Consider the following 55,487-nt stretch of genomic DNA (forward strand, 5'->3'; position numbering starts at 1 on the left):
TTTAAAAGGGAAAATAAGCTTAATCTAATTTGCTGAGTAGGTCTTAATGTGTCAGTTCCACGTTGAGTTGATTTTAATTCCATGCTAATTGTTGGACTAAGCAGACTTGATAACCAATGAAATCATCATTATTCATTAATCTTTGTAGTAATCAGAATGAAGGAGTACCTAAATAACGTCTATTTTTAAAGCATTTGCAATACATAAACAATTATTTGCTTTCAAACCACCAAACAAATTTGTTTAAGTGTATTTTTATCTATTTATTTTATCTTATTGTTTATAATTAACCAATTTAGTCGTCTACAGGCAGGTAATAAGAAATAAACATGTTAAATGGAAGATATTTATATCATTATAACTATATTTCTATTTGTGATAGAACAATAAAATTTAAAACATTTTTGGATATAAATAATTTTCTATACATGGATAACAGTTTAAAATAAAAATATAAAAACTAAAATGCTCCATTTATTAAATAAAAAAAATAAATAATACACAAAAATCTAAAGATTTTGTCATGATAATATTCTTTTAATAAACTATTTACTTTGATAGTTCATAATGTTTTTTTTACAAAATAAAAACATTGCTGCAAATCTATCTAAAAGAATTTAAAAATAAAATAAATACTTGTCTTTGGGTATTTTTTTACTCAAAGATTATGATATATGTATTTGTAATAGTAACAGTTTACATTACATACAAAATCAACACTAACTTGACAGCCTTTTACAGTAAACAGATGTAGTATTTGTAAATTTGCCAAGTCATTTGTTCATTATAGTAATCTACTAGCCTTGAATTTATTTTTGTTATATTAAATTCTAATGGTTTTGAAGTAGTTATTCTATTATAACGTAGTAAGTTTAAGTTAATTAAACACTAAACCCGGAATAGTGGACTGACAGAACATGGAATCTTATAAGCAACGTAAACATAAATTTTATTTGACATAAATAAATTTATTTAATAATTGTTACTGTTTCCTCAATTATATAAAAATTTGTTCCCGAATTATTGTTATTGTTACTTAATAAGCTAATGACATTTTAAAATAGTATTATTATAGTAAAAAACTAATTTATAAAAAAATCCCAACAAAATGCTTATTTTATTGTAATTTTACAAATCTTAATTAGATAGTTTGTAATCTGTGATTTAAAACCAACTTTACACTTAATCATAGGTAATTTGTAAAAACCTAGTCATTAAAACTTGTAAATGAATGGGGAAAAGTTCTTTGTGTTGTGTAAATGAATGGGAAAAGTTCTTTGTGTTGTTCTGATAAATATAGGGCTTTGAAATGAACACTCATGTCTACAAATGTATAAATGTTGCATTTTATATCTTTTAAACATATATTAAAATATTTTTGAAAAATAAGTTCATATTACAATAAAACAGTATACAGAAATTATTTGTTACAAAATAAAAATATTAATTTTTAAGATATTTAAACAATAAATTTTAATCCTTTAACTACAGGAAAAACTATAATTAAACAAATAAAAAGAATAATATTAGCCATACACCTATGTGTAGAAATTACGTTTAAATGTATTTACTTTTTAAGAAAACATCTTCTGACCTTCTTCTTTTTTTAGTAGCAATTTACTTGTTTATATGCCACATTCTTATATGTGTTCTAAATAAAACCAAGTGACTTACAGCTTCATCAGGACTTTTAAGGTGGCAAACTTTCAGGTACGCAGATTTTCAAACTTTTTGTACTTATATCACACTTTTTACGCAAGTCTTTTACTCCATGCAACTCATTAAATGTATCTTCCACTATTTTCACACATTCCACAAATTCATTGGTTGGAACTCGAGCCATCCTTTGGAAATTGTCTTTATCCATGAAAACTCTTTTCTCACTTGACTTACACTACAGCCATTTGTACCTAGTTCAGCCTATTTTCTTGCAGTTTAAATTTAACAAAGCCAGTTATATATCTGAAGCTTTTGTTGGCCTTCACTGTTTCAGAATCTTCATCGAGTTGTCCAGCATTATCGGACTTTAATTGCTGTGTAACATAGTATTTTAAATCAGTTTCTTTTGTAAAACAGTAATAGTTATTGTGACCAAAAACTGCATACACAGGCATTATTCACTAAAGACCATAATTTAGATTTGAATTAACACAAACATCATAACTAAATCAAAAGAATACAGCCGCACAAGATGAAACAATGAATGGTAATAAACAGAAAATGCATGGAACAGATAGGGCGTCCTGCTATACTACTGAGATCTGCTTAGTGGCTGACAGTCACCTCCCCACCAGTGCCACCCTTGTCTCCTTACATCATGGGTTAAAGAATAAAATTAACAACTTCTTTCTCATATATACTTTGCAGTACTTTTGCACATATTGAAAGACTGTCTTTAAAATGATAAGACCTATATTTAACATTTCTCACGGTGTATAATATTTATTCATGTTTAAGAATGAAACTACTATTGTTTTCTAAAAACAAACTTTTAGCACAATATGAAAGGAGTTAAAAAAATATTATTACAATTTTGTATTATTTTAGATTTCACCATCAAAATTTCTCCAGCAAATAAAATTTGGACACACATGATGATTTCAGACACATCAACTTTTTGAGATCTGTATCAAAATGTAAAACCAATTGTGTCTGCCCCTGTTTCTCCCAACCACAACCCTCAAGATCCCATTTACTGTTCCAGGTGTAATGCCACCATAACAGGATATGCCAATATTGTCTTTTTTAATCTTCTCCAAACTTTTATGGTGTGTGCGACATGTGTCGTGCAATACGTTTGTATTGTACAATGTATGGTTTGTACTTCTTACAGTTCTTGAACTTTCAAGTAGCTTGACTTTTGTGACATGTAACTTTATTATATTGCAAGTTTGACTTTGCCATTTCAGTGCAATGTGATGTTTTTTACTTCATGCTTAACCTTACTCCTTAGTTTTGACAGCTGAAGAAAGGACCGATACCAATGAACATAAGTAAATTTGAGAGAAACGTAGTGTTCAATTTTTTTAACATGGCAAATATAGAAAATCCTGTAGTCCTTTTAATATATGAACCAAGGAAATAAAAAAAACAAACTAACAGTAAACAATACTTTAGTACAGCTATAAAACATCACAACATACAGTGCTTTTAACACTACGATAGAGCAAATTTTCTCTCATGGTCAGTATTTTCTTCCTCTGATGTGTTTTCTTCTTCGGAAGATGCCTTGAGCTGTTTGACGGTACCCTTGCAGCGTATGACAAACTTGAGCTCTCTCTTCAACTCTTGGAAGAAAGACCCCTATAAAATAAGCTTTAATCAGAAGCAACACTTCTTGATTATTTATGAGCTGTAAGAATCTTTACAAAATTGAGTCTTAATAAAACAATACAATGAAGTATCACAGAATCTGGCAGAAACCAATGAAAGAGTTATCACACAGACAGACAGCCCTTTCACCCCAAAATCAACTCGCTTCTTCCTTGGACCAATAGAAACCTATGTCCAAGTTTCAAGTCTCTAGGACCAATAATTTACAGTGTGTATACTATTTTTTTATTTAAAAGTATCAAGAGACCGCAAATAAAGACAATGATATGGTTTAAATAAACCCTGTTTAGTCAATAAACACTCTACCCTTATAATATAGAATGAACTTTTACTCTCTCTTGACCACTTAGAGAAAATATTCCTAAAACAAGCTATTATGGGAGCAGTCATCATGATTTATAAGCTGTCAAGATGTCTTGAACTCTCTGACTGTACTGTACACTTAATATGAAATTGAATGCTATCTTGAATTCTTGGAGGAAAGATATCAACCTTTGACTTAAGAGAATGGATTTTATATCCATTTGGGGATTGTGTGGCAGAAATTTTGTTCAGTAAAGCAAGTTGAGTTTGGTGACATAGATAATGCTATCATACTAATTATTTCTTAAGCACTATTAAACCTCAATGGGAATCTCCGTTCAAAGCCCAGTAAAGTTGGAGTGGAATATTAACACCATATTATGCAATAATGTACTGTGTTTTGATGTAGATTTTATACATCAGTTCACACAGATTCTTACTTCAGTGACAATAGCGCTAAACATCAACACTAGATTGAGCATGGACTTACCCGGTCTTCCTTAACATAGATCTCATACATCAGTTCACCCAGAGCTATGAAACCAGCAAAGGTTGAACCAAACACCAGCACCAGAAACACTCCACCGACATTGTCCAAGTCCAAGGACACAGCCTCTCCTCCCACTGCTGAACTATCCTGACACATCACAAGGAATAGTTCAGCTAGTAATTAGTAAAGATATAAATCATTTGTATATCATCATGCTTGAAAATAAGGTTTTTGCTGTAAGTACCAAAAACTGAAGAACTTTAAAATTTTAAATCTGCCAACATTTGTGATAAAATCTATGTTTAAATCAACAGTATTCACTCATATTACCATTTTAAATCTTGATGATATTGGAATAAAGATTCTATCTTGCCCCCTCTCCCTCTCCCTCTCTAGCCATGCATATGACATGGAGAGTCAAGTTCATGACATTGTATACAACTTATCTTTTTCCAGTTTTGTTTGTCATGCATGTGAAAAAACAGGTAAGGTGAAAAACACTTAAGTATATACGCATGATGGTGGCTAGCATAAGTACGCAGTTACATTTACTCTTTGTTTATATTATCAAATACAATTATATTTACAAATGAATCATGCAGGTACTATATTTATTACTGTGTTAACTAGCTTCTTATTTTAACTTAAATTGTTAATAAAAGTAGACTATTGCACTTGAAAGAGGATTTATCATGTCTCTCCGATAGTTTGGAAGGGCCTGGCATCTGTATACTCTTCTCCTTGTGTACATCGCTGCTATACTCACATCACAGGCCCCTCCTCCTCGTTTCTCCTTCCACCACTTCTTGTAGAGCTGAGTGAACTTTCCTTTCTCCTGTAGTTTTATCACACTGCTGCTCAGGATGTTTCTGTACCAAGCTCCTGCGTATCATACATAACCTCAAAAACTGTATCAGTGCTAAGGTAACGTTTTTGCTATTAACTAATGATGTGAAAGTCACATCATTGTTATCATTATTATCATTGTTTAGTTAGTCATCATTTAGTTAGTCATTATTTTTGTATTTACATACAACTCTTTTAAAGTTTTAAAGTATTTATTTGTTACGGAAAATAACAATAAAAAGTAAAGAGGAAAGAGTAACCCTTGAAAACACAACACTAAATGTTTCATATTGTATAATATATCTGTAAAAACATACTAAACCTGTATAACTTAGTTTTATCTGTTCTAAAACGGGTAACTAAAGTTCCTGAACAATCATTTAAGAAAGAAAGAGTACAGTGCATAACCAACGTTTAGCCATTACGATGCCATAACCCTTGCTGTCGAGAGGTTGGCCAACCTGTCGCAGATCACAGTTACGTTGGACCTCGTAGTCAATGGATGCTGACTCCATGAGAAATGCGTAGTCGGTGCCACTCAACACACGGTTAACTCCATCCTTGTTGGACTTCATCATCACATCGTCATAGTTCTCCTGCATATAATGCCACATCTTCTGGTACATCGTGTGGTTAGAGGCCTAAACAATACAGCTCTGTTAGCTGTACGCAATACCAACAATGATATTTAAAATTTTAATCACAGTGCTAGTTAAATTTAAAATTCCACAATAAGCCAGGAGTGACTGATACATAAGACATAATTTTAACACAAAGCTAAATGAATGTTGAGTTTAGCTCCAGTTCACCTTCTGCTTGGTGCAGCATGTGAAACCCCCTATCTGAATCCCCAGCTTTGAATGTCTCAAAATTGCATTTGGTTCTGAAACAGTATCCTGTAATACAGTCTTAGGTGGTATTCAGAATTTCTAAGGGGTCATAGTTTGCTTCAAGACGACGAATGTTCAGGAAGGTTACATTACCCCATTACTTATAAAAATGTTGATTGGGTGTGCAATGATTCAAGAATGGTATGACACTGCACTTACTTAGTAAATCTTTCTTAGGGATTTGATCCCCTGCATAACTTTTTAAAAGTAACGAAAATTGTTTCTCAATAAATTGATACCTCGCAGTTTGACAGATGAGCGAAACGCTGAGCTTGTGAGAATCAGTCAGCAGACCTTTTAACTGCTTTAACTTCAAAAGTGCATTGACACTAAAGGGCATTGCTTTGAACATGCCTAATGTTTGGTACGTGTTGCAAAAAAACTCTTCATTTACCTGAAATTCTCCACAGTATTTGTATCAAGTTGCAGTGACAAGCCTACAATCCTTTCATCATAGCATTATTGCTTTAATTATACAATCAATCACTTTACAACATCTTATCAACTTCAGAATGAAATAAGTTTACACATTTCATTGTTACATGCAATGTAAACTGTAAGACAATAAAAGCAATTATTGCTCTAAACATAAAATAAGTGAAATAAAAAACAAGAAACACCAGGCTAGCCACCAATAATAAATGAAATTTTAGTTGCACATAATTATTAGGGAAAGGACATTTGAACAATGTCAAGCGAAACTAGCAAATTAAATTAAATGATAAAGGTCGAACTCGGACCATGAAACTAGTACATGCCTTCAAAATTATTAGTCCTGAATTCTCATTACATGACTAACGGAGAAGTGTCTACCTCAATGCATTAATAACGTTGGTGGATCAATATTACAAAATAATTTTCCTGTGGAAAATTTAGCATGTGAGAAATGATCATTGTTCAATCAATCAATCAACTTTATTCAACAAAAGTTCATGGTACAATACGAATGGTGTCAATACTTTTAAAAAGTGTATGAAGAAATAATTAAAATTTAAAAATGCTATTTTTACTCTTAAACTATTAAGTCGTTAAGTACATTTCACATTTTCTGCTTTATTACTACTTGTTATATAATAAAACAATTTTCATGTAACAAAAAATAAAAAGTTACCGGTATAACTTTCTAAAAAATTGTTCAATTCAATATGAAGATCTATCAACCAGGTATATCCACCAGGTACTCTTTCAAATAGGTTATTTTTTAAATTCTAATGGGTCACTAAAGAACAATTATTAATTAATTAGCTTATATAAAACAATAATACAACATTTCTATTAGAACATTTTGTACCTTGAAGAAACCCTCAGTAGCCCCACCAGCTTTGGCTCCATATTTGACAAAATTGGGAGCATCAGCTCTCTGGTTGGCAAGTTCGGTCACGTCACTGAAGATTTCTTCATTCTGTTCAATGGTGAGGAAGGCTGCCAGGTTGGCTGTGTAAGATGACACAATGATCAAGATGAAAAACCACCAGACACTCGCCAGCATTCGTGTTGACGCTGAACTGAAGAAATTATAAAAAAACTTTTAGTATAGATAACAATCATCCTGTAAATTGTATTAACAGCAGTTACAAAAACCTCAGACATAATCACCTTTATTTAGTATAATTCAATAATGTAGTGAATCATATCAATAACTTAGAAATTCTAATAATTCATTTTACATAAAATCTTAATAATTAATCATTGTTGCATCATTCATTGCAGCATTTATTATCAATCAGTTATTTATTTAATGAAACCATCAACTGATTTTACTCTATGTTTTATAATGGATATGATGTTTTTATGTTTCAATATAACAGATTTAGTAACATATTACTATGTAAGGATGGTATTTAAATTTTAATTCTTAATTACATTGTTTCAAATTTTAGACCTCTTTCTCTCTTCAAAAATTAAAATCATTTTTGGGGAGCTATTGAATAAATTAATCAGTAATGTAAAAGCCAATTTAACTTCTAGGTGGAACAGTTAATAGAGAAACTTAATACCACTGAATCTGTTATTAACAGTTTTAATAATGGTAAAGTATAGTTGCATTTTATTAAAATATACTGTAGTGGAGGATTTTGTAACATTTTATAGAAGAAATATGTGTAATAATAACTTTTGTATGGTATTTTCATTACATCTTATGAATACAGAAAATCAACTATTAAACAGCTATGAATAGTGAGAATCAACAGAAGTATGAAAAATATTGTAAAGTAAAATATTACTCACATGGGGGCCAACTCAGAGCCCTGTTGCATGATCGAGCCAGTGACAAACCAAAAAGAGTTGTTCAGACTGAACTGGTTCTCCAACTCTTCCAACTCGGATTCATCCACACATGGGTAGGGGTTTGTCCACTCTTTAGGGCTGATCCTAGAAAACCCTATTAATTAAGATCATATTGTACTTTTACGGAAGAACAAGTTTTATCAGGTTATTGTGAATCTAAAGAATGCAACTTAGAGTACATACAAACCTGGCTATGATGTACATAAGGATAGAGACACCGACATAAGCAGCTATCAGGGCCCTCCATAGGTCATTGCTGAAGGGCGACATGAATGAAAACAGGCTCGGAGACTTTGACGGTTTCTTGTATAGAATACTGATCCCTGCAGATAATGTGCCCTGTCAGTTATAATAGTGAAGATATTTGTGAAACAGATGACACAGAATCATAAACAACACATTATGTGCTCAAAACATTTTACCGGGTTGATCTTTTTGTGTTCCCTTCTAACCATTTAAAATATCGGGTGGGTTGTTTTCTACTAACAACACAACAATATTTGCAACCTAAGATTAGTACAACTTCCCTTTCCATAAATCTTTGTTAGCCTTACGTTTCTTACCACCTTCTTCTACACTTTCCTGCAACTCATCCATTTAACTAAAACAAACTAGCTAGCTGTAATACTGCTGAACACAGAATGAGGAAAATGCAGTTAATTAGAGCACATAGCAGAGAATCAGCTGTGGATTGTAGGTTAGAATCATCAAATAAATAACATCTGATGAAACAATTCAGTTTATCAGTGTTGCCAACTATGTGCGCTAAAAGGGCATCAGTCAATAACAGGCCCTTCTAGCATGTCACAAATTCATCAGCCATTAACTCTACTAATAATGGCTAAGGTCCTTTTAACACAGAACAATGAAGCTTTCTTCAAAGACTTAATTGCCATAGAGAATTAAATTTTCAAGTTTTTTACTTAAGCCCTTTTAATTTTGCACTTGTTGTTTCAATTAAATTGTTTGAAACTCAAGTCTTTCTGTGTTTATATTATTTCCTGCTAAATGAACTGACTTATTCGGAATTGTTTAAAGACAATGTACTTGGTATTTCAATTGTCATAATAAACTACAGAAAAATAAAGTCAAAAACAAGTCCTGCCTGACTGGATCTCAAGAAATGATCTCATACTGCTTAAATTGTTAGACCCAATATTTATTTGAATATGGAAAATTAAAGATTATTAAACAATTATAAAACTACACATCCTGTTGAATTTTTTTCAAACCTTAATAAAGTTGGGAAAATTAGGAAGAAATAAAGTTTATGCACATACACAGAATGAGCTGATTTATTAGGGATATTGTTACCCAAAAGGCTGATATAGAATTTCTTTTCACAATAGCTTTGCATCCAATTGACTACTTAAAAATAGCTACAACTCTCTCACCAGCCACCTCATAACAATGTTCACGTCTACTAGTATTGTGAGGGTGTATTTTTATTGCCCTTGAGACCTCTTCCCAAAGTAATAGTTACTAATCTCCCCAGTATCATTTCAGCATATTAGGTTAAAAATGAAGAGAACTGCCTGGTCAGATTGGGCTGGCTTACAAACACATCCTATTTAATTACAAAGCAAGAATAGTAACCATATCAAGATAATATAGAATCAATAAAAAATTATGAATTACTGGGTAAGCATTAGTAAAGTCTATCACTCGTGGGAATGAAAATTTAATTTCTGTCTGTGTATCTGTCTGCATGATAAACAAAATGAGTTCTATGATGCTGCATGTCCAACCATGGAGTTTTGATGAGAATAATTTTAGTCTATTGCTTAGTAAGCTAACAAAATTTATTTTTTGTCTGCTGGAAGGATGTAAAAAAAATTTTTTGTCTACAATTGGCAGTCTTTCTGTCTGCAGGACATCTCAAAAATGAAATGAGCTATAGATTTGAAATTTTGATACCTCAGCTAAGCATGTAATGCGTCACATTGCATTGCGTACTCCTACCTTGTCTTGTCTTATATAGGTATAGTATTTACAAATTTGCATGAAATAAAAAATGAAGGTTAATGAATAAAAATTTGTCTATGACATGAAGCTGATTGCTATAGAAATTTAAATAAAATACTTTTGGCTAGATAATTAAAGAAGACCTTAATACATATAAGAAATGTGCCTTTTGAACAGATTGTAAAAATTACTCACCCAAATTCATGTAAGGCATAGTGAAGTCAGCATCCTTTTCACGCTCTTCTGTTATCGTAATGTCAGCAATGGCCAAATCAGCCCTCTGAAAAAATTTTTCAATTACAGATAAAACTGGAAGTTTAGCAAATTTTAGAATCATTCAATTTGAAGTGTAAAGTAATCTAAATGATCTAAAACACTTGATTGATATGACACTCACCCCTGCCAAGACCTCCCCGATCATGCCATCCCACTTGCCGGTGACCTTGTCCGGGTTGCCACTCCCTCCTTTATGTTCCTTGAATGTGTAATTGAAGCCATTCATGAGAGAAAGCTCGTGGATCACGTCAATTCCCATTCCCTCGTATTTATCATTGCCTTCCAGCTTCTCCGTCTCTTCCCTGAACATGGCATGTGGATCCACCTGAGAAACATCTCTTTGTAATATGGATGCCAAACACCTGACTTGAGTTTTCAAGGAGAAGTGGCAATAAACCATCACAAACTGTATTTGCTGATGAAAATCATATTAAAATAAGATCGGCTTCGTGAGATGCAGACATTTGATTGCACAAAATTAAGGGAGCCAATATAAGCTGATAAGTGTGTCTTCAGGATAATAAGCAGACCCTAAATAGGGACACATCTTCACACCAATTGGTGAGAAGTGGATATTCTCTCCACCCAAGGGCAAAATATAATAGAAAAAATTTAAATAGGAGTCATAGTAATTTATTTGACACAATAACTGTGCTTTACTGTTTTCTGTGCAGGTCATACAAGCTTAAGATATTTTATAAAATTATAAGTTATTTTAGTAACAATACATTAAGATATTGCATTACTACACAGTAACAATTACATTCTACAATTAATACTAGAACAAGGCCTGCTTGCCTCACACAATAGTACTCAAAGGACTGTTGTAGACAGTAAAGTGCCCTTCCGACCAAGTAGGCTCTTAAACATGTTTTAAAACAATTAATACTATTGATTGGTTTAAGTTAGAATTATACTTTGGGTTTATAGTAAAATTATACATTTTGATTGAGTGAAAGTCTGAATCTTTCTGAGACAGTATAATTTCTGTGCCTGGTATTGTTTTGATGCTCTAGCATAGAAAATAAATTACTACCGTATACTATAATAAACACGAAAAGAACATGTAGTTCCAAACAAGAGAGGCCTTTAGAAAGGTTTTAATGAACTTCCAACTACACTTTAAAAATGAATGTTGATATAAACAAAACATTTACTAAAACATATGTTTAAAATTTATATTCATACGGTAACAAACCATTGACATTCTTCCCTCCTTCATTTCTTACTGGATAAATATCCTCTTAAATATGAGGGTCAGTAGTAAATCTTTCTGGTTTATTAATTCAATTCCAATTTAAAATTTTATTATTAAAAAAACAAAATGAACACGTTATTCCACAATAAGAGAGAACTTTAAACAAGACATGAAAAATGAGTTACATAATATGTAAACGAAACATTCACCAAAACATACTGTATGTTTAAAATTAAATAAATAAAATATCATATAACAATTACAATTTTTTAACACAAAGAATAATGTGTGGTTAATTGGTAAACTTGTAAATGTAAGGGTGCCGCATGATCAGAACAGCTCTTTATAACTGTTATGGTGCCCAATACCCCAGACAGACCTTAAAACCCTCTTTTGAAGCAGAAAAACTCTATCAAAATTACTAGAGGTAGTGTACCCCCAGTGCCATAACTTAAATCCATATTCCACCAAGCCAACATAACCCAGCTTGAGCACATTCCTTACTGCAAATGTTGAGTATATATGCATCTCAGAGTCACAAAACTAAGTTGTACGCTAAGTTTTTAAATATGAGTCCCATTTTAAATTTGAATCAAAGTGAACTCCTAGAATCATATTTGATGAACATCGTTTAGTGTATATATATGGAAAGATCTACTGAGTAATTTCAATGAAAATTAATTTGAAATTTCATCATATGCGTTTTTGACAAATTTAAAAACAGTTTATTTTAAGTAAACCATGTTGTAAGTTTATTGGTAGTATTGTAAAATGGATCAACAATATGGTTTTAGGATTTATGATTTAAAATAAAGCTTGTATCACCCAAGTAAAGATAAATTGACCTGCTAGATGATGAAGGTCTTCGAGTTGAATTTAGACTATGCGGAACATCATTCATGAAAAGTAGAAATAAAAGAGGGCCAAACAATAAGCCCTGAGGTACTCCAGATTTTATACTTGAGAAATCTGAGAGATAAGTGCATCTATGTTGTTCTATTTCAACTTACTGAATGTGACCTTGCATCAGTCTAAGTCATGAACCTGTTATAGATGTAGAGTCAGCAAGCCAAGAGACCAAAAATAGACTAAAATAGTGCATTAAAACTTGTGCCAAAGAAATGTCATTTTGACCTATAACCCTTTGGAGATCAACATAAAATCTGTCGGACAGTTGCACTATATGTACTAAAATAACAATGTTAGGTCTGATAGACAAAACATTGATGTCTACATATCAATAAAATGGGATACTAATCTATGTGTAGTATTTATTAAGCATTGTACCTAAATATAACAATATATTTAATTATTTTATGTCTTAAATTATGAAAGCGATATAAATAACCTCACTAGTCATCAGCTGATGCCAACAAATGCTCTCTACATGTAACTTGTTCTATTCCTTTTAGTATTCTAGTTACGTAATGCGTTACTTCCTATTTTCAAGTTGACATTGATGGTTGTTTATCTCTTGTTAAATTGTTTCTATGTTTGTTTCGTTATGTTATAGTGCTGATATTTGTCATTGTACAAGTGTGTGTTTTACCTAGAGTGAGTATAGTACGTGAAATTTGAGTGATCTTCAACTTCTGTCCGTACTAGCCTAATGTACTATATTACAAAATTAAATGACACATTTTTTCATGAAAACAAACATTTTATGCATAATAACAAGCAAAAATATTTATTTTGGGATAATGGGTAGGTTTTTACAACTTACAAAACATTGAATTTATTACATAGATACACTGCTTGGAGTGAAACCCTATGGATCAAAGCAAAGCTGATTGGAGTGGTAAAAAATCATGTTAAATGCTGTTTAATTTTTTATGTTAGACTAAAATTTGGAAATATTATAGGCAAATAATAGTAGAACAGATAAAAACTAAAGATTATGTTAACAATAAATTTCCTCTTATAGCCAATTAAAAATGTATTCTTTTAGATTTCAATATTAATTTCTAGAGTATAAAAATGAAATGAAAGTTTATAAATCAACAACTGAATTATTATTCTAGCTACAAACAAAACAGAGTTATAGTAATATTAGTAAAAACTATGGAAAATGCCTTAGTTAAGTTATTATATGACACAAAAGACACCTTTTTTTAAATAAATATTGCATGACAATGATGACATTTTCAAATTCTTCCACTCAAAAATATTTTCTATCCAATGTGTAGCTATTATTTTACAGAACTAAAAATAGAATACTAATAAAAAACTAAGAATAAAGTAATCTACTTACCAAAGAAATCATTACAACAAATGTGACATTCTTTAGGTCTAATTTCAGATCAACTTCATTCTGAGTCTCTACAGTCTGAGTGAAGTTAACGCCCTCTGTAGAGTTCCAAGTTCCCTTCTTCAACAGCCCTTCAGCAGTCAACTCGACAATGTCCAGCCGGAAGTCAGTCCGGAATCCCTCATTGTCAAATTTTATCAGTCCAGTCAATCCAGTTATTTCGGTCTGGAGAAATCAGAAAATACAAGATTAAAACTATAATCAGAACACTTCTCTATATTATTATATTTCTTAATTTCCTTGTTTATTTAGGTCATTGTGAGTATTAGGAATAACACTGTCCCACAAATTAAATTCCAAGGTGACATTCTATACTTACATATTTTATATCAAATCAATCATCAAATCAAATCAAAAATTCTTTATTTGTAATTTCATGGAGAAATACAATGGTGTCATGGTAGTATGGCCCTATGTACATAAAATATAATATAATATGTACGTAAATGTATATTTTATAATGAATTTAAGACACACAAAGTGTAATCTGGTGAAGTTTCATACCTATATCTCTACCAGAACCCAAAGTTATTGTATTTTGTTTGTAAAATCAGCCAAACTATGAAAATAGGAAATCCTATACGAATGTTGAGTTTAGCTCCTGTTCACCTTCCTCTTATGTGCAGCATCTTAAATCTGATGCTGTCGCAGACTTGACTCCTTAAATCTGGGGTCATGTTCGTCTGAATGGATCCAAAAGTCGGCGACGAAGAACAAAGAAGTTCAAAACGAACCCCAGGCATCATTTTGACATCAGAGACACCCAGACTACATTAAATAGTGCATGCAATCTAGGTGAAGAGCATCAGATTTCAGATGCTGTACATAAGAGGAAGGTGAACTGGAGTTAAACCCAACATTTGCATCGAATCAGCCCTCCCCACCATGCTTTATGTGTAGGAAATCCTAGCTACTAAACTAAAAAGTTGTATGTCAATGGGCTAACTGGGTGTCAGTCATACTTGGTTTGAGGCATTATTAGTCAACCATGGTCTCGAGGTGACTGAGTTGGAGGAACTCCTAAAAGATGCCTATAAAAATCAAACATTACACGTAAAACATTCAGAAGTTTATTCAACATCAAGATCCTTTTTTATATAGCATCTAACTTCAGTGTCAATGAAGAGATTTGTTTTGTATAGTGTGTGTATCTGTCTAGAAGACTGTATTAGTCTTAGTATTAGGGTGGAAGAGCACCCGATCAGGGATATTAAATGTTATTTACTGCTATACCAATCTTTTTGTTAGGTGTCATATATGTTCAACCTTAATTGCGCTTTTTTGTTTATTTTATTTATTCATGTTTAGGACTGTTTATGTATTTTTTGAACAACAGAACTGTTACACACATTTATCAATAGAAATTGTTACATTTTTTATTAAGTATAAAAATTGTTAAAGGGTAAGAATTTTTTATTTTAAATTTTTTATTGTTTAAAAACCAATGTTGGAATTAATATATAGCTGAAAATGCAATCTTAAAGACAAATTATCTTTAAAAATCAAATACTACAGTAAAGCTTAAAATTGCTACATTAATAAAATAAACACTATACATCACGTACACAATATTACCAAATAACCATTTTAGAAATGAGTATATTTGTAAATGTCAACAGGACAATTATAGTACATATTATGTGAGGCACCCGCTCTAGGTTTATAGAATTCAGCTAGAGAAAAACTAGTTGTGCAAACATTTTCTTTAAAATGTGGTGGGAAAAATTCTTATCACACACTGTTTATGACCGATGGAAAGTAAATAGTTTAATAAAGAAGGTTAACTTAAGTGCTTTTAGACTGAACCAACACATTGGATAATGAAGTAGGATACGTGGTAGGAGAATGTAATCCAACATATAATACTGATATTGTTTCCATTTACTGCCAAACAGTAGTACAGTTTTGGATGTCATTCCAAAATTAAAATTTAATTTTAAAAGACTTAATATATTATCCAAAAGCAATTAACCCTACAGAGGTCGCGTCACTAACAGTTACGTAAGAGGTTGCGCACAGTGGATTCCACCAGGTTAATAAAAAAATATGAAACAAACACATTTTAAAGTTTTATTGTACAAACTTACATTTAACATGTTGAGTAATATGTAAACTTTGTTTTAAAGTATTGTTACTATTGTAAAATCGTAAAAATATTTGTAAAAGTATTGTATTTATCAAAACAAACTTCAAAATTGTAACAGAATGAAGTACTGTGGTAAAAATACTTGTACATTAATATTAGGTAACAATACTTAAATAATGTAATATAAATATAGAAACATGTACTTCTAGTATAAAAATAATGTAATAAATTATATTGTATTATATAAAAATATTGTAAAAAAATCTTGCAACCTGTAAGAAATTAGCTTTATATTAGTTGCAATTAGTCACTTGTGGAATCATCACCATCTTCTTCTGCACACTGACAAGTAAACACAATGTGCCCCCTGCAAATGTACTTGTGACAGATGTGACACGTAGTTTTACTTTTCCGGTCTTTTCTCCAGTTGCAGATACCACAACGTCCCTTAAGATTTGCTACAGGCTGCGGCCTCTCCTCCTCTTGAAGTCCCAGCATTTGTGTGATGCTTCTTTTTAGCTGCCTTGGAAGTCTTTTTTCCCCATGACGAGCTACCAAATAATTAATACAAAGATCTTTGGCGAGATCCTTCAGGAATTCCCTTCGGACAATGTCAAAGTCTCCTCTTTTGTGTTTGTACACAATATAACTATTTAGCCCAATGGTATTTAGAAGACTGAAAAAGATAGTAATTGGCCAACTATTGCTTGTTCTCGCTACTGAATACCGTGCCTTATACTCATCAACAACATCCACCCCTCCTTTAGTTGAATTATAAAAGGTCAAAATGAAATGCTTTTTAGCATCTCCAGACTGAGGGTCAATTTTGTCACTGTGGTGCATGGTAGACAGTAGAAGAACAACTTTCAACTTTTTTTTCTTTGGGCAGTACGATAGCAGAATTTTTCCATCTTTGAAGGCAAACATGCTGCTGGATACAGAACAATTCCTTGTATCTATTACCTCAAGTGGTATTTCTTTTTTATTTTTTCGCAGGGTACCCACTAATGTCAAATTTTGATCGTTCTTGAGAGTCTCAGTGAGGGGTATGGATGTATACCAATTATCCGTGGTAATGTTTCTTCCAGTACCACTCTCAGGCTGGACGAGTCTGGAAACTACAGCAAGACCAGAATTCTGTATTTGAAAGGGACCCGGTAGTTGCTTGCCAGCATAAACCTCTAAATTCATGGTATAAAATGTTTTTGCACAGGTCATAGCATGAATTTTCAGACCATATTTTTCAGGCTTGTTTTTTATAAACTGCCAAAACTTACAACGACCTCGAAAAGATTCGAGCATCTCGTCAACTGTAAGATACTCAGAAACAGAAAAATTTGTTTTGCACTTTTCTACCAATAATTCAAACAGATCTCGAATGGGTGCAAGCCTATCAAGCCTCTTCCGATGCCTCCTAGTATCAGCATCGTCAAATCTCAACACTCTGATCAAGAACTTGAACCTTCTCAAGTTCATACAGTTGCGGAAAAACTCCACGCCTGTACCATCTGTTGCCCATAAATCACATAGATTCAAATGAGAAGCACGAAGGATTCCTACCATATAAAGAAGTCCTATGAATGCTTCTATTTCATCTCTGGACGTGTCAGCCGCATCACGCTCACGAGTGTACCCAGGACTAACTTTTCGTATACGCTGGTTGGTGCAGGTTACAATGCTATCTAACACTTCATCGGTAAAAAACAACCTCCAAGCAGCAACAGTGTTTTGAACATCAAAGTTTTGTCTTACAACTGGTAATCGCCAAACTAAATTAGCAGCAGGTGTTCGCACATTCTGTCTAGGACAGTGAACACTTCATTTAGTTACTCCATCTTTACCAGTATATACTGGAGATGCTTCCAAAAACGGTACTTCCACTTCCTCTCCTAATTGTTCTGACGCTGTGTCTTCTTCCTGCACCAATACATGATCTTCATCTTCATCATCGGAATCCAGTTCACCAATAGGAGCGACAACGGGCTCATCAAGAAAAAGTTGTCTTCTTATAACACCTGGATTTACAAGTCTTTCCTCCTCTTGTCTTTCTTCCCTTTCAACACTGTTTAACAAATTCACAAGTCTATCTTCTTCATTTCTATTCATATTGACATCAAAATGAAAATAACAAACAATAATACACTACACAGAACAATCACAATTTTAGATACCGCGAGAGGTCACGCACAGTGGAATAGACAGGTTATACAACTTTGGCAGTATGGCTGATGACTGAAGAGGCGGAAGGGTAGGGGTTGCCACTTGATTTGGTTGCGGGCGAGTCCATCTGAAGGTATGGGGGGGGGGGGTGGAGCGTCAAACTAGCTCTGTTCAAAAGTTGTAAGTAAAAAATGTAGCACCCCGGTGGAAAAGACAGTGACGCGACCTCTGAAGGGTTAATGCATACTCATGTGACAAAGAAATATGATTCCAACCACACAAGCATAACCATAACACACAAGCCAACTTCCAAATAGCTACGTATAGGTTCACACCATCAGTTCAAGTTTATAGATAAAACGATTAATGAAGATTAAAAAAGTGTAGAAATAGTTGACATACCACCTTCATGAAGTTGATAATGCTGTACCCGTGCTCCCAACTGTCATTGTTGCCACAGTCAAGTGGTTTAGACTGAACAACATGACTTTTAGTCAGGTGATCTACAGCCTTTGCATACAACAACACTGCATCATGGATCAGAGCGACCTCTGCCTGAAACAGATCAAGCTTCAGCAGGAACCAGAGGTTTAACCAGACAATCATGGTTGTAGGTGCTTTTGCATACAGCAACTCTGTATCATGGATCAGAGCGACATCTGCCTGGAATAGATCAAGATTCAGTATGAACCAGAGATCTGACCAGACAATCATGGTTTTTGGTGCTTTTGCACACAGCAACTCTGCATCATGGATCAGAGCGACCTCTGCCTGGAACAGATCAAGCTTCAGCTGGGACCAGAGGTTTAACCAGACAATCATGGTTTTTGGTGCTTTTGCATATAGCAACTCTGCATCATGGATCAGAGCAACCTCTGCCTGGAACAGACCAAGCTTCAGCAGGAACCAGAGGTTTAACCAGAATAGTTTTTGGTCAGATAATCTATAGCCTGTGTTTTCTCTCAGGTCATTCTGAGGTTAAATTCTATCTTTCACTTATTGCCTCTAAAATTCAATTTTTAACAAGTGATTTTCCTTTTATAATTAAACTAAAGAATATATTGATGTTAAGTGAAACAAACATTTTTATTTAAAGTATTTTTAGTATCGTTATTTAGTCCTAGAAGTGGCATGTCCATGTATGTGGTGCTGTAGACTTTTGTCAAGTGCCAATACCAAAATTGTAATAAAATATTTATATATAATGTTTAAGTCATATAAACTATACAATTATGAAAACAACATAACATTTGGAGCTAAGTGTATATTTTGGTTTTTTCTTTTATATATTCAAAGATAGTTATGAAACTAATTTTCAGGTTGAATAACAAAAACTATTCTCACATAGTTTATGAAGCATTAATAAAGTATGTTAAAGTAAAAAAATAAATCAACAAAACTTTTTTCTCTTACTTGTTTGTTAGAAAAATGATGTATATTAACCCTCTCCCGGTCGAATTACCGCGACGCGCTTTTGGCGCTACTGGGCTGAATTAAATAACCGCTCTGTCGCGCAGGGACACTTATTCGCGTTTTTATTAAGTTAAGAACTTTATTTTAATAAAACTATCATGTATTATACATTGTTACAAAGATGATTAAATCCTCTATAATAACGTTGTATTTATAAAAAATAATATCAACCTTATGAGGTAAATTAAAATCAAACAAAAATGATGCTATCACGCTAACACCTTGAACCTGCCATCTATGAAGTACAGAACCAAATGTAAAGACTGCGAAAACAACTAACAAAATGATTTCAGTAAATAAGTGGTTATAAAAAGTCCCAAATAGTTCATCAAATTACGTAAGATAGCAGCACAAGTCAGAAAGAATTATACTACTGAAGAACTAGATAACCGTCAATGAAGTAATCAATGAACCGTTTCAAATTATTAATCCTAGATAGCGTCCCTAGTCATAAAACTATGAATAAACAGGCAACAATGACACTGCCAATAGATATTTCCAGTATTAGTTCCCCAAACAACCGTATGACAGCAGCACAAAGCAGAGAGCGTTGATAAAGCAGTTGGAGGCGATTGGAGGCGTTTGGACTTTAGTGCCAGGCGCCCTGCCGAGGCGTTTGCCCGGGAGAGGGTTAATATGTTACGTGTGAGCATTGGTTGTAGTTAAAATAAACATTATAAAAATATATTACCGGGTGCTCTAAAACACTGTGCCACTACAGTAATTTTGTGTGCCATTTCTAGGATTAATGAAACAAACACTTTTCAGAAATTAGATATTTGACATATTTTACACTAAATAAGAATAAAAACTGTTTGTTTTCTGTTGCCCATATTTTTAAATACAAAATTAAAGGATTCACAATGTTTCAAACAAAATTATTCATAATAAAAACAATGTTTAAATAAGAATTTTATGAACTATATGTTAAACAGTTAAATCTTAACTATGTAAATGTAATTCTGACTAAATGTAAGAATCAGAATCAGAATCAGAATCAGAATCAGAATCAGTCTTTATTGTTACGTCAACGTTTATACATAGCATTGCTATAGAAACAGGTAACATTGTCATAAATTAATGTAATAATGATACATACACATATACATTCATACATATGCACATCACAATTCACATATACATATAAAACTTAATAAAAATACATATAAGAGGTCAAGACAGCGTAACAAATTTAATGTAATCTATGTTTAAAACACAATTTTAAAAAATTCAGGATCCATCAAATACTCATCAACACTATAATAGTTTTTTTCCAACAAAAAATCTGTTAGTTTGCTTTTAAATGTTTTTGAATTGATTAAATGTTTATATTTTTGAGGTAAACTTATTGTATAGTTTTTTTGCCGTGTATATTGGAGTTTTTTCTACCAGACGCAGTCGATGTATGGGATATTGAAAATTAGCTTTAAATCTTGTATTGTAATTTATGATCAAAGTTATCACTTGATAAGCTTTCAAAATTTGATTGTACTGTTAGTAGGGTTTTCAGAATGTATAAATTTGGAAGTGATAAGATTTTTAATTCTTTAAACAGAGGTTTGCAAGAAGTTCTAAATGATGAAAAGGTCATTAATCTCATAATTTTTTTTTGGATCTTAAAAACTTTATCAAAGTCAGAAGATGATCCCCAAAATTCAATACCATATTGAAATTATTGAAAAAAAAGAAAGAGTAGTAAATTATTATTCTAGTTTCCAAATTAATTGAATTTCGTAACACTAGCATTTGATAACATGCCGAGTTTAATCTTCTAATAATATTTTCAATACATTTTTTTCCAAGAAAAGTTTATATTCCAGATCTATACCTAAAAATTTTGCACTATCACATAATTTTATTTGTTGGCCGTGGAAAATCACATCCTTATTATAGCCCTCCTTTAATTGTGTGTTCGAAAATTTAATAGTTGAAGTTTTCTCTTGATTTAATTTCAATCCAGTTAACCTTAAACCAGTATGCCAATTCATATAAAAAGATTGATTTAATTTATTTTTCAATTGAAAGTGAGAGTTTGCTTTAACAACTGCGGTTGTGTCATCTGCATATAATATAATTTTTGGTTGAAACATTTTTAGGTAAATCATTAACATACAGAAGAAAAAGTAGAGGCCCCCAAAATAGACCCTTGAGGAACGCCAACTTTAATTTCCTCCCAACGAGATCTAGATTTTTACACTATTTTTAAAAATTACAGTTCTTTGAAATCGATGAACTAAATAAGATTCAATCCACAGGATTGATCTATTTGAAAAACTGTACAGTTTAAGCTTTTTTAAATAGGATATTATGGTTCACACAATCAAAAGCCTTGGACAAATCACAAAACACACCCATGGTTCTCTGTGACCCATTCAAAGCCCAAGACACCTCATTTACAAGTTTATTAATGGCCCCTAATGTACTGTGACCCCTCCTAAATCCGAATTGATCACAAGTCAAAAATTGAATTAGATTCTAAAAAAATTTGTAATTTGGTTATGTGCTAATTTTTCAAATACTTTAGAAAATGATGGCAGTATTGAAATTGGACGGTAATTATCTGGATTTTTGTTTTTGGCCTTTTTTTTATAGAGTGGTTTTAATTCAGCCGTTTTAAATTTTTTGGAAAACTACAATTTTTGAATGATTGATTAATTAAAACTGATAAAGGAACAGCTATACTATACATTACATGTTTCATTACGTCCAGAGGTATTTCATCCCACCCAGATGATTTTTTATTTTTTTAATGATTTTATCACTTTAACAACATCATCTGATGACACATTACCAAAATTAAACTTAAAAAAATTGACATTCAAGATCAGTTTGTGCTAAATTTAGGGCCTCTTGTTCACAAGGTCGAGCCTTAATTTCTTTGGCCAATTCTGCAAATTTTTTGTTGAAGAATTGTGCAATTTCCTTTCCATCTTTAACAACCCTACCACTATCCAACACAACATCAGGAAAATTGTTAACAGATTTTTTGCATCCAAGCTCAGATTTAAACTACATGCCAAAGCAGCTTTATTTTTTATTTTCAGAATCTTTTATGAAATTAGAATTATACATTTGCTTTGATTTTATTACAGACATTTTTGAAAATTTTTTTATAAATTTTTTACATAATTTATGAAATTTGGATTGTTTGACTGTTTGGGCTAGTTTACTAAGCTCCCTCTTTTTAATGCTTGAAATTTGAATTCCTTTTGTTATCCATTTTTTATTTTTGGATTGTTTGGTTTTGTTAGCAGAGAATTTTAAGGAAATGATTCTTCAAATATATTTTGAAAGCAATTTTAAAGAAATTAGAACAGTTGTCAACAAAAATAAAATTGTTTGAAACATTCCACTTAGTGTCTTTTAATCTACTGCTAAATCTATAAAGAGCTTTTTTAGAAAAAATCCGTCTTTTTACTCTAAGTTTAGTATTGTCATTATCAGAAATAAGATCTTTAGAAATATCTAAAAAGACTGCCCTGTGATCGACAAACCCAATTCCAAATTCATTGTCTGAGATTCAAAGGATGACTTAAATTTAAAAGTTAAAATATTATCAATGCATGAATTTGTATTAAAAAGTAATCCTAGTTGGTGATGCAAAAATGTGTTTTAAAAACCGTATGATTCAATCAGAGAAAGGAATTCAAATTTCTGCTGTGGTTTATTTGTTGTTTCCATTATATCTACATTAAAGTCTGATGCAATATAAACATTGTTTACATGGTTTTCTTTACCTAAAAGTTTTAACAAAAAGCTTATTTAAAAATAATTTGAAATTTGAATCTTCTGGCACTCTATAAATAGAAATGATAATTATAGGCCTTTTTAAATTAATTATTTCTATGCATGAAGCTTCAAAAACGGAATCCATATTATAAATGCACAGATCTTCTCTGGTTTTAAAATTCAAAATTATTTTTCAAAAGAATACATGAGCCTCCATGATAATCTCTATCTCTACAATAAAAATGTGCCAGATTATAATTTAGAAAAACTATTTAAAATGGTAACACTATCCCTACTCAACCAATGTTCATTTAAACAAATAATTTGAATATTTGAATTTTGTAGAATTATTTCTAAATCAATTTTTTTATCAAGTACTCCTCCTTGGATATTTAAATGTAATAGCCAATTATATTTCTGATCAATTTTGGCTTCCTTACAAATAGGCCAAACATTCTTAAATTTTAAATTTTGATTTACCTTATTTGCATGATAGCAGTGAAATTTGTTACAAACTAAACAGAAGTTATCTAAATCTAAGTGTTCTTTATATTTTTGTTTGGAGGTTCGTTTTTTTAAGTCTATCGCACACCATCCTCTTCCTCATCTACTGGAGTCTGGGTCGAAGTAGGGGGACTGTCCACAGGAACTGATACGTCTTGACACTCTATATCCTGTCCACAGCAGATGAAAGGTTACAGATGCCATCTTCAATCGACTCTTTCAGCTTTCAACATAAACTCCTGATGTGAAAGTCCACGCCTTAATTCTCTTTGTGATACCTGGTCACAGCACACAATACTTACTGAAGCACCAGTTTCTTGATGGAATGCCACTATGTTCTTGGCGAATTGTTCAGGCGGAATCATATCTCTCACACAGACCATTGGGGAGCAGATCAATTTTTTTAGCCCTTTGGCCTTGAAGTCCTGAGTCAGTTGGGCGAAAAGCATCATTGTTAGTCCTGAATTATGGGTTTTGCATTATACGTCGCTTTGGTAATTAGGCTGTATATGCAGGCTCCTCCATGGCTTACCTTTTGAAACGTAAGTTTGTCTGATTTGAGGTCTGAAAGCTGTGGCCTACCAATTTTCTTCCTGAATACAACAGCTACACCAGCTGTCATATTTCTATTATGTAATCACATACATTTAATAAAAAGACAGGTCCATGGCTTGTGTCTTTGTTGTATTTCAGCGCTTTCTCAATCTTAAATAATAACACAATTTAACACCGTTTAAGAAATAAAACAACCTCTTAATTATTATGTACAAGTCTAATTCATATGTTAGTTGTTACTTACACGCAAAGTTTTATTTGTTATTTTCATGTTTTCATCTCGTTTACTCCAGAACTGAATGAGATCTTCGATCTGACTACAGGAGGGATCAAAGAATCGAATTCCTGTGATGTTGGTTCCTGCGTACATGAATGGATGCCAGTCGATCGTCTGGAAGTCCTGTGAAACCCAAAGAAGTAAAAAACTGATTCTAAAATGGAACAATGGAAAGAACTATGTATAATGGAAAATGTCCCCAGATACAGTACCATTTTTTCTTATTTTTTATCACGGTACAGACCGCGTCCTGTCGACATGCTATGAGGAGAGATAGTAGGCTATATATTTATCCAAAAACAAATACATGTTACGTTTCTCACATTATTTATAGAAATTTACCAGACTTTATCAAGGATATGTTTTTATATACATTATCAACTTATAAAATAAAAGTAAAAATTGGTTAAAAAGTGTGGGTCGTGATTATATGGAAAGGATTATAACATCTGATTACAGAGTTTAATGTCCAAAACTGAATTACAGGATGGGAGCGTGTTTTTATATTTGTGAGCGTGTTATGTTAGCTGTAGTGTGTGTGTGTGTGTGTGTGAGAGAGAGAGAGAGCGTGTGAGTGTGAGCATGTGGTGTTGGTTGCAAGCGTGGTAGGTAGAGATGCGGGGTAAGATTAGTTTGGGGGAGGATAACTGAAGGTGGAGGCAGAGGCCTCAAGCATTATCCTGACTGAGGAATCTGTTTGTCTGTCGGTTTTTATTTCTTATCATCTGTCAGTCTGTCATTTATTCTTCCCTTGATTACCTACATCCACTGATAAGTATGTTTGCTTATAGCATCTCGTTTATAACCTCATATTGTTTTTGCTTCTATACTACTATGAGCGTTATCTGTATTTATAATTATTAAATAAATTATTTTTCTATATTTAAAAAAAAAGTAAACAACACTTTTACACATCTTATTTCCCTAAAGAACTTATTTTTGAATTAATGGGACTCATTCTTTCACGCACAGGTGCTATGCATCTATGTGAGGAATAGTTTCCACAAATATTAGAGTAGTCTACATATAAGTATTTAAGTTTCTTTTTACAATTTTATGTGTTTTTTTTAATTACTAAAGTAATTTTATATTATAAATGTAAAATTGTGCTTCTACGATTTATAAATTTTTGTATCATAATGGAAATAAAGATGTTTTTGATTTGATTTGATCTCAGTCATCTTAATTTGGAAGATGAGGAGATTATCTTTGTTCCAGCCCCCTCCAGTCAAAGCAGGTAGGGGAAGGTACTCTTTCATGTTTAGGCTAGCAGCAGCCTTTGATATGAAAGGAGTTCTACCCGCTCTAACAGTCATCCTCCACAGTAAACTAGACATATTGATCTACCCTTCCACCCCAATATCTCAACATTTGCGGTTAGTGATGTGCTGCTCGTGAACATCCGTAGGGTTACTCAGATTTGAGTGACACATTGGTTTTCGTTGTACCCAGTGTAGGTTCAACTGGAAAGTACAAACCACCCAGAAGTCAAACTTCCTGCTGGGGTTCTCATATTACCAAATAATTATAAGCAAACTTAAGTGTTTTTTTTCTACATTTGATTAGATATTTTTATGGAGGAACAACTAGATACTCACAAAAGAAGTAATGATATAGTTGTAGTCTGAGCCCATCAGGCCAACTTGTTGGGCGTGAAGCAACACAGTGTATAAGATATCAGCTGAACAATCCAATACAATGTTCTTCTCATTGGTATTCTTGATTCTCCTAAACACTGGCCTGGGAAAAAACAGTGATAAAGTGTAGTCGAAGTAATACATGGAACGGCAAAGTTATCTGATGACATTCTTCCATGTACAGTCAAACAGTCATGTGGAGGGGATATTGGGGAATAAGGTATTCTTAAGCCTTTTTATCTAATGGTGCTATTTTAGTAGCCATGAAGCAGTCAGTAGTCCAGTGTTCATTTTTTGTTTGTAGTAGAGACGTATTTTGAAAATGTTTGTTCTACAACTTAAATCGTGAGAAATTGTCTGAACAGATGACCGATTTAATGAATAACTACAAATTTCTACTAATTAGTGATGATGCTGATTATCACCTTCTTGGTTATGTCCATAAACAACATTACTAATATTGATCAGACTCAAACATGGTAATATAGCTCGAACCACACTGTGCATGAAACCAAAGTTACAGTGTACTGTAGGGTAACACATCAGCGAGCCATACTTTTTAGATTAGGATGGTCAAACTGTAACAGTAAACCAAGAGCTTTACCTAAAGATGTTAGATCGCTTTTTTCCATAAACTAAAATGAAAATGAATAGCTATGATAAACATTTGGTTTCAACACGAAGCAACTACTTATACATCACATCTCACATGAATTCCTTGAGGAGATTTTGTGGCCGTGTCATCTCTTGCAATGGTACGGTAACATTACTCTGCACAAATGTCAGCCTGAATTCACTGTTTGTGACTTCAAAAGTGTACATAAAAAAAACCTAGAACACTTAAAGCATTTGCTATTGCTTTAATATCAAAATATCAAAGATGAATGGATGTAATCTTAACATTATTAAAATTGTAATGATGGCATTGCTTCTGTTGTGTGTGAAGCAACATATTGCATATCAACAGAACAGGCCATTACAATGTTCTCATTAGTATTTTGATTCTCCTCATTAAACAATGATCTGAGCCACAACCAAGGATATCAAATGTTGGAATTGATTTCTACTACAGTCACATTGATATACAAGCAGCTAATATAAAGAAAAGGGCTTTGATTTAATCCTTTCATATTCTTTACCAAATGTCATCCGGCATCTACATATTTTGTATATTATTCTTTTCTATTGATATATTTTGTCTATGTCTTCTACATAGTTCAAAATATACCAATAGAGCATGCATGCATTCACTTTGTTTGGATTTCTAAAAATTTGACTTTACATCAACTGAATGAAGATTCCTGAAACATTGGAAATATTTTCATTTAATACCACAAGTGAATAATAACACATATTCCAATATTAATTTAATTTTGTGAGGCCTTTCAGAATCGAGGATTCCATTGTCAGGCAATTGACATTTGTGAAGTAGGCCTCGCAAAATTAAATAAATATTGGAACATGTGTTATTATTCACTAGTGGTATTAAATTTACATCTGATATGTTTTATTTGTAATTAAAAATAGTGATGTTAGCATGCAATGTTTGTAAACATCTAAAAACATGTTGTCAGATAAGTCCCATTTTATGATGCAAAATTAAAAAGTAAAAAAGACTGTGCTATATGTAGTGATGTTGGATATATAGTAAAGAGGCAGAAGGTGAAACATATTTTATTCTTGAGAAACGTGAAAAATTAGATTTCCACGAATGAATGAAAAAGAATAGAAATAGAAGAGAGAATCAGTGATAGAATAGAAACAATCACTTTTATAACTGAAAGTCTTTTAATTAATCACACTTGTAACCATAAGTAAACTGGAAAATGTATAGTTGTGGAATAAGCTAAAGGAGATCGACTTCTCATTTTTTTTAAATCAACAAACCATGTTATGAGATGCAAATCAGGCAGCCTGGTGTCATCTAATATCACTAGAATCACAGGAGTAGGTAGAAAATGAGGACATTCAGGTTGCAAAATTTTAGAATGGGGTAGGTGTAAGAAATCAGTATTTTAAGAGAATATACATAATTATAATACTATTTCAGTGTGGAAACAATAGATTATTAACCACAGCCATACCTAATTTTGTTTCATATTGTTACTTATAACAATTTAATTATTACTTTTCTTCCCTAACTAGGTATGTCTATGATTAGAATTCATAAGGCTAACTTAAAGAATTTTGGAGTTGTAATTTCCCTAAGTGCAGACAAGAGACTCAAACTCAATAATGAGATGACTAAGTCCCATGACAACTACACACCATGAAATCACAATGTTATTTGTCTCCCCTCATGAAAATGTTTAATGAAATTCGATAAAAAAATAGAGCATGTCTGATTGCGGTTAGCTGAAGTTAAGGTATCAAGTTTGATACTTCTTGATCGTTCTCCAATGATCTAAATCAACCCATCTGACCAGGATTGATTTGCTGACAGGTTGTTTGATGCAGCATTTAGCACGTTTTAACCATATTTGACCAAAAACTTAAATGAAGTCAACACACTGTACTAAAGAAAAACCAGCCTCTATGACTAGTCTATAGTATATTTGGCACACTTTGGAAGTGTGCAAAGCACTTCACACATTATTTCTTATCATCTGTCAGTTCGTCGTTTATTCTTCCTTACACACACTACTTAAATGTCAATAACTTTGATTTTCTTTGATATAAACTAGGCTACGTAAAATTTAGATACTAGGCAATGATAGTATGCCTAATTATATAGAGAAAGGTGTTCAAGAATCTCTCTCAGTAATGTTCATGACGCAGCAGATACCTTTTATTTTACATTTAAAAACTTCCTTTGCGCCAGCAGAGTTGCCCCAAACAATAGTAACATACAAAAGGTGACAGTGAAAATGTGAAAAATAGGCGTTGATAAGTAAATTAGAACTTGTACGTAACTTCTTTGTAAGTTTCTTTAGACAAAAAAAGACTCTGGAAAGGTGGCAGCAAAGAGAGCTGGTATGCGCACCCCAGGTAAGCGCAAAATCTAGATTAAGTCCTAAAAGCTTAACTTCCACAAGTGTGCTACATAATGGTTGTACTTCATGCATGCATTCTACACACTACCTAAGTGAACATTTGGTGAGAGCAAACAGTACCAGCTAGGGGTAGGAAAAACAAGTGCTAAAAAGTAAAAAAAATTCTTCGTCTGTTGGGGGCGTATAGTAAGTAAATATATACATTTACACAGTCTGAAAATTCCTGTTTTTTTAGCCTCAGGTGATACTAGCAATAGAGTACTTATTAATTATATATAATTTGTATTTATGTAATTAAGTGTCAAGAAATCATCAGTTATTGTTCTACCTCACATTAAAATAACTAATCATAGCTGATAAGTATTCTATTACAATTCTATTGCAACCTGATTCATTCTAATAAAACCATAAACCAATAAACTTTGATTAATTTTCTTCAAAATTGATTAAGAAATATAAAAATTTTATGAAATCAAGGCTGATCAAGTTTGATCTTAAAATAATCTATGATTCCTGTAAATTTTGACCCAACTTTAAAAAACAATAAAAACCTATTTTAAATAATACCATGGTAGACAAACCTGTAATTCTTGCCTTCGTCCAGTTGGCGCACTGTCACAGGGAAGCCCTTATGGTCGTAGTACGTAAGCAGGCCATTTAGACGAATCAGACCATCGTTGTCTTGGTATACCAGCGTAAAGCTTTCCCACTCGTAAACTCGCACCAGGTCTACAAATACCTGCAGACCAACATATTGAAAGGTCTATTCAAAACATTTTATTTTATTTTCAAAATTAAACAAGGAGGGGGAGGTGTTAGAAAATTGTGATTATACTTTTAGGTTTTGTTACACAAGAGTTCAAGTTTTTTTAAGCACTGTCTATTTTTTAACATAAATTTAATCAATTTTGATTTAAAAGTACATTTATAGTATTGTGATGTGTTATTTTAAACTTTACCTTTAAATGTTTTTATTCATAACACTTGTTAACATAATTAAAATTAATACACAATTATTTTACAATTGATTTTTAGTACTATTATATTTTTGTTTCAGATAACCGTCTTAGTTTATGTAACTATTTTGTAAACATTTGTACTTTAAGTATATTATAGTATTTCAAAAAGAAAAGATCAACTAAGTTATTTTGCAGAAACTGACAAAAGGTTGTGCAACTTTGTTTCTAACCTTAATACATCTCTTGAATGTGGATCTGATAATGTTTTCACTGAACACAAGAGGCCTTACAAAAATAAAATTTCATAATTATTGAAGTGTTTGTTTATAAATTAAGTATTTGAGTCCAATAAGAAGAAGCTGGTAGAATGTAAATCTCTAAAATTTGACTGTTTTAAGAAAGATTAAAAAAAGATTATCTCTATGAGTCCTCTTATGATTTGTTTTTCATTTTAATAGCCATGTATATACATATAAAGCCATGTAAAGGCCTATGCACCTTTACTTTTGATGATGGTTGTCTGATGATTGATGCACATTGTGAAATGTTTCTGTCAATTGAAATTAAAATTTGAGTTTGTACTCCTCCAGCTATCCATTAAGTACGAGTTGATAGCCTCCAAACTCAAATCCTGGATGACACTACTCTACAGCTTATAGACTAAAATTCACCTCAGAAAGCAGACTTTAGAGTGGCTCACTTATTTAGATATATAATAATTAATTATCCCTCGCCTTGGCCATGGTAGAAGGATGAGGGTACAGATTGACCAGACAAGATCCTCTCCTCTGCCTCGAGTCCCACCTAGCTTCGACATGAGGTATTTCCATTGCGTCACAGATGGACTGGACATGGTCACTTGTGTCCGCAGAGTGAGGGCCAAACACTCCTCCGATCCCACTCTCCATCATTTCACATACTGGAAAATAATGCAAAGCAATTAACATTAAGCTTATTATAGAAAGTTTTTTTAAGTCTAGGTCTTGGAGCTGATAGTCTTGGAGGGTCGGGTCTTTCATCCATAAAATTCTCTTAATTAGTGAAATGGTTAGGTTTGTAGGTGGTTCTACAGGCTGTGTTAGTTTTTTACTTGTTTACTTTAAACTCCTCAGGTACCAGTACGGCATCTGTCTTTACATATAATAAATAATATAAGTAGAATCTACCAATTTTTAATTGTACATTCATGAATGAAGCAAATATTAACCTTTCACTGACATCTTATAACTGTCAAAAGAATCAACTTCTTGTGTCATAGGCACCAATTTGAACTGGGGCAAGATGTTTTTTTCGTTTACCCATTCAGTGGCATGAACAAACGCTTTTCGGGAGTAGCCTCTATCTTCTTCAAACAGCCCACCTGAAAAATAAAACAATATATGGAAAAGGAAATTTGTATAATGGTATTATTAAAAACTGAATAAATAAAAGAAAACATCTGGATTTGGAGAGCTAAGGATTTAAATTACTACCTCATATGCTAAACATGTTATTTTTGCTTGTTTGGAAATAATTAGGTATGATACTGTTAACCTGTAGAATACATTAAAATACATTAGTTTATAATGTTGTCCGGTGCCTGAATAGATTTAACATGCCTTTACAGTACTGAAGGTTATTTAAATTAATTTATAAGTTGTGTAGTTTCCAGGTATACAATTAGTTCCTAAGTGCATTTATTCCAAATATATTTTTGGTTTAGTTGTAAAATTAGTTAAAAACAATCAGGACAACATAGTGATTCATAAAATGAGTTCAAAAAACTGTTATTCCACTCTTTTGAAATATATAGGTATATATTTTTTAATTTAGAATTTAAGGGAATATACTTATTTTGTAATAAGGGAACACTGAAATGCTATGTGTTTTCTAAGATAAGATCATGTTTTAGCATTTTCAACCAAAAATTAATTACTGTTAAAAATGCAAACAGATTCATAACATGTTATTTTGATGTATTATTATATAATGTATAGTTAACTAAAATGTTTGACATTATACAAGCAAAATACATGTAACAGTAAATGCTGTGAATTATATGGTGTGTAGTAGGCAAAACTTTGAACTTGTTACCTAAAATTGTAAGGACAATAATTTGAAAAGTATAAACATTTTTTATCTTGACTTGAAATACTGTTTTTACATGGGTTACACACTTATGGTTGATCTTATCTTTTTCTTTTAAAAGATCCACTAATATTATAATAACCTTACAACAAACACATAAATGAGTCAAAAAAACATGTATGCACAATTTTATCTTTGTACAATCCTGACCAAATTTCTATGAAAATATTTGCATATATTTGGCATGGAGAAAATTCTAACTTTGTCCCCAATAGAGTTTTATAACATGGCAGGTTTTCAATGTATTTAAATAGTTGTTTCTACAGTTATATTAATTCTAAAATTAGTTAATTAAATTTAATTCAATTAATGTGTGTGCAAATAAATTTAAGAATATGTATAATTGTGTATGTACAGAATCTAAGTTACACCCTGCACTTTCAGCAGACTATCAGTCCTCAAAATTGACAAAACAGGAAACTAAATGAACAAATTAAGAAAATTAAGAATGTTCTAATTAAACAAAACAAATCAATCTATTTGACCACTAATAATAGATGACAATCAATTCTAACGTATCACTATATACGTTTTCATTATGACAAATTGTTACCTGACGTTACAAAAATAATTTAAGTCTAAAAATAAACTATTTTAAAAAGACAAAAAATTATTTGGTCCCAACTACTTATTTATTGATGTAAAATTTAACAAAATTCAACATTGCTTTGTAAACAATAGTGTAAACATTGTCAAAACTCTAATAATCCAACAAAAAACAAAATGACTGAAGATAGAACAAAAGATATTTTGTAACCTCTTATTTATTGAGAAACAAAATAATCCTTTCCAAATGTAATTTAATGAAAGGAATTTATCTTTAGATTTGATAAAACAAACTTTGGATTTAATCCAATTTGTCAATAAATAAATGAACTACCTATGAAACAAGACATTTTTAACAAATTACGTAATATGTTCACAATTTTTTTGTAATTTTTGTTAATAATGAACAAATTTGCACTTTTATCATTTATTTCCAACTCTGAAATAGCTTTTTATAGTATCATTTCACTTGTGCCTTTTTAGATTTAAGTTTGTAAAATGGATAAATGATTTTCCATACCGCCTAGAACTCAGTCACAATTACTGCTGTTGTTTGGTTTATATTTGTAGGTTTGTTTAAGGTTTATGGCCTCTGGCAAACGTCCCATTGAACCCAGCTTGATTGTTATAAGATGCTAGAAATAGAAATGTTTTGTAGTTTATTTTGTTCTATTGCTTAGTATGAATTTTTTTCTGGGAATAAATTGATCAAAACGCAGCTCGTGAAATGGAGTGGTGATATATTTTTGTTAATAGTTTAATACGAATTAATGCACACACACAATTATTTTTTTAGGAATTACAAACTTTATAGTATTAAACATAACTTGCTGTGTCAGCTTAATTAATTACATGAATGTTATTGTATGTATTTCTACTTGACTGACAAAAGATAAACATTTTTGTACATAGTACTATCCTCTTATAAAGATCCTGATAAAAATCTGTCTAGGAAAATTATATGACTCAGTGCATCTCAGGGGTCTATGATTTCTAGCCATCTTTTCTGCTTAAACAAAGTATACAGCCAGCCATTGGGTATCAAGAAAAGTTCTGTTGTGCCATAAGCCATTTAAATACTTGTTATTTTTTTCCATAAATCTGTTGTGTGTGTGTGTGTGTGTGTGTGTGTATTTTAATTTTTAAATTAAATAAGTAACTTAACAAAATTAGTTACGCACAGTATACAACATGTATATTTGGATTTGACTAATATAGACCACCAGGAGCTGATAGATTTAAACCATACAAGCACACAATCTTGATTTTTTTTCAATTGAAATTTTTTTTTCAAATAGAAGAATTACCCTAAGAAAGAAATGGATTGTCAGTCATGCTTATGTTGGTGGAAATTGAGATGAAAGGGAACCAAAAGGGATAAATATATGAAATGATTATTTTTTTCTTAGATCACATTTTTCTTATTTTGACACTCTTAAAACCAAAATACAAACTTGTAAATAAATGTTAAATCAATGTCAGCTAAGCATATAAAGGCCGACTATTTGGCTGAAAGCGTTGATATAACAACTATTTATGTAGCTGACAGTCCGTTTTAGTGTGTCAAGCTAAGAAAAGTATAATACGAGAACAAAATTGTCATTTGATCATTTAAATTTTAAAACATCCCTTCCATTGACATCCACCAAAAAGGTGCTAAAGTATGATTTCTTTCTAAGGAGGAATTCCTTTATCGATTTCAAGAAATCCCCTGTTGTGCATTTAAAAAATGCAAATTGGCTGTTGACTCCTCAAGTATTTAAGATATGACTGACCAGCTTCAAAAATACAGAACTGGTTATAAAATTAGACTATCAGGTATGCAATTTACACACTGCTGTAAAAGTCAAGTTATTGTTTTCAATTAGGGCATTAATTTTGAACCAATTTCTCTGTCCAGAATTATAATTTGACTTATTGGTTTTTCTTTTTATAAATTTGAAAATAATTTGCAACAGTACACAAAATAAATTTACTGTCATACTTACCAATAATTAAATTCTCCTTCTCGTGTGCATAACATGTCACCAACAAAAATAACACCCCTATTAAGCACATGTCTGATATAAGTAATCACATTGACATTTACAATTCACACCATCAAAAATGTATATAGCACTTGGTATACTTCATAGTTTAAAAAACTGGTGAAAACTGGAACAATCTGTACAGATGTCAGCTCATGTTATAAGAGTAAAAGTCTTAAAAATAACTTCCCTTTGTACTTTAAATCACATGGTGAAAATTACTGTTATTGATTTATTTCTGTTAATTAACCACTAATAAATGAAACACCAAAATAAAAATGCAACGTCAATACTGTACTCATACAAAATATTATATCATTACTTTGTAAAAAATATATATTTAACAAACTTTTGTTACGAAGGATCCATTTTAAAGTGGAGTTGGGTGATGTCCTGATGAAAATATTATGACATGACGCACTCTCAGAGTGCTAACACTGGCACAACAGCTGACTCTGGATGGTGGAAAGTGGAAGTGGGTAAGTACAGTTCAACTCCAACTGGAATTCCCGCGTGGATGGGGGGGAGGGCATACCGGGTAACAGAATAGATGCATTTACGCTTCTCGCTGCGCGCGCATCGGTCCACCTAAGATGTATCCAGTTTCACTTGTCGGTGCCAAAAATAACTTCCATTACCGCATTGTTGCACCCAGATCAATCAATGAAACCTTATATTTGAATAATAATATCACTGTACTAATAGATAGTTAATAATGGTATAACATTATATATTTATCTAGGTTAGATTATTAAATTTTTCTTGGTGTTAATGGATTTTAATGAAACGCAGTTGTAAATTTAAATATGAGGTATCTCGTTATTTTGTCATGAAATAAGGACTTCTGATCATAAAATTGAAGATTAATAGAAAATTATAAGCACATCGGCCTGTAATACTGTACAAATCCATGTATTTTATTCAGTCATTAGATATATTATGCGCTGTGGTAGAAAACACGTAGGGATTCTAGGTATGGCGAAAAGATATTCATAACCTTCCACTCACCACAGCATTTTTGTAATTTTAACTACACAATATTATCAATTGGATGGGGACAGTAAAAATATTATACCTAGTATGACATCAGTTTCAGCTATTATCAATAAAACATCAAGTTGTGTATGGTAGTTTGATTTTACTAATATACTCCATATCGCTCCTTTTAGCTATAATTAACCTTTACGCATTAATTCATATTTTCTTACCATTGTGTATTTGTACAGAATTGAGATCCATAGTCGTATGCTACAGGTACTTGTGATTATAAGTATATTTTAAAACGTATTTGGACATTTTTAACCTACAAATTATTTGTATTGTCATTGTATAAGGCTACGGCCACACTCACCGTTTTTGGTCGCTGCGTCAGAATCGCATGCGACGATGACGTTGCGTCAGAATCGCAGACATGGGCCACACTCGCCGTCAAAAACGCAGATCTCAGTGGCAAAGATGTCTTCTCTAAGTGAAGCAGACTTATTACTAGTGTTAGCTGTTAGATCTTATTGAAAAAGAAAAGAAAGAGAAGATTTGGTATTCATCCAATGAACACAGTGCGTTTGAGCCAAGGCCAGTATTTATACATTAATGAGTTTTTTGCGTAATGATAATGAAAAGTTTCTTCTCTTATTTTCGAATGAGTGCCACATCGTTTGATGAACTATTAGCTCTAGTGAGAGATGATCTGTCAAAACAAGACACCAGACTACGTCTGAGTATACCAGCAGAGACGCTTAGCTGTAACTTTGAGGTACGTAACAAAATGTGACAATTACTCTGATATTATAATAACATTTGACAAAATATATTAAATGCTTCAACGTTATCATTATTCCACGTTCCTACTATATATTGAAATTGGAAAAGGAAAATTTAAGGAGGCGAAGTTCAGTCGTCTCTACCACTTAACCTCAGAACAAATTTCATGTTATTATAATTTTAAATCCATTACTTTAATAGTTATTTGTAATAGATTATAATTGTATTTGTTGTTGTTGTAGGTAAATGAGATAGCAAAATATCAAATCAAACAAGTAATATTTGTAATTCAAGAGGTTATGTAATCTTACATTTAAATAATGCAGTAAAAATAATTAACACTTTTGCAATGAAGGTGTCCAGTCCAATTACAATTCTTCAAAAACACTAAACACATCCGAATTATTGTTACTAAGCGATTCAGAGGGTGTAGGGGACTGAATGGTTAGCCTGGCGCTCTCTTGGAGAAGCATCCGTCCCAATTAGGGTAGTTATATTGGGGATGATTAGGGACGTTTGTAGCTGCTGCCACTGTGACTTGAGTGGGCAAAAAATGCAGGGGGAGGGTTATAGCGTTCTACTGCCAAGGCTTGCTGCATAACTTCCGTAAATTTCATCCGAACCCACAATTTTTTGTCAACAGGAAGGTTTTTTAACATAGGCAAAAAGGATAGTAGAAAGTGCTTATCAGCTTCTTCTTCTTCATCCGTTGGCTTGCTTGCATTTGTCCAAATGTTTAAGTACGGCCATTTCAAAGGGAGTCTGTCGATATTTTTTGTTGATACGGTTAGGCGCTGCTTGGTTGGGCGCTACTTGGTTAGGTGTTGCTGGTTCTGAAGCAACTACCTCAGTCAAATCTTCGTTGTTTTTCTTTTCAGTAGCCGCATTTTCGTTTCCAATGTCGGTTGCTCATCAGGAACATTGGTGGTTGTCCTGCAAGAAAATAGCTCTTCACCATTGAGTTCAGGATAAAAGTTAAACTCTCAAATTTTTTACCTACAACAAGTTAAACCTGTTAAAAAAAACAAGTTGAAAAAGGTTAGGTTAGGTTAGGTTAGGTTAACAGATTTGCTAATATTTTCTTATTAATTCTTACCTCCTGTCAGTGTTGTTCGCAGTGAGGAACAGCAGTTGATCGAAGTACACATACTTTTTCTTCTTCTTTTGGCTACTGCCACTAGGTAATTTCAAGTTTTCATCTCCCTCGCAAAACAATCTCGTAGTGATCTCCATTTTTTTTGCAATTCCTTTACTGTAATAAAGACAGTTTTTATGCAATTATATACTTTATCAAGGATACATGTTAGTAATGTAAAATTACATTAACCAACCAGAAAAGTCCAAAAAAGTTAGATTTGTTTCGTTTTCAGGTGGGGGGTTGGGTTTTATGTTCAAGTCCCCAATAATAAACTTGAACAACTAACACAGTGTCTTATTACTGTGAGATAAAAATATATATCTACAGATTTTGTTATTTGTTTCAGGTTTATTGCTACAGGAAACACGTTCAGATCTCTCGCGTTTGAATACCGAATTGGTAGATCGACTATAAGTAAACTCATCAGAGAAACTTGCACGGTTTTATGGGCTACTATGAAAGAAAAGTTTATGAAACTGCCAAATACCGAAGAATGGGAAGAAATTGCCAATGGCTTCAATACTCGTGCAAATTTTCCAAACTTGCATGGGAGCCTTGGACGGAAAACATATCCGAATAGTGAATCCTCAAGGAAGTGGCTCGGAGTATTTCAACTACAAAACAATTTTTTTCTGTTGTGTTGCTCTTGCCTTTGGTTGATTCAAACTATTGTTTTACTGGCAATTGATATTGTAGTTACGGAAAAAATAGTGGATTCTAATATTTTTAGACAGTCTGCCTTGCACAATCTGCTAGTTAAGGGAAAACTTAGTATACCAAATGATCAAAGATTGCCTGATTCTGAAGATGACACCCCAATGCCTTTTCGTCATTGTAGCAGATGAAGCTTTCTCAATGACTCAACATGTTCTTAGGCCATATGCTAAAAGAAATGTTAACCACACAAAAAAATATTGTTTAAACTATCGGCTTTCACGAGCTCGTCGAAATTTGTTTGAATGCACTTTCGGTTTACTTGCTAACAAATGGCGAGTTTTTTCATGTGCTATTTGTTTGGACTCAGAATTTGTTTGTAGAGGTTGTTCAAGCCGCATGTGTTTTACACAACTTTGTACGTGTAAGAGACGGTTTTCAGTTTGAAGACACCCTGTCTTGTCCTTTAGAAGACATACCCGTGTTGGGCACTGGCGGCGCCCCTTTGACTGCAAAAGCAATCCGCGATAGATTCGCCAATTATTTCACATCCCCCGCTTGGAAGCGTTCCTTGGCAATTTGACATGATTTAAAATAACTTACTCTTAAGTATGCCATTAATAATATAGGAAAGTTTTTGTAAATGAGCTTGATAAAAGTGTACATTACTGCTTTATAAACTGAAACTCCTTAGATATGAACACATCATATTTATATTATTTTTTATTTATAATATTCAATGCTGTTCAGTTTCATGTAATGTGTGCATAACATTGATAGTTTTAGTAATTGTTGTGCTAAAATTATAGTAATTTTCTGTAAAACCTTACAGTCCTACATTTTATTTTTTTTGTACGCTACAGGGAGCGATTACGATTTTTCACGGAAGACTGGAGTAAATTTTTTTAAGCAGTTAAATATTCCTCTCTACTTGCACAATTACTGGAAAATGTGGTTAGGTAGTTTTTTCAGTCATTGCTTATTTTTGTAAATGTGTCTTGTTTTTATGAAAAAAAATTCATTATTATTTCAAGTACTAAAAATTTTACTCACCTTCTTTATTTTTTTCCTCATTAGTCATCTGCTCCCAGTTCGAAAGCACTATCCTGGCCACCTCAATCCATAGCTTAGATTTTAAATCACGGTTTACTGTAGTCCTTTAATTTAAGATCCCAAAGTGGAGGACGGATGCTCACCTCGTTAATAAATAGTTCGGTGTCAAACATTTTAACTAATAGAATTATTACAACAAAGAAGACACTTGTCAAAGAGGTCACAAATAGAGTGAGGTGACTGAAATGGTATAGGGAAGTAAGAAGAGTGGGGAGGGACAAGTTGCGACAGGAACGGCGAGTGTGGCCACCTTCATTTGATAACATAAGCTGCGTTTTCGTCGCAGCGACCGAAAAACGCTACATGTTGCGTTCGAATCGCTGCCGTCGTCGCAGGACGGCCAGTGTGGCCGGCTCCCATTTAACTCCATTCTAAACAGAGATTCTCCTAATCGTTGCGATTCTGAACGCAGCGACAAAAACGGTGAGTGTGGCCGTAGCCTAATAGTAAAGATTATGGTATTATGATTCTTTCCGTCTATACTATTAAAATGTTACATAGTAGCGTTGGAAAGTTTATTAATTATTATTAAACTTACTGTTTTATTTTTCACAGTATTTTTGTTTGATAAAGCGGTGTGATATAATTAATTGAGTCATAGCTTACTGTGGAAAGGCAAAGGTCATAGTAAAGCCATGTACAGTTATTTCTTATAAATCTCAGAGATTCTTTATTAACTCTTCAATAGCTAATTATTAAGACTGAATTGCTGTCATATAACGTGTTGTCGACTGAAATAGAGACGTCAACTTCAAATCATTGTAACAATTTTACTACATGTGGTTGAAGTTGAGAGTAATAGTTTTAATAAATAGTATTAGCGTATTAGTAGACAACAACTAATGAATTCACATTACAACTTCAGGAAAAGAGGATTTTTAGTTTTCTATGAGCTTCTTCCGTAGTAGCATTTAACTAGTTTGAACGTTTTAATGCAAATTTAAACAGAAGATCAATACATATTAGCAGCTTTATTACTAGCAGGATCGACTGCTGGAAAGAGAAGAATAATATTGATTCTATTAATAGCCCAATTAAGAATGCCAAACTAAGAGGATTTGTGTGGAGTTCGGCTTTGACTATAAATAATGGAGGGCTGATGAAATTTAGATTGGCAGATTTAATCCCTTCAACGAAGTGTAAACTTGAATCGTAAAGAATATAAGTTGGATGGCTGATGACACAGACAACTCAACTCCAATAGATCCTTAACAAAAACCATAGAACATATGTCTTATTGGAACACAGTTCACAGCACAATCCTGCGGCCAGACCTAGATACTACAAATTTCTGCATATAACGCAACTCTAGCGAAATCTGTTTATTGGTCATAGTACTTATTACAGTGAATTGTCTAGATTTGGAATGTTTTCTCTCAAACCATTCTTTAAATCAAATCTCAAATAAATCGAGGAATACGTTAGTTCCAATCAAACCTCGATCTAAACTTTAAGAAAACATTACCACTGATACTGAACATATTTGATTAATTCGTCTACTTCTTAAATTGAAGGTTTATGCGTAGATGTTTATTCTTCGCTTACTTAGGATAATGACGTAGCTAACCCAAAAATAAAAAAGTGGCAAATATTTACACACAAAAAACATTGCTACGGCGTGTATATACCGTGTTTTTATTCCCGTTTTATTTTCCCGCGCCAACAAATAATTATCCAGCCGATGTATATTATGTAGCATGACAACTTTTTAGCGCCAGCTGTTCTTCGCACATCGACGATATCATCAGGATATAATCAGTTAACACGCATACGATACTGCTCTCGAATAAAAATCTTTAGATGCCCAAATTTGAAAGTTAACAACAAAATAATTAATAAAGCTACAATAATAGGAGTTATAATAATATTTAGCTTGTTTATTTTTGAGTTGAGCCATAAAGCACATCATTTACAAACAGTAATTTCTAGTGTTAATAATGGCAACAACAAACAAAAGTTCAGGTTTTGGCACTTTTTAACCAAACTGTAATTTTGAATATTCATATCTTGGAAACTTATGATCCGACTAAGACCAGGTTTTATGCTATATAGAGCTAAAAATGTACTGTAATGGAGTATGAAGTTTAAGATTTTTTTTTAGTTATTTAAACAAAAATTGTTATTATATTACAATCTTATCTTATTCTTGACTCGGTAGTTCTGGAGCTCTGAAAGACATTACATCTTGAGCGTGTAAATTTGTAAACCACTATTTAAATGTTTAATATTTAACATATAAATAATAGAGCGGGCTTTGTTAGCGGCCCGCGCCTACTTGTTTGTTCGCAAACCATCAGATTGTCCAAGCCGATGTTGCTTAACAGTCTAAAACTTGTAATGGTATTCTGGAATTTAAATATTCCTCACATAAAACTTGGCGCATTAAATGAGTGTCTCTCATTTGTTCAGTTTCAACAGATGTTTCAAAATTCGACCACAATTGAATGAGAACTGTTAAAATAAATCCCTAAATAATACAGTTTTGGATCCATTAATTACTTTTTTAAAACTTTATGTTCCCTGTCCCTCGTGCAAGTATATAAACATCACTATGCATTTAATTGATAAAAACATATTTAAATTTGTTGAAACAATCAACACACTACATGTTTAAGTGACATTATGATTACTGAATAATGCTATGTAATATCTGGAATATTTTGCAACAACTGTACAATTTAGAGTATATTTCAGAATGTGTTTGCAACGTTGCTAAAGATGCCAATAGAATGGTTTTAGTGGTTTTGCCTGGCAGAGGACAAAATTCTCTAACAATAGATGTTCAATATGTTAGTGTTTGAGTGTACTGTATCGACATATGGAGAACTTTGCTTTCTGAGTGACCAATTATTAAATTCAGCTCTTAAATAACTAGGGAGTTTTAAGTACTATGATACTGGATCATTGGGAGTTAAAAGTCATACGCCGTCCACTACTGTCATGACATAGTGACAGGCCGATTTACATGCATTCAACAGCAGCGCCTACTCAACTGCTTCAGACTGTATTGTTCGTTAACGTTTCATCACGGATTTGGCTGGCGGATCATTGGTCATAAGCCTGTCATTGGTCAAACATCAACCTCTTCCACCATGCCAGAGATCAGTCTTTTTATGGAAAAGAACAAGATGAATGTTACCATTTGTGATATCTACGCAATAAAACTTTCTGAATTCGCACAACCCACTTAGACATTCACAATACTTTGTTCCTAATTGGTCACAACCAAAGAGGCTCGTCGCACTATGGGCGAATTATCACTCGGCGAATCCAGTATAGTAAGAAAATTTGTCTAATCTTAAACTGATTTTGAAGGGATTGTCCTATTATAACTAGCGTCCATATTATATATATATAAGGAATCACGTCAAGATTGGCTAACTGAACTTTATATTACACGCGCTGTGGGTGAATATATCCAAACTTAATAAAAATAATCACTACAGCTATTTGACTGTTAGTATTCTAACTTATTGTCTAACTAAAGAAAATGCCAAATGTTATTCCTAAATCAACAACAATAATAGCAACTCAGTAAACTAAAATTCTTAAAATTTGTTATAATAACATAATGTGGTAATGTTGAATTTATAACCGATTGACTGAGTGACAGTATCGATGGTTGGATACTTCACCCTCCCTCGAACATAACCCTAAAGATGAACGATGAATAGCGGATTTTGTGTAGCATAGAAATGCTGATGAAGTGGTGACAAGCTTTTGTACTGCAAGCCTGTGGGATAGTATTATAGCTTTTTGAGATTTATAATTATTTAACATGTCTCGAGGTAGTAGTGCTGGTTTTGATAGGCACATAACAATATTTTCTCCAGAAGGAAGACTCTATCAAGTCGGTATGTTCAGTAAAAAACTGTAATGTTTATAACCTAACCCTGTTTTACAAAGTATTAGTAATAAATGTATCTCTTGTTTAAGTTTACCCAGTTATAAAGGATAAACAGTGTTTAGGCTATACCATTATTGTTCGTTTTTGGATTTTTACAACAGTTTTTCCATAGACTGGTTATCATAGGCTATCTAGATTTTTAAAAGTAGGGTTCCATATTATCTACTTTTCCTTTTCAAACTCTTTAGTACATCATATTTTTTGAATAAAGATGCATCTAGGGTAGTACTGCAAAAACTTCCCTTTTTTGTTGCAGTGTAGTAAGCGGCCACTACCACAATCGAACAGGGTACCAAATTATCGATTAGAAATACCTTAAGTTTTGTATACCAAAGCATTATAACTATACAATTGATTATTGCCAGTTCGGTATTTATTTACAATACCGTGACCATGAAAAATGGACTTTTTTTCATGGGTTGGGCATTTATAGCCAAGTGTTATTATCACAGGTGCATATAAACTGGGGGGAAAGTATATCATTGTATTATATTGATGCCTTTCGGGCATTATTGCATTAAAGATGGAAAATAACCGACAAAATTTTGTCGAACAACACTTGAAGGGTTAAGGATCAGGGGCATCACGTGATCTGGGATTCGACTTTTGCAAGCTCGAGTTAATTTTTTTTCTAAAAGAGCAAGCAGTGCGCAGCACTGCGCAGCGGGCAGGCATCGTTGACAGGATTAACGTCATCATTTCAGTAAAATTGCCAGAGGTACTGTCAAAAACAGAGTTTTCAGAGGATTTCAAAAAATCGTAACTCCTTTGATTTTCGTTGCCGACGAATTTTTTCTTCACTATTGTTTTCAGGAAAAATTGTAGTTTTCAGGAAAAAAAAATGAACATACCTTTCCATGGTCACGATTTTGTAAATTGATACCGCCAGTTCTTTTAAATGTACTGAATAACAATAAGTTATTGGTCATTTTAGTATCCATAGGCCAATTACATCTGAAAAAACTACTTGTGGAAGTGTTTTTCTAACCAGAACCTATAAAAACTAGGTTATCTTTAACTTTAGTACTACTAGCAACATAATTATGATAACCTAATCTAAACCTACTTATATTGTGTAATAACAAGTAGTTGGTAGGGACAGAGTGATCTCCTTCTCGCTGACATCACTTCCTTTTTGGAGGCAGAAAACAAGAAGGAACCGATAGTCATAATGACATGTAATTTTCGTAGTAAGTCAAATAAAGTCTGTTCTTTCTATACTGTAGATTTTTAGGTCCCGTGTAAGAAAAACTCTTGTAAAAATAATGGCCTCTGAATAATACCAAAGTACCCAATATTGTCTCAAAATTAATTCATACAGAGTAAAATCGTTTGTATGGTTTTTAAGTAATGACCTCAAGTACAATGGTGATGTACATGTGTTATTTGTGTCTCAAGATGTCAGATATGATCATCCTTAAAAATAGTAAAATATATATATATATATATATATTTATTTATAAATAATTGTGAAACATTGCGATTAATGTAGGAGGCCCTAATATTAAATATTACCATTCATGCCACTTAGTTGTGGACGAGTTTTACCATTAGTTGTATACTGGTAATTGTAGCCTTCAATATATTTTTCGATAGCAAAGCTTTTGTTGATTGAAAAACAACCAGTTCAACTATTTGTTGTCATCATGGAAATATCCTAAAATGATTTGGTGTATCAGTTCCTGACTCGTTTGATAACTAGTTTTTGAATTAATATTTAAATTTAATATGCATATTACATAATGGTGGAAGTTTCACTGATTGACCGTAAATTAAAATTGTCATGGGATTTAAAAAATAACCATTTATTCTCAGTTTAAGTGATAAGTTTTTTCTAAGGCTTATTGTAACCAATTACCAAATTAATTGCAAATATTATATATATTATTTTTAGTATAAAAAGAATTTTTTTTACTTATAATTAATACCAATATATTATGTTTTTTAAGCAGTGTAAACATGAAAATTTTTCCTCTGATTGTTATGCTGATTTCAGAAATATTTATATACCTAGTGAAAAGTTGGAATTAGGAGGGCCACTATTGTCTATATACAAGATGACTTGTTTTACATGAAGCATTAGGCTTTTTGTAAGACCCCTAGAATTTGTCACTGTAGGCCAATCTCCATATCCTGAACAACTAGGTTCAGAACAACTCTGCCTGTGTTAATTCTGCATTTATTTTGTGGCAGCACAGCCAACAGAGTACCAAGGGTTTCACACTCTTAATCCTAGTCTTTCTAGAACATATAAATGCAAAACGTATTTCTGATCAATTAAAAAACAAATATTGTACAGTAATATTGAAATGTGAAAAAAGGTCTAGTGATAAGTGACAAGTGCAAAAATATTACATTTAATGTTTATGTTTACATATTTCGTATTAGGTGGTATTCAGAGTATTTTATAAGCAAGTTGTTAATAAAGCTTTTCTAAAGATTATAATATGCCCAATACTAAGATTGTGTTTGTTCACAGAATATGCTTTCAAAGCAATCACACAGGGTGGATTGACATCTGTTGCCCTGAAGGGAGCTGACACTGCAGTCATTGCTACGCAGAAGAAAGTTCCTGTAAGTTACTTTTAGTTTCCTAAAATGATTAATGATTATTTTAATAATTGATGTCAGTTAAAGATACTGCCATTTACTTGGGAAGAAGTGAGCATCCAAAGTTGTAGGTGTAAATCCTTTGGAGCTATCTCAAAGCGGTTTCACACTGAACATGAGAGAAGGTGGAGACTGTATCCGGATCGTAGAAGGAGTAGAGTAGTCATGCACTCTCCTTCTCCCAGGGTGGCGTTTGATATCTCTCCTTTTGTAGAGATATCAAACTTCTTCTCAGGTTATGGGTCTAATTACAGGACATGGTCATCTGAGGATGCATCTTCACAGAGTCTGCATTCTCCAGGAGAATCTGCTCTGTAGATTGTGTGACGGGCAGGAGAAAATTACTGAACACTGGCTCTGATTATGCTGCAATAGCAAGGGAGTGCTATGCCATCTTTGGTAGTCTGGACAAGGGTGGTGAATTTCTAACAATTGACTAATGATTATGATATTGTTTAAATAATGTTAAAATGAATTAATTTGTCAGTCTTAAAAAATTGCTATTTCTTTTACTCATGTAATTTTGCCATTCCAGGACAAGCTTCTTGACCCGTCCACTGTCACCCATCTGTTCAAGATCACTGACACCATTGGCTGTGTCATGACGGGCATGATTGGTAAGTATTGTACAATGATGAGTTAAGTTAAGGATCAGAAAAAATAATTATTTATTTTGGAATTGTGGATTTAGAAAGATTAATACTATTGTCTTGTCCACCGATCGCTACAGTTGACCAATTAAATGAAATGTTGTACAGCGGACAGCAAGTCGCAGGTGCAGCGTGCTCGCTACGAAGCTGCTAACTTCAAGTACAAGAATGGCTACGAGATGCCCATCGACATGCTTTGTCACCGCATTGCTGATATATCTCAGGTATTCACTTTAATAACAATTTTAAGTGTCGAAACTGAATCTCGAATCCACTAAATCTTTAAAAATATTTGTATCCGAGAATTGATTGACTAGTTTGAATTTGCAGAGCTTTGCAGTGTCACTCATTATCAGCAATACTCAAGTTACCGATAGTTAAAGCGTCTTTGTGTTGTATTTTATGTAATTATCGTAGTTTTTTAAATTCTTTGTTCACAGTTCATATTTTTTATTGTTGTTTCATACATACATAACTGTGAGTCTGCTGCATCTATTGCGAACAACAGCTAATGGGCAAAACATCAATTAGTGCTAAAACAAATTTACAAATTATAGTTTTGTGAATGATATTTTGCTTGCAGTTCGTATTTTCTATATTTATGTTCATGCATTACCATATGTCTGCTGTGTTTTTATGTAGTACTCAAACAGACGGTCACTAATTTTTGTAGTTATATAAATACTTCTTTGATAAATTATGTGTAATATTATTTTTCAATATATTTTATCATGGGCAGAGGTGGTTTTTACAAACATTTTAAGTTTAATACAATGATACCCATATTTTTGCAAATAAAAGCCATATATTCTGGAAGCCCATTTAAAAATCTATTATGTGAAAGTAGATGGTAGAGGATTTGACTTTGTTCTTAAAATATAGCCATTTTCCTAAACTTCCTTTTTAATCCATTTGAAGTAAAGTTTGGTTTTCCAGGATCATTTTTATTAGGCAATTTCTAAAGGTTTAGAAATGGTAGAAATTGGTTTGATGATGACTTTATCTAAATCAAATATAGGCTTTAAAAAAGTGATTAGGATTAAAAATTCAAGAATCTGAAATTAATAGATTGTTAATTTTTTTGAGTACATGGAATCGCTTTTTAAAGGTTTTATGAATTTTTATAAGGTGAGAAATTGTATTATCAAATTGTTTAGCACATAGTGTGATGTCCTGGCAACTCAAGACAGGTTCCCAGTTCAAATGAGCGACATTACAGCCGAGTAGATCCATGTCAGTGTAAATATGTAGTAGAGGATTGGGTAGGTATCCCTTATTTTCAAAGACTGTCATCTGACTGCCCTGTCCCGATAGGAATGCTGCCCAATTTCGCTGGTAGAGTCTAACTCGGCTCTACCCCCTTCTTCGAAGATGGAGGACAAGGATACCTCAAAGTCGTCCCTCTCCCAGAGTGAACTGACTGACCTTAAGGGGAGCACTTCGTAAAAAATCTCAAAAATTACAAATTTTTTTTTTTTTTTTTTTTATTAAAGTTTGGAAATTTCCCGATAAACAATGGTGGTATTAAATTTTTTTTTATGATGACTAGAAGTGTCCGAAATATTTTTTTTTAAATAGGCCTGCAGGCAGTTTTCGGGCCTGTAGCAGTCACACTATTGAATGGTGCTGTTATAGTACTACTTCGTTGCAGTCATGTTCATGATTTGGTTGCAGTGACAGTTTGTTATGTCAACAACTTACACTAACCAACAAAAACATCTGTTTTATAACCATTGCTTATAACCTAGGTAGCATACATGTTTTGGTTACTGACATTTCTGTTTTTAGAGAGTGAAAATTACGTAAATGATTATGGTTTTTTTGTGAGTTTAGTGGAGAGTTCTGAGTATTTTTTGTTATAAGTGTAGTGAATTTTATAATGCCACGTTCAAAGCCTGCTTTCAAGAAACGCGTTTTCAAAGGAAATCAACATAACCCTCCAACTAGTCCTAGGCCTAGTTTCTCAGGATCAAGTAACAATCGAGGTACCAATACTCCAAATGTGGATAGGCCAAGACCTCAAAGTGCATCTTCTAAGAAAGGTCAGTCCTTTTTTGAAACAGTACCAATTGAATGAAAATGATGAGTCTGAAAACTGTATAGTTAATATAGGATTGTTTGAATGAGGCTCTCTTAGTAACGTTTCAGTGTGTAAAAATTGCCATGGCCAACTTGTTTACAAAGTAAAACACATTGTAGGCCTAGCATCAAAAATTATAGTCAGCTGTTCTGATTGTGAAAACACTATTACTGTGACAAACTCTGAATTAGTCAGGCCTAACACTAATCAGAATGAAGCAAAGTCTGATAGGCCTAACACATTTTATGACCTAAATCTTCGTTTGGTTTATGCTATGCGTAACATAGGCAAAGGTAGAGTGGCTGCGGAGAAAATTTGCGCTTTTATGAATCTTACACCTCCGCCTTTGAGATATCATCATGAACATGAGCATTACTTGGGTTCAATTGCTGAGTTAGTGTGTAAGAAGTCAATGCAAAGTGCTGTGCAAGAAGCTGTATCGGATAATGATGGTTGCAGAGACCTCGCTATAGCTGCTGATGGCTCATGGCAGAAGCGGGGTCACCTTTCACTAAATGGAGTGGTATCAGTGACATCTTTATCAACCGGTAAGGTCCTAGACATCGAGATTTTATCTAAATATTGCAGAATGCACTAATAGACTAAACAACACGCATGGTGTTGGCTGTATCGCAAACTTTGAAGTGTTCTAGTGGAGCCATGGAAGTTGCTGGAGCAGTCGCAAATTTTTCAGCGCTACGCAGGCATTGTATGAGGCTCGTTACCTTGAATACCTTGGTGATGGAGACAGCAAGGCGTACTCCAGTGTATGCGAAGCCAAGCCCTATGGTGATACTCTGCCATAACAAAGATAGAATGCATAGGCCATGTCCAGAAACGGATGGGATCGAGATTAAAAAATCTAAAAGCTAAGACTAAAACACTCCCTGACGGCTCAACGACTTGGCGGCAAGAACAAGCTAACAGATTCTGTCTGCCATTATTCAGCTCCAAAAATACTACGGATTGGCAATTAGACGCAACACAAACTCTGTTGAAGACATGAAAAAAAGCCATTTGGGCAGAGTTTTTTCCATGTGATGTCTTTCTAATGAAAGGCCTCAACATGGACTATGTCCAGATGATGAAGAAACCTGGTGTTAAGTACCGCAAAGCCGTAAAATCCAATGAAAACTATGATCATGGCAGCCATTTTCACTTGCCTGAAAACCTAATGACATTTATTAAACCTATTTTTCAAGATCTAGCCAATCCAACTCTACTGGGGCAAATGTACTAAGGGAAAAAAAACTCAAAATCCCAATGAGTCCCTCAACAATGTCATTTGGACCTACATACCTAAAAGAACATTTGTGGAGATTAAAACTTTGAAATTTGGCATATATGAAGCTGTTACAGCTTTTAATGATGGCTACATTGGGCAAATGCAAAGTATTTCAAGAAATAGGAGTGTCACCAGGGCAGCATTTTATTACAGCAATGAAAAAAGCTTGACCGGCGGCGAATTTTGGAAGGCAGAGAAAGCTCAAGAAGATATAGAGAAAAAAAATTTAGACAGAAGAAAAAACTTACTAAAAAAAAGAAGTCTGGAGGATGAATATGAGGAGCAGGAAGGAGATCAGCCAGCCTATGCACCTGGAATGTACTGAAAAAGGTAATAAAGCAGTATTTTTTCCGTTTTTTGTGTTTTTCCGAAAGTTGCGGTTTTCAATACAAAAGTACATGTTTCTCAAAAACTACAAATGGTAGGAATATGAAATTTTTTTTGTATGTTTTGTAGCACTGTTTTACATATGTGGAACCACTAAAAAACATCACATTTCACTGAGTTCAATATTTATATACATACATATACACATATTTATATAGGTTTTTGACAAGCGTTAAAACAAAAATATATAACTTTTAGGGTATATGCCAAAAAAAAATTTTTTTTTTGGTTCCACGTGTTCCCCTAGAAGCCCTCTTTAAATGAAAAAAAGAATTATGAAGATACCTCAAGTAGTTCTTGAGATAAGTGTACCTATGTTAACATTACGAAGATAGGGCGAAGTGCTCCCCTTAATTGAGAGATGCGACTGCTGTAGGAGCTGGAACAGCTGTACCACTCTTCCCAGGCTGAGGCCAGATGTACCCCAAAATCAACCTTCCCTCTCAGTTGACTGTTCTTAAAAAAATGTCAACTGACTGATGTAAACATGGACTGCTTTTTCCGTACCTCAATCTATAACATTATCTCTTGAGTGCAAATAATAGTGAAAGGTTTTGATATAGTGTTTGTTTGTGGACAGGTGTACACCCAGAATGCGGAGATGCGGCCACTAGGGTGTAGCATGATGTTGATAGCCTGTGACAAGGAGGGAGGACCCAAGGTGTATAAGACTGACCCGGCTGGCTACTTCTGCTCGTACCGGGCCATCAGTGTGGGGGCTAAACAGACTGAAGCCAATAGCTACTTAGAGAAGAAGCTCAAGAAGAAGCAGGATTATCAGGGAGATGAAGCTATCCAGGTGCGTTTGTCTTACTTGTCTGCTTAAAGCTTCTTTCCAGAATGTTCTAAACTTGGTGTTTAAAAATAATCATAATACATCATCTTTTCCCGTTGTGGGGGTTTTTTTTAAGAAAATTATTGCCTTCAAAATGGTGGAAAAGGAGGAATGAATTAGGTGTATGTGATGTAATCTCCAATAATTATTTATGTTTTCTCAGCTGGCAATATCCTGCCTCTCCACTGTGCTGTCTGTGGACTTCAAGCCTTCAGAGATCGAGGTTGGAGTCGCGTCCAAGGACAACCCAAAGTTCAGGTATGGCATGTTTAGTACAAATGTAAGTTGCTAAAACTTTTGATTTTGACAAAATTAAGCTTTCAATCTTAATTCAACTTTCGTCTAAAACAAGGTAAGCCGATGCGAAAAAACTGAAAAGGGAAAAATAGAAGACAACTTTAATAATTACAAAGGTTTTTATATTACGCTGTAAATATTGTAAAATAAGCAGATTTGTTTCATAAAAACCATGAAAAAAATTATAAATATTACTCAAACTAGTAAAATAAGTGGTGAGTTAATTGTGAAATCAGTTGTTTTATAAAAGATTTTACAGAAAGATCCGCTCTGAACTTCTTCAAAGGATTCATCAATTCTCAACTAAGCTGTACCTATTGCTCTATACCCAGGCATACAGAACTGACACATTCATACACTGAAGTAAAATGGATAAATGCAAACGCTTAGTGTGAGATTTCCTCTGGAAATTTGTTTGCGATTGAACTAGGTCTAAGAGGATTGTGATACAAGTATGCATAATTGTTTGAAAAGTTTAGGATTGTCTACGAAAATTGGAAACTTTTTCATTGGAAGAATGACCAAAACTGCAGTGGAAGCTTCTTTGTCAGTTGGCTAAGTAGAGGACACCAATGGGAAGGGTGTGGAAAGTATGTACGCCTCATAAAATTAGGTTGATCCTCCAAGTTACAAGTCCAGAGCATTCTCTTAACGAAAAGTGCCTCTTAACCAGGTTTGACATTGAGCCCATCACTTGTTGATACCCTCAAGCTGGCAGTAGTGTCCACTCTATTTTAATAGACCACAAACATGGCCACCCTGTATTACATTATGAGGCGTCAGCTTTCCATAGAGAACAAAGTATTTTGCAGCAAACACAGTAGACAAAAAAGTAATAAATAACAATAAACTGGTTCTATATTTCATGCTCTTTTGTACAATATTTGTTAAATCTATTTATAAAAAGATGAATACTTACAAATGAAACATTGCTATATCTCTGCTTTGGCAAAGAATATTTATGTATTCGCATGCCAGCTCTAGGGTTAATCACTGTAAGACATTGTTATTCAATTAGTATTATCATAAATTCATAGATGTTTAATGCTTGAGAAATATTTTGTTTACTGGTTTGTCTACTAAACAATTTACTTTGTCCAAGAAAGACAACTAATCTTACCTGCCTTATGTACTAAACTATTGTACTGATTATTTCTCACATTTGAGCTAAGATTTGTTTTTTTGTGAAACATTTCCCCTTAGCAATTAAAATTTTGTAAATAAAAATCTTAATTTGTACAATGCATTGTGCTGGCTGGCTTTGTGGAATAGTGATGTCCGTTGTTCATTATACTAAAAGTTTCAACTGTGGTAAATTCATATTTTTCTCTCATTGATACACATAAAAAACAATGTAAATTAATTTGTTTGAAAAAATTATTGTCATATTCATTTAAAAAAAATGTTGCTATGTATAGAATAATAAAAAATAAAAGCAAACTATCCTTCCTTCTTTCTCCCTCTCAAACAAAAAGTTTTGTTAGAGTAATATATCACATAAAGAATTAAAAAATTATTGCTGCTTGTACTTAATGAAGTAATTGAACAACGTTGATACAAGTATTGTCTCATTCCAGTCTTAGTTTTCTAATTTATCTTTCTGAAGTATTATTTTCTCTTGTGTTTTTTGCAGGGTGCTCAATGAGGGAGAGCTGGATAGACATCTAACGGCTATTGCAGAAAAGGATTAATTACAATTTGGTTTTGTTTCTTAAAAAGTGTTTTGGTACTACAACAAAAATATAAGTTTAATAACGCTAGTTGTCTTGTTCTTTCCCTTGTGTTACTTCCAGCATACCGGGTGCTTCAAAAAAATGTATACACACTTTGAACTTCCATAGAAAATTTATTTACCGTTCTACAAAGTAAAATTTCAGGAAATTAGAAAGCTTAAAGTCCAATGTAAATGAAACGTAAATAACAAATGTTAATACTGTTCAAATTGGTGACCTGCAGCATCAACACAATTCCGAGTACGAGTCACCACTGATTCTGTACATCGTATCAAAACGTCCAATGAGATTTCTCTACACACAGAATCAAGAATCAAGAATTTTATTGTCGTTAAGCACATGGCAATAGACAAAGTCAAATAAAATACAGTTTCATCTAATACAATTTCTACAAAAAAAAAAAAAAAAAAAAAAATATACATGTGCAAAATAAATTAAACAGTTAATAAACATTATTTATATTTTACATAAGGTCTAGAAATTTATTATATATTTAAGCATCTTCCTAAAGAGTAAATATCTTGACTGTTTAATAAACATAGACATAAATATATATCTATATAAATAAATAGATAACACATAGACATTAAAAATTACAAAATAAATTAAAAAACAAGATGACATTTAAAAATACAGTTAAAATCTTAAAGTACTAATATCACAGGCCAAAAAATCACTAACAGAGTAAAAGGCAATTTCTTTCAACCATTTTGACAGAATAAATTTAAATCTGCTAAGGTTTACAGACCATGCTTCTTTTGGTAACTTATTAAATAATTTTATTTTCATAAACACATGGTTTTTTTTTTATTTTTCTAGTTTTATAGAAATACAGTCAAGTAAGTAATTTTGTCTAGTATTATAGGTGTGAACTTCATTTCTAAAAATTATAATTATTTAAGTTTTCCTTAACACTAACTAAGCTAAAATATATGTACATACATGGAAGAGTCATTATCTGGAATTCTTTAAAATAAGGAACACATGATTCTCTACCTGAGATATTTGCCATTATCCTAATAGCTTTTTTTTTTGCCATTTGAACACTTTTAGTGATTGTGAGCTGTTGCCCCAAAGTGTTATTCCATATAATAAATGGGAATTAAAGAAGGCATAGTAAGCAGCAACTAACATTGGGAAACTAACACAATTTTTTAGTTTTTCTTAATAAATAAGTAACTCTAGATAGTTTTATACACAATTGATTTATTTGACATTCCCAGCTAAGCCTACTATCTAGATATAATCCTAATAGTTTAACGGGTTTAGTACCTTCATTTATAAGTTTAAATTCAATGAGAAAACAATATTTTCAGTTTTACTACTGTTTACAAGTAGCCCGTTGACTTTGAACCATTCCTGAGCTGCTATCATTGAATTATTTTCTTCTAACAATAACCCATTCAAATCTTTACTTTGATTCAGAAGAGTGGTGTCATCGGCATAAAGTACTGCTTTTACATGGCACATTGAATGAAAAATCATTCACAGCAACTATAAATAGAAAAGGACCCAGAACAGATCCTTGCGGTAACCCCAACTTGAATTGTTTTAAAATCAGATAGTTCCAAGCCTGTTACAACCATTTGTTTTCTATTACTTAAGTAAGAGGAAATTAACTGTAGTTCAGAATCTCTAACTCCATAGCTATTGAATTTACTTACAATCAGTTCATGAGAGATGGAGTCAAATGCTTTTGTGAGATCTATTAAAGTTGCAGAAGACAAAAATTTATTTTCAAAATTCTCTAAAAACGTTTTCTACTATTGCTTCTATGGCTTTGGTTGTGTTTAAGTTTGGAAGAAACCCAAATTGATCTTTACATAATAAATTATTATTGTAAAAATATAAACTTAGTTGGTCCTTTACACAACTTTCAAAAACCTTACTAAATATAGGTACCAAAGAGATTGGCCGATAACTGGAAGGGTGTGATTTCTCACCCTTTTTATAAATTGGAATGACTTTGGTCACTTTTAATGCTTCAGGAAAGACACCATATTCCAACATCATATTGAACAAAAAAATTTAATGGGTCTACAAGTACATCGATTATTTTCTTTTAA

The 55,487-nt window shown here is 32.7% G+C and overlaps 2 protein-coding genes across 4 annotated transcripts; one reads left to right on the plus strand and one right to left on the minus strand.

Moving 5' to 3' along the window:
* Positions 1–3,096: 3,096 nt before the first annotated feature.
* On the minus strand, positions 3,097–36,225 carry LOC124360025 (glutamate receptor ionotropic, kainate 2-like). Of its 3 annotated transcripts, none has more exons than XM_046813254.1 (17): positions 36,180–36,225; positions 31,479–31,631; positions 31,006–31,190; positions 29,894–30,051; positions 26,281–26,422; positions 24,650–24,805; positions 18,547–18,699; positions 13,842–14,063; positions 10,514–10,717; positions 10,312–10,396; positions 8,339–8,474; positions 8,092–8,235; positions 7,154–7,367; positions 5,385–5,613; positions 4,893–5,008; positions 4,127–4,273; positions 3,097–3,303 (listed from the first exon to the last, which is right to left on the minus strand). In XM_046813254.1, the coding sequence occupies exons 1-17, from the start codon at positions 36,208–36,210 to the stop codon at positions 3,157–3,159; spliced, it is 2,622 nt and encodes an 873-aa protein (XP_046669210.1). In that variant the 5' UTR covers positions 36,211–36,225; the 3' UTR covers positions 3,097–3,156. The 3 variants fall into 3 exon arrangements, with proteins under 3 accessions (XP_046669210.1, XP_046669209.1, XP_046669211.1); XM_046813253.1 differs by lacking the exon at positions 36,180–36,225 and adding an exon at positions 34,933–35,452; XM_046813255.1 differs by lacking the exon at positions 36,180–36,225 and adding an exon at positions 35,321–35,440.
* A 7,035-nt stretch (positions 36,226–43,260) lies between these two features.
* Positions 43,261–53,448, plus strand: LOC124360026 (proteasome subunit alpha type-6-like). Its single transcript, XM_046813257.1, has 7 exons — positions 43,261–43,491; positions 46,024–46,118; positions 46,690–46,771; positions 46,913–47,028; positions 51,137–51,355; positions 51,555–51,649; positions 53,322–53,448. Exons 1-7 carry the CDS (start codon positions 43,416–43,418, stop codon positions 53,377–53,379), a joined length of 741 nt encoding a protein of 246 aa, XP_046669213.1. The 5' UTR covers positions 43,261–43,415; the 3' UTR covers positions 53,380–53,448.
* Positions 53,449–55,487: the final 2,039 nt, after the last annotated feature.

Source organism: Homalodisca vitripennis, chromosome 4, assembly GCF_021130785.1.
Source record: "Homalodisca vitripennis isolate AUS2020 chromosome 4, UT_GWSS_2.1, whole genome shotgun sequence".
Taxonomy (NCBI): Eukaryota; Metazoa; Arthropoda; class Insecta; order Hemiptera; family Cicadellidae; genus Homalodisca; species Homalodisca vitripennis.

What these genes read in the sequence shown, in the direction of transcription:
- LOC124360026 (XM_046813257.1), top strand. Translation starts at nt 43,416, where the DNA reads ATGTCTCGAGGTAGTAGTGCTGGTTTTGATAGGCACATAACAATATTT. An exon ending in TGTCATGACGGGCATGATTG is followed by an intron (nt 46,772 to 46,912) that starts GTAAGTATTGTA and finishes AATGTTGTACAG; the next exon opens with CGGACAGCAAGTCGCAGGTG. An exon ending in GCATTGCTGATATATCTCAG is followed by an intron (nt 47,029 to 51,136) that starts GTATTCACTTTA and finishes GTTTGTGGACAG; the next exon opens with GTGTACACCCAGAATGCGGA.
- LOC124360025 (XM_046813253.1), bottom strand. Translation starts at nt 35,002, where the DNA reads ATGTGCTTAATAGGGGTGTTATTTTTGTTGGTGACATGTTATGCACAC. An exon ending in TGGCATCGTAATGGCTAAAC is followed by an intron (nt 5,009 to 5,384) that starts GTTGGTTATGCA and finishes TATGATACGCAG; the next exon opens with GAGCTTGGTACAGAAACATC. An exon ending in TCTATGTTAAGGAAGACCGG is followed by an intron (nt 3,304 to 4,126) that starts GTAAGTCCATGC and finishes CTTATTTTATAG; the next exon opens with GGGTCTTTCTTCCAAGAGTT.